Genomic DNA, 55,164 nt, shown 5'->3' with positions numbered 1-55,164 from the left:
TGGAATGACTTGCTATTTATAGGCAAAACCTTGGCTCTCTCCTCTCTCTCAAGGCCGCCCCCCCCCCCCCCCCCTCTCCATACTTCAAACTTTGACACTTGTCATGCACTCATGGAAGATCAAAGGCTAGTTGTTAGGCTTGCATGGCTAGGTTAGGCTAAATGGTAGGCTTGCATGGCTAGGTTAGTCCTTGGATGAGATTTTGGAAGATTTGGAGACAATGGTACAAGATTCTTGTGTTAAACAATTGAAAGTTGTACAAAGGAGGATGATGGAGTTAAGATTTGGCTAGGAAGAATAACCACCAAAGATTTGAAGTACAAGGGAGATCAATGTCAAGGCATACATCACATCCGTCTTCTTTCTCCTCCTCCTCTCTCTCTCCCTCTCGGCTCACTCTCTCCTCTCTCTCGGCCTCTCTCTCCTCTCTCTTGCATGGTACACATACATATATATATATATATATATATATATATATATATATATATATATATATATATATATATGTACTACTAGTTCAAGAACACAAAATAAAATAATGGGTACTTTGGTACTTTGAAATCCAAAATGACTTAGGGTCAAGATTCACCTAATAAACAATTAAAAGGTACTAGTACTTTAATTAATATAGTAATGTACTTTTGTACTCTTGGGAATCTTAACAAAATATTAGTTTAATGGGTTAAGTACTTAGTTGAAAGATGAGCTTATTACCCAATGGATAATAAAATCCCTAACGGTTAATAACCAAAGGATAATAAGGTACGAGTACTTTAAATACTAAACTAAGTCTTTTAAAAGACTACATGTCCTTTTGAAATTTACACATGTGTTTATATATATGTACTTAGCCAAATATAATAAAGGAAAAGCTTTTGTCCAATGGGTAAAGATTACCCTAACGATTATCGTCCAATGGTCCATAGCTACTAGGGTACTTTTATTAGTAAAATAATCGAAAAGTACCTTTAAAGTAATTATAAAAGTTTATTTTTAAAAGATCATAGTACTTTGTTCAAATCTTTCAAAAATCCTTTTATTATAAAGAATTGGGTTTTTATTATCCAATGGATAATAGTTCCCCTAACATTTATCGTCCAAATGTTAAAGAATAAAATCAAAACAATAAAATAAATAATTAAACAATTTCTAGTCTAGGGTTTGAAAAGGTTCAAGATTGGCAAAACGGTCCATCTATGGTTAGGGAAAAGTAACTAGGTGACTTTCTAGTTTGGTTTCTCTAACAAGCCGGTTAGAAGCTAACTAGACTTGCTAAGTAGGGCTTAAGAGTCAAAAAACGATCTTTGAAGGGCTAAAGTGTAATTATGATAAGTTATGGAAATTTAAAAGGAAATATTAAAAGCAATCTAAGTAATAAAAAGAAAAATTCAAATATTTAACGAAATTTTTAACGTACCCAAAATTCGGAGCGTTACAGAGCAGTAAAAAAAATTTCCCCTTCCCACTTTCCAATTTACTTTCCCAACTTCCAACTATACAGTTGTACCAATTTATTACTTTCCCATCTTCCAACTATACAGATGTACCGTCCAAGATTTCAAATACAAGTAAAGGTGTAATTGGTTTAAAAAAAAAAATTACACTGTGATTGGCCCTACAAGTGTCGTTCCAACTATACAGATGTACCGTCCAAGATTTCAAATACAAGGTGTAATTGGTTTTAAAAAAAAATACACTGTCATTGGCCCTACAAGTGTCGAGAAACATATACAAAAGTGGGTATCTCTTCGTCTTCCCCTTCTCTCTCTCTCTCTCTCTCTCTCTCTCTCTCTCTCTCTCTCTCTCTCTCTGCAAAATAGAAAAAAATAGGGCAAGGAGATGAAACAGTGAGAAGATAAAGAAGATGAAAGATCGATCAAGAAGATGAATGCACGTGTAGAAGAAACATACTCCATAGTCCATACAAAGTCATCGTATTCCTCTCTCTCTCTCTCTCTGCAAAATAGAAAAAACAGGGGAAGAACATGAAACGGTAAGGGCAGATTTGTGTCTTCTCTCTCCATCTTCGTCATGCACTCCCATCTCCCTAAGGAGCGGGCTCCCGTCTCAAGGGAGACGCGCTCCCATCGCATTTTTGACCCAAAAGCGGGGATTCGCGTTTCTCGCGCGGGAGCGACCCCAAGGTAGGCTTTTCCTGCAACTAAGCTTGAACTTAATTACTCCTCAAGAATAACTTTCCTAGATTCCTTATAGGTGTACATACTAGAATTCGTCTTTCCTAGATTATTGTAGGTGTTCATGCATGCAACCCTAGACTTAGACCTAGAACAAAAAAAGAAAAGAAAAAGGAAAGGGAGAGGGAGAGGGAAATTTCGGCTAGGAGAGAGGGAGAGGGATGATCAATGCCTTACACATTTGAGTGTAAGACAAGTAAACCATTTTAGGCTACTTTAAACATAATCCTAGCCATTTATTTTCTTTTTTCTTAAAAGCAAACCCTCCTAGACAAGACAAGGCCAAAACCCTTCATGATCTATATCCTAGAAGCCTTCCAACTTTTATCTTACTTGACCAACTAAGCTAACCTAAACCTTCAAGCAACCTTAGCCATGATTTTCTAGCCTTCATGTTTAAAGTTAATAAGTAGCATAGCCATCATTGTTACTTTGTATGCAAGACTAACCAATTAGGGTAATAAGAACCTAGAAAGTAACATAAGGGCTACCTTAGAATGCCATGATTCTTACCTTGTGTGCAAGACTTGCCAAAGTAGGTCTTAATCACCTAAGTTTTAGCCTTAAACTCTCATGAATGCCCAAGGTTGATCTAGGAAACCAAAAGCAAGGCTATGCCATGATAAAAGGTGAGATTAGACAACACATGAAGGAAACCAATCAAGAGAGAGAGAGAGAGAGAGATTTGACATAGAGAGAGAGGGGGAGTTCCATTTTTCCTTATAAATAGGACCCTTGTTCAAGCTTTCAACTCACACCTTCAATCTTCCCACTTCTCTCTCTAGAAACCTCGTGTTTGTTCTTTGTTCTTACTTTGTTCTCGGTGTTCTTCAAGAAACTCAACCCAAGGCTGCCACCAAACCACCACTCAACCACCCTCTCGATCCAAAAAGTTTAGTAGTTTAGTCAAGATTTAGTTTTGAGAAAAAAAAGAAAGTCTTTTCTTTTCTCTTTCGAAGCTACCATAAGACTACTGTAAGAAGTCACTTCGTTCGATAGCCACACTCACCTTTCGTATGCCGGCGTATTTTCTTTTCCGTAGCCATACCATCCACCAAGAAGAACAGTAGAATATTTCTACGCACTTTCTCAAGTAAAAATTTTAGTTATATTATTATTTTAGTTTAAAAATGCATGTTAAGTTAAAATACTAAAAATAGCTAGCAAACTTGTTTTACTAAAATTTCGAAATGAAATATGATCATGTAGACTATTTCTACTCACTTTCTCTAGTAAAATTTTTAGTTATATTATTATTTTTGTTTAAAAATACATGTTAAGTTAAAGTACTAAAAATAGCTAGCAAACTTGTTTTACTAAAATTTTGAAATGAAATATGACCATGTAGAGTATTTCCACTCACTTTCTCTAGTAAAAATTTTAGTTATATTATTATTTTTGTTTAAAAATACATGTTAAGTTAAAGTACTAAAAATAGCTAGCAAACTTGTTTTACTAAAATTTTGAAATAAAATATGATCATGTAGAATATCTCTACTCACTTTCTCCAGTAAAAATTATAGTTATGTTTTTTGTTGTGCATGTTAAGTTAAAGTACTAAAACTAGCTACCAAACTTTTTTTACTAAAATTTTGAAATAAAATATGATCATGTTGAATATCTCGACTTTTATTCCGAAAAATACATGTTGTTTTGAACTTTCCAAAAAAAGAAAGAAAGAACGGATTTTTGAAATGTAAGAAATAATAGTTTGATTGGTAGCATGGTCACTAGATTTCACTTGAAAGAGGTTATGAGCATGTATACATATTTTTAGTTCTTAATGTTGAGTTATGTGCATAGCTTGTTGAATTTATAGGCTAGTCAATGGATTAAGCATGAAAAATACCATAGAGTTGGATGATCTTGTTATTTTAATTATTTTAGTTTAATTTCAAGATTACGATCAATGATGCATGTTTACAAGACACCGTATATAGTGTTCTTATGTGAAAAGTCCGACCGCGGAGTCCTTGCATGAAAATGAGACACAAAAATCGAGGAAGTCTAGAAACATGACATGTAGGGTGTTAATAATAAAAAGACGTATGTTAAAAAGAAAATGTTTTTGAAACCACAATGAGGCTGGACTTAGTAGCCCATTGTGTGGTGTGTGTGTGCGCGCCAATGGGAACCCGGGACGACGGAACCATTGTGAAGATACTCAGGAACCCAGAACGGCAGAATCGAGGTTGGGTGTGTAAAAAAATGATTTTCAAAATGTTGATTTGGAAAATGAAAAGTGAAAATGATGACACGGTCTATGAAAATATTGCGTAGGAGAAACTCTGATTACACTGACACTGACGCCAGTTGAACAATAAATGTGCATGTGTTATTGTTAACTGCATATCCGGAAGTTGTTGAATATGCATGTGCTATTTAGAAATCGCTGAATTTACATGAGCTAATATACTACTTCTATACCCTGTTGTGTATAATTATATATGGGTTAGCGGGTATGAGATTATTCTTTTGAGGTTTTTTAGCTCATGGTGTTACTGTTGTAACTCTGACATATTATACTAGGGGCGACGCTAGTATAATGTGTCAGACTTTGTAGATAAGCAGGGTGAGCTCTACACTTTGGAGGCTTTCGGAGCCGAGGAGTTGACTAGAATAAAGGAGTAGGTGGAGCAGTAGATAGGTGATAAGCACCCATTAATGCATATTCTTGGTGTTTAAGTCATTAGTTTTACCGTTTTATGTTTAGTTACTCTAGCTTTCTATTTGATATCGCACGTAGGGTGTGTTTACTCTATTTTGTAGGAAAATCGCTTAATAAGAGAGTCATAAAGCTTAAAGCAAGCCAGAGGCCTCCAAAACCCAAAAGTGATCAAGGAACGAAGCCATCGGGGCAGAAGAATCAAGCGTTGAAGACATGACGGGTGGCCAAGGACGTTGGAAGCCCAGCCGGAGGCCGGAAGTTGAAAAGCCCAAGCGTTTGAAGGCTGTATCGATACTTAGAACGTCGTATCAATACCATTTAAAAACAAAAAGTTTGGAAATTGTAATTGCTTATGGGTATCGATTCTCCGTATTGCTATATCGATACCAGTTGGTTAGGCGGCCTAGTAGAACTGTTCAAAGTGATCCGGTATCGATACAAGATTTTACGTATCGATACCGAGTGCCTTCGTAAGCAGATTTTTAGGGCGTTCTTTGGGATACTTTGTGTACTAATGTGGGCTTGTATAAATACCCCATTATGTTACATACCGCAAATAGACGAGATTTTACTGAACTTTTTAGATCTAAGAAAGATTTTCTTGACTTGTTGCTCACTCTTATTAGTGTTCTTCATTGTTCTTGACTAAATCCTTCATTTCATTCCTTAATTAATTGTTGTTTGCCATTTTACTCTTCATTAAAATTGTAGCTCTACTCTAGATCCATCTTAATCTCTTGTTCAATTTGATTTCCGCCATGTTTTCAATATTTAGCTTTGTTGATTCAATTTTTAGCATGAGTAAGTAGTTAATTAGGCTTGGTCATGGGGTGATTAGCACCCCACGATTTGACAATAAATCTTCATTGTTAGTTGGAAAATCAAGGTAGTTCGTATTTGTTTATCAAATCTCGGCGGTGTTGACCTCTTTGATCATGCATAGGCAAGAGCGAGCCTACTTGCCACACATAGATGCTTAAAGCTATGTCATCCCTTGTGTTTGCTAGATGAATGCTAGAATTAGTTTGGTATTTCGACTCCTTTTCTAGTAAATGAGCTTAATAATTAATCCTCCGGGTTGGGAGATCGTTGACGCATATCTCAAATCGAGTAATTCGAGAGAGAGCTAATTTATTTGAGTTGTGGGTGTTGAAATCCCCTAGACCTAGCCGCTTAGTTTAAATCGTTTTCAAATCACATTTTCATTGCACATTTAGTTCACTTCAAACTACACCTAAAACTTAGCCGCTTCAAGGCCACAATACTTGCATCCACAAATCCAATCAAGCCATGATGATATTCTCATGCGTACGATCCCGGACTTCCGGATTATTATGCTTCAATGGATGTATTTATCATACGCTTGAGATGATCATATATGGATATATTGACGAACGAAGCAATAGGAACCCTAGTTTCCCTTCCCTTATCAAATAAATGAACTCTTATGAGAATTATTTTGTAATAATGAGTCAGACTCTATTCAGATTTTCAATAAAAATATTTATTAAACGTTCCCAAAATTAGGGGCGTTACAATATTTCATTTGCAAAACAAAGATAATATGATCATTACTATTGCAGTTGACATTAAAAAAACATGGTGCAAAATGAAGATAATGTCACCATTAGTGTTGCATTGGACATAAAAACAATAAATGGAATCTAGATGGGAGATGTAGGCTTGCAGGAGTCGACCACTTATGCTTGATTTTCTTTCCATTGAAGGCGAATGAAATTATGCAAGGAATCAAAGTTTCAATCCGATTAATTAAATAACAAGGCTAACATCGTAAATCGAACTAACTACTACTCAATTACATCTGATAACATGCTCTAGACCTATTAGAAGTACAGGGTCCTGCAATGGAGGAGCCAAGATTCGGCTATGGAAGTAGCACCATTTAATAGAAATCTGGTTACATGTTGTGCGAAAAAATATGAAAAAAAAAATTAAGTTAGAAAGTCATTATAATTAGGTTTTGTCGTTAATTTAAAAAAGAAAGAAAAATAAATTAAAGACTTGCTCCAGCACTCGATCATATGGCACAATGTTTGTCTTCCATATTCCCATACCGAAAAAGCTTCATTGATCCTGACAAGATATAACTACATTTGTTAAGGGGTTATCTTTGTGAACTTGCAAAATTGTAGTAATATGCCTAACAACATTTCACAGACCAAAACAAAATCGGTATGTATCGGAGAAGAGCAAAAAAACATTTCATAAATTTTTTTCCCCAAACCACGTCAATCAACATATGTTGAATGGATTGTATGATAAATTTACAGTAGTTTTCTAGTTCGGAGAAGAGCAAAAAAAAGGATATTAGACTCAAGTCGAGTGAATGAATATTGCTTTCGGTGAAAGAAATGTATTTATATTGTACGATTATGACATCTTTGACATTTTAGTCGGAATATAAGTTCCTAGCTCATATTCGGCGGATAGATCAAACAATAAGTCTTCTACACACAGATATTTCGAGCACAAAATCGCTCACGGATCACGGCGTGGGGCTCACTATGGATCCTGCACAAATGATCTGAGCCGCTCATCAAATATAAAATATTTTTTTCAAAGCCTCTTGCGAAAAATCAGCTCAATATGATACTTATAAGTGCTCGATTCAATCATCTAACTTTTCGTTATCCGAAAATCTTATTAAAAATGAAATGATTGGATCGAGTACTTATAGATATTGGATTGAGCTGATTTTTTGTAGGGGCCATAGAAAAAATATTTTACATTTAATGAACGGCCCAGATCGTTTGTATGGAACCCATAATGGGCTCCACATCGTGATCTATAGACGATTTGTGCACTAAAATAAATCCTTTTGTTTAACGGTATAGATAGATTTTGTACAGAATCAGATGGATTGAGCTATTGATGGTATTTAATTACTTTTTCCCGATAATTAATCAAAGCATCTTAACTTCGAAGTTCCAGGTTCGAAAAGAAAAGAAATTAAAGCTATAAGTAGTCCTCCAGATTAAAAAGAAAAAAATAAAAAAGAAAGAAAGAGATCGAGGGAAGAAGCTATGGGCTATAGCTAACTACTCTGCTCGATCGGCTAGCAGGACATAGATATGGCCTTGTGAATATTGAGGAAAGCTTTTTCGAAGCGTACAAACCCCATAAACCAAAATTCAAAGTTGTCCTCCGTCACTATCTCTATGTACTTTTGTGCGGGCTTGTTCACATTCTCACTTTCGTTTGCTCCTTTAATCTTCTTTATTGGAATAGAAACCTGCATGCATATATGCAAATCCGTAGAGACATTAAGGTTCCGTTTGTTTCATGTAAAATCTTTTACAATAACAAATACTATGTATTTTCCATGTAAATAATTTTACGTGAAAATATTTTACACAACTTTTCATTTCTGCTGTTTGGGTCTGTATTGGGAAAACAATGGCATTTATAGGAGGGGAAAAAAAAATCCCAAATGACAGTGAGCATTCTGAAAACACCTATTTAGCATGGTTCCTTGCCTTCTCTCTCTAAACTACTACTTTTCTCGCTCATCAAACAATGGAGGAATATGGGGTTATTATGCTTTGAATTTTTCAGATTTGGTGGAAAAGTTCTCTCGGCTGTTGCCAGGGGACATACGGGTAAAAGAATTGTAAATGATTTACGGGGATAGTTCCCGTAAGTTAATTTACGTTGATTTGGTGGAAAATATTTTGCTTGTAAAATGTTTTCTCCAACTCATGTGCAACCAAACACCGAAAATTTGAAAAATATTATTGAGGAAAATATTTTCAGCCCAAAGCCTATATTACAAGTTTACTACCAACATCCATCTCAAATCTTAACTAGTACGCCCGAGGGGCGTTTTGGCGGATAAAAAAAAAAAACTCTCAACTAGTACTATTGTATAATCCCAAATTACTTGTTTTCTTTAGGAAATCGTGAATTTTGCTTGCAACAAATAATGTAATATCATGAATTTTTTAAACATATATATTTTTTATACCAATATAAAGATCTTGTTGAGAAGAAGAAGTTGGTAAGTACCAATTTAAGAATATTATTTTTTGCGTGTAAAATACACAGTATCTTCACAAAAAGGCGAGCAATTTAGGACATAGAATTTGAGTAGTATAGTAGTATATATGTATTCTAATTGATTAAGAGGAAATGATTTTCACACTACATTTTTTGATAAGTGCACTCCTTTTTTTGTCTTTAAGTGAAATTTTTGTGTACTTTTTTTACTAACAGACAAGAAAAGATGTGCATTTATCAAAAAAATGAGTGTGAAAATTATTTTCCTTGATTAAGTACTATTTTAAAGAGCAATTTTGGTCGTTCCATACACGAGGGATTCTCTATGCCGGAAATTCCCGTGTCTCTGTGCCGAGAGATTTTCCTGTCGTTGAATTTAAAGTATTAAAAAATTTAAAAAATCACACAATCGATCCAAAGATCAAAATTGCTCCAGAAGGGACAGAAGGGATCGAACCCTTCCATACACACCCATTCACAAGGTCAATGCTCCAGAAATTGTACTAAAAACAAATGATGCCCAAAGTCTTGGTTTTTTTTTCTTCCCCCCTTTTGACCCCCAAAGTCGAGGGCTGCTACGGAAACAGACAGCCACGTGAAAAAAAAGAACTGAGTGGGCATCGTGAAAAATCAGCTCAATCTAACATACGTGTAGGTACTCAATCCAATCACATATTTTTTCTATTTAGATTTCTGATCCATGAAAAAATGAAAGATTGAATCGTACACTTATACATATCAGATTGAGTTGATTTTTCACAAGTCCATTCAATTATTTTTTAAAAATTATTTAAATGACTCGAATAATCCGTGTGAAGCCTGGAGTGGGCCGCCGTGGGTCTCCCGGTCGGTGGGCCTAGGTTATTTTGCTCAAAGTTCTGGAGGCAGTTAATTAACAAGTCGGTAAATCGACCGACTGGATTTAGGCCCCGTTTTACAACAGGAAAAAAATCTTTATTTTTTAAGAAGGCAATTTCAAGTTAAAAAATTATGGACTTATTAAAATCTAAAAATATACAATATAAATCTCATTTGAAAGAGATTTTTTATACGATACAAAAAAAATTGAAAATTTATTTTTCATTTACATTATTTTTGAGTTTGAAAATATAAAATAAGCTGCTTATTTTTTAAGAAAATTTCTGGAACGGAGCCTCAATACTCGTATATATACAGTAGTACTACATACTGAATCAATTAGTACGACAGCTAAAAGCATTGGTAGGCATCTCGTATTTTCCCACCGAGTAGACAGCTGTCATTTCTTATTAAACGAGATTCGATTCGTTTCTATTCTATTCTATTCTATGGCGTGTGAAGACTTTAGAGGCATCATCTTCTCTCCCACTGGAAGTCTACATTACGCGTTAGTAGGAGTAGGCCCCGTTCCCATTAATGTACGCGTTAGTAGAAGTAGGTCCCGTTCTCGAAAAGAAATACTCTCTCCGTCTCTAAATAAGTGATCGGTGCGTAAAATTAAATTTTCAAAAAGATATATTTATTTCAGTAAAAAAAATAATTTTTTTTCACAAATCAATAAATAATAATAAGCTCTATTAGATTGTGAAAAAAATTAAATTTTTTAATAAAAAATATGCATATTTTGTAAAACCTAGTTTCACGCGCATTTAGGGACGGAGAGAATAAGTACTTATTTTAAAAAAAAGTAATTTCAAGTTCAAAAATTATGCGTTTACATAAATAATTTTTTTATCAATATAAATTTTATTTGATAGATTTCATTGAGATATTTTATAAGGTAAAAAAAATAGAAAAATTAATTTTCATTTACATTATTTTTGAATTTGAAAATGTAGAATAAGTACTTATTTTTTAAGAAGGTGTTCTGGAACGGCGCCGTAGTATATCTAATGTACTTGATCTCCCTCCTCGGACTGCTAGCAAAAAACCAAAAAACCAAAAAAAAAAAAAAAAACGGAAGCCAAAATTGGCGACTTAAGCGAGATACATACTTCCTGAAAGTCCTTTCACTTTATGATCGATTAGGCAATGAATCAGATGAATATTTTTATAACTATAAGGTATTTTTTTAGGTATCCCCGGAACCGCTCATATATATAAATATGGGAAATGATTTTGCCACTTTTTTTTTTGTTAACGTCATTCCCCTGTAAGTGTATTTTTGCGTAGTTATAAAAAATTGTTCAGATCAAGCCATTTTCAATCATTATTTTTGTCAATTTCTTGCGGAAACTTTTAAAATCACGTTTTAAACACATTGAACGGTTCGGATCATCAAAATTTGATCAGAAACTATGATTGAGATTTGGGGTGTTTTTTTCCGAAGATACCTAAAAAAACACCCCATAATTCCCGATCAAATTTTAATGATCTAAGTCGTTCAATACGTTTAAAACGTGTTTTTAAAGATATTCGCGAGAAATCAGCTAAAAAAATATGGATAACAATACTGCTCGGGATCTTAACTCACAAATATATACATAATCATCATTTATAGAAACTACTAACAATTATTCATAGATAATTAAGGAGCATACAAAGTACGTTTCATATACAAAGTACGTTTCATAGGTATATAGGGAGTGTTGGGCACTTTTACTATATAGTATATACTAGTCTTAATCTCGTCAAGTTGGAATTTTCTGTTACTGTTACAAAGCTCAGAATATATATATAGCAAATCTTATCTTATCATAGTCGAAAAAGTCAATTCAATATTCAACCCTTAAAATTAGAATATATATATATATATATATATATATATATATATATATATATATATATATATATACTAGGCAAGGATGGGGTAGTGGAGGCATGCAGAACCGCGTTCTCCTTAGGAATAATACACACCTCCCTTCTTCCCCTCATCTGTGTTATTTACTCAAACTACAAAGATCACAAGCCTGTTTTTTCTTTTTCATTTTTTGGACATCAAAGATCTCAAAGCCTGCTTTTGTGTAGTAAAGTGAAAACTCACAAATCGATTATTGCTAGACGCTCAAAAATAGCTTCGACGCTCAAAAATAGCTTTTAAATGTTTAATCTAGCATCAATTATATAGGAGAACATCGAATTCCACAATCTGTGAAAGAGTTCTTGAGAAGGAAGAAAATTAGCTTTCCTAATTTTCTCTCTAGCTATCCATCCCCATCTAATCTCTATCTTGCATCGATCACCAAGGTAAGGAGATGATAATGTAATCGACAGAGTGCATAATTTAATCCAACAAGTGCAAACAGAGATGAGATAAATCCGGTTATCTTGAGTTAAAAACTTGACAATTTTTGGGGCTAGGTCGTAATTGAGAAATTTTTGGGAATCTCTTAGTCCCGGCGGCCGGAATGGTCTGGACCAGATCGGACCAGACCTGACCGTTACCACTTACCCATAAAAATAAAACCAACAGGAATTAAGTAGCTAGGGAGGGAGGGAGAGAAATAATTACCTTGTAAGGTGTTCTAACAACCTCTCCAGGAGTGGAATTAGAGGGGAGTATTATGGACCTTTCGCTGCAGAACGCAAGCTTGTGAGTGGAAATAAAGAGGATTCCTGCAATGGGACCGGCTGTTGTTGACAAGTAGCACTGAGAAGCCTTCAACAACTTCTCTCCATCACTACTACTCATTCCAAACACTTTTCTGAATATATTCTCTCTCCCACCTAGTTGGATTATTCTCGCCCCCAAACTCAGTTTTCCCTTCACTGTTTCTGATAACTTGGGCCCCATTTTCACTGCATACGTATATATTTTAATTCAGTCATTCAAAAAAAAAAAAGTTTACACTAATTAATTTAAGAAAAAACAGAACAGTTGAGATCGCGGACGGGATTATGAAGAAAAAGGATGCATATATGTTATAATTTATGGATTAGTACCATGATCGCGAATTCTGTATGCGAAACTGTGAGATTTTCTCCCAAGCTTCTTGTTGCTACCTGTCCTTGGATCTCCATTATCTTTATCTGCGACATCAGTTTGAAGATATCACCGTCAGACAATTACTTTTTTATAATTTTTTTATTTATCGGAAAGAACAAAATAAATGACATGAACTGTATCACGGCCCCGAAAGAACCAAACATAAAAGTATTAAGTAGTGGATCACAAAAGTGTAGTTGCTGATTTGAGAGAGAGAGAGAGAGAGAGAGAGAGAGAGAGAGAGAGAGTACTTGGTTTGAAGCTGGTTGTAGAGGGGGCATCATCATGATATGGATTATAAGAAGTGGGGCTGTGGCATGAACTGAGAGGTTCAGAGAGAGAAGAGGCGGTGTCGGTTCTCTCAGGAGTAGTAGTCTCAGAAGAGCTCTTCATAAAAGGGCTAGTAGTGTCCATATATAACTCTTGATCTTCAAACTGCTGATGTTGATTCTCTTTCATCTTCATTTCTTCTTCTCCTCCTTCTCCTCCTCCTCCTCTCTCTCTCTCTCTCTCTCTCTCTTTACAAACAAGTAGTAGTACGTAGCTGTTTTAAAATGGTAGAGGAAAGAGCAAGGAAAGGGCTCTACAGTGTAACGATGTTCGATCGGTCAACAACTGCTACTCCTACCTAAACTATTTTTGTAATTATTCCGACTTTTTCTTTTTTCTTTTTTTTTTTTGGGGAAAAGATCACTGAGTAATTATTCCAACTTACCCTCAAGTTTGCCAACCACAATCAGACAACCCCTGACAAATCGGACCACCCCTGACCGATGTGAATTGAGAAATTACCTTTCCTTAATTCCTCTTCCCCTCCTCAGAATTATACTAGTTGCACTGCGATCGATGTCCCCTTCTGTTAGTTTTTTTTTTTTAATCCCCTTGCTACTATTAAGTAGTATAACAAAAATTGATTGTCGGCAACTAATTTAGTACAAGTTTGATTTTGTCGACCCTCATTGTATTCCTATCCTATCTCTCCTCCCTCCTAATTTTTTTTTTTGTTAATATGTACCCCAAGATCATATGCTAGTGATCGTTAAATAAAAACAACTGTACCCACTCATATTAATTGAAAACTGTAGACATAGTAATGCATTAGGCTATTTATTGTAGAGCTTATTCTTGTGAGACCAAAACACTCTTTTACTTTTCCTTTCACCCAATTCTCATTCATCTCCCAGACTTTCACTCTCATTTCCACGAGTAGGAGTTCAAATATATTAAATAAATACAACTTTTTTTGGTAAATGATGCATTCCAACTTTTTTTTAATTCCAACTTCTTTTAAAAAAAATTAATCAAAAACTAATTTAAAAAATTGATGAAGGACTGGAGACAAGCATCTTAATTAGTTTGAAAAAAGGAGAGATAGTACAATTGTAAAATCAACTTAATCGGAAGAGAAATAATAGTTGCATCCTCTATGTGTGTGGTGTAGCTGTGTAGGGCTTTTGTTGATGTGTGGTTAGGGTTTTGGTTGAGGAAGAGATGGTGAGAATTGAAAATATGTTTTATAAAGTGACGGCAATAATGGTAGACTAGTTTCCTTCGTTGCCTTTAGGGATGTTAAAAACAGACTTTGATAGGCAGCATTGCAATTTGTCATACGTCAGGGGTGATCTGATTTCGGAACAATCCTTAGGGGATGCTGATGTAATTTACCATATTTCTATCTTTATCTGGTTAGTCGTTACAGAGACGAACAAAAAAAAAATGTTCATCAGAAAGACACTCTTACCCCTCAATTTTATAATGGTGATGAATTAAGTTTGATTTGCAGATTAAAAAAATGGACTTTGACGATATCATTTCAGGACATATTCGTATGGTCCAGATCTGGTTTAAAATATTTGTTTTTGTTGCCCAAAATATTAATATATTCTCTTCAAATAAGTTCTCCCATGGTTAGTAAATCCCGAATAAGGGGCAAATTGGTTTCAACTAAAAGTTACCTGTTTTTTTTTTTTTTTTAACCATCAGGGGTGATAGCCTAGTTGGTCAAGGCTTACTCCCTTTGGGTCTAGGTGAGGTAGGAGGTACTAAGTTCGAATTGTGCCGGCGCCCCTTTCGAATTTAGTCCTCCTTTATTCGGCTTGGGCCTGCTAACCCTTAGTAGGACAGTAGTTGATATGGCTCTTTGATCCTTCCCAAAATCCGCCGCGGGTCTGGAGTGGTCACACCCATGTGAGGATTGCTATGCCCGGTTGCCCCCTCCATCCTTTTTGCTTAACATTTTTTTTTGTTGTTGTTTTGTCAAAAACAAAATTATTAGATTTAAATCAGTTTTCTTTTTTGAATTATTAATTGTTCTTGACAACCAAAATTCGAAGTAAAAACTTGCAACTAAATCAAAACTAAATAAAAAAAGTTCTCCAAGCCTGTCTTATCTTAAGTTTTTTTAGAAAAAAAAAAAATCTTACAGTAACTTTTTATAATGTTTCTATTTTTCTTGTAGACACAAATAATTTATCTAAAAAAATTATTCCAAAAATGAACTCTTTATTATTTTTTTTTGTGCTAAACATCAAATTATATCAACAATAAATTATGGGTGTTGTTAATGCCAAAATTGCTTCTTTTTTTTTTAATGCCATAGTTATTGTGCATAAAAGACTTGTACCATGTGCAAGGTACAAGGCTTATATACACTATAGATTTTGCACTAACGAAAAACAGTTTTGATGTTATTATTTTTCTAGATTATTACACCTATAACTAATTTCATCTAATTTTGCCATGAAAGAGAAGGTCCAACTAAAAGCAAGCCTGCATAGAAGTTTCTAGAGATGTACTCCTTTCTGCTGCTTAGAAGAGAGAGCCCAATTCAATGTCCCCATCGTATATACTGTATATCGTATAGTCATCAAGTTGCCGAGCTTGACTATCGAGCCCAAACATGAGGAAGAACTCCAATTGGAAGAGAAAAAACTTTGACCCATTTTGTTGAAAACTTATTAATTCCAAAGAGAAAATTGCAATGAAATACAAGTCATGGTCAAAGAAAAACGAACGAAGAAATTAGTGATTACTAACCTTTGAGCGGGAGGATTTAGTTGAGAGCTTGAGAGAAGTGAGATTCATAGAAAATGGTTTACAATACTACAACATTTAATTTCACATAGTGCTGCTATTGGATTCCAATTAGGTTCAAAAATTTCATGGATAATAGGATTGCTATGCACACCACCAATACCTAACTTCCATGCATTCATATCAAAGATACCATGACCAAGGGAGGCAAACAAAACCAGGTAATTTTGGCGAATGCTATCACCAAATGCCATGCCATCCCAATCCATTCTAATTTGATCACGTTCTACTTTCACATAGCATTGTCACCACTATATACAGCTGCTATGCCATGAGTTGGGCGAGAACAAAACGGCAAAATTTCTCAGGTTTAGTCTATAATAAAGAGAGCCTACCACATTTTCAAAAAAGAGAGCCTACCAAAAATTGCAATATTCTAACGGGAAAATTAGCCATAAGGACGATAAAATAGTTTTCATTTAGGGGAAGGATGCCAGTAAAATAATTTTCAATGGAGATCCTTCAACTTTTGGAGTTTTTTAGCCATAAAGCCAAAACATGTTTAGGCATTTTCATTGAGTTTTAGGGTGCACTTTCCTATTATAGGGTTTTAGTAATTTAGGCACTTTCACAGGATACCCTAAGATTTTAGACATTTTCAAATATATGGTACCCTAGGATTTTAGGCACTTTCGTAGGCACATTTGTCCTTATATTTGATTGCAAAAGGTGCTTGTCCTTAAGCTTAAAAAATGTAAATATGAGGAATTTTTTGCTATGTCTCCCTATTCTAATTTTCTCTCCTACAAGTATTTGTACTTTGTAGACTATCAACCTATGGATCATTACAATGCAAAGGAAGAGGAGGAATTGAGATTAATCAACTTACTGTAAGCTTCACTGTATCAGCACCTCTCTCCGTCCACTGATTGCATGCCTTACTGAAACAATATTAAGCTTGGCCTTCCTGAAAATTTTGTCCATGGAAATGAAATCAAATCAAATCCTCATGTTGTAACAACTACTCCCTCCGTCCCCTTATTACAGTCCAGTATTCCATTTTGGGCTGTCCCTTAATAAGTGTCCATTTGGTAAAGTTAGTGGGTAAAAATTGGTGCATTGTCTATTTTGTCCCTAAAAGTAGATTCCATTTTGAAAAGTTAGTTAGTAAAAAGTGTAATGATGATGGGTAAGTAGGGAAAGTGGAGGAAAAAGTTGATTTGAAAGGTATAATGATGATGTTTTTTTAATAAATTGGAGTTACGAAGTAGGACATTTAAAAAGGGACGGAGGGAGTATTAAGATTACAAAAATCCAAGAGTGCAAGATCTTCTTCACCAGAAATGATGAAAAAGAGACAAAAATTAATCAACAAACTAGATGAAAAAGCAAAACCCCAAACCCAATTCCCATTTTCTCCAATCTCTAGATTCCTAGCAAGCTTCACCTTCTCAATGGTTAGACCAAAATTGAAAATCATCCACAAAAGCAACCACGAAGTGATCATAAGTAAATAACCACCAATCACCCTTCCCTATCGGCCAACATATAGATTTTAAACTATTTTGGATGGCCTTAACCCTGCTACCTCATCACCCATTGCTGGGCATTCATTCGAACACGTAGTAAGCGCTTTCGTCTTATTTTTTTGTATTCTCTAACCAATGGGTTAGGGCTAAGCATCATACCTCAGTTTAACAAAATATAAAAACAGCACACAATTAGGAGAGGGAAACAACTGTTAAATAATTGTTTATAGCCATTTTAGGCAACTACCCTTTCGAATGGCTCGGTTCCTTTTTTTTTTTAACAGCGAAGAAGAAATTTTATTAAGAGGGAAAAGGGAGGTACAAGAAAGAGAGAAAGGGAAAAGGAAAATGGCATCACAAAATGGCATCACAACGCCAAGAATACATCCCAACGAAGTTGGCACCTAACCCGGCGACAATCATATGCCATGAACCCCAAGCTAGTTGATAAGGAATCAACCAACCCAGAATTCACAAAACAAACCCCAACAACCATGGAAACATACCGTTCCATGACATGTGATGGGTCCGGAATTCAATTCAGATGTCGGTTGGTGTCGGCACTGGTCCCTAAGGCAAGTGGCAGTCGTGATGCACATGATGGCCCGATGATATAGTCAGAAATACAACCACAAACCAAAAGATAGATCTCCCATGAAGCCCAAGCCAAGCTAAGATGCTATATGGCAAATGATTTTTGAATCACAGCAACCTTTGAGAATCCATAGCGAAAGGCAGCCTCACTGAAGTCCCCTAAACATATCCCTCAATCAAGACCACATCAGACAGGTTTGATCTCCAGATTGACAAGGAGAGTAACCACTACTGGAGCTCAACTTTTGAGTAATCACTGAAATTATCTAACCATGTCTTTCAACCGCAACCCACAGCAAGATCAACTTCGAACTCCAAAAAGAGAATAAGTTCAGGTTATGGATAAGAAAACCGTGATTTGCGGCATCCAAAATTTGCTGCTCCCAACATAAGCCTTGTTTTTCACAGTTTTCTTAGTCCTCCAATAATGGAGTTGAGAAGGGAATGATGGCAGTAAGCCTTGAAACCCCAGTACTCTTAGCCCTTCAAGAATAGGAGTTGAAAGAGACATATCCCCCACCACCACAGAGCACCCCCAACTCCCAACACAGTTTATGAAGCACCATACAAATAACCCACCCAATTCAAAACCACACCCAGTGAGTTTGAAAGGATTTGGACCCCAATCCCTATCATCCACCTTTAACAAGATAGGGCAATGATCAGAAATTGTTCAAGGAAGTCCCCATTGCCTTAGTTTAAGTTTATCAAGCCAATCATTGTGCAGTAGAAATCTGTCTATCCTACTCCATTTTTCCCCAATTTGAGAGTTGGACCAAGTGCAATTCCTTCCCAGAAGTTGTAAGTCCACTAGCTCCATATCTTCAATAAAACTATTAAAATCCCTCATTCCTCTATCCCTATTTGAGCAGCCTTGTCTTTCATTAGTGTTCCTTAACTTATTAAAGTCTCCACCCAAGCACCAGGGAAGATCAAAATGGTTTTTCAGGTTATCAAATAAAGCCCAAAACACCCTTCTATCAGTTATAGAGCAAGGCCATAGACATTTAATATCCTTCCCTTTTTCGAAAAGAGGAAAAAGGGGAGAGAGAATGAGGGAGATTTACCTCATACCGCATGAACAAACTAGTCTTCTGTCCATTTAAAACCGAAAAAAGTGATAACAATTCTTTCAAAAAGTCCATTTTTGCACTTTGACAAACTAATGCAAAATTTAGTGCTCGAATTCAAGAACCAATAACTCATTTTTACATGAACGGATTTTGTGATTGTTTTACATGACTTGTCATGTACAAAGGCTTTTTTTTTTAATTTTATCTACACGAAAAACTTTTTCCTTCAATTTGAGTCAATGAATATCCTATGGACTTACTCATCTAAATTCATTATGTCAACATTAACAATTAAAACTTAAGAGATGAACTTTGGTAATATGCATCAATATTTGAATGAACAAACCCAACTCAAGATTTGAGGCATTAGGAAATCAACAACTGGACTGGTACTTCCAAAATAGAACTACAAAAAGCAATTACAGTGAATGCCATGATGTTTTCCATACCTCATTAACCAATTGATAGGATTCAAAACATCGCTCTAGATCTAATTAAGACACCTTGGAACAACCATACTCATTGCACAAACAAGGTTATCAATTTAATTTCACTAATTTAGAGAGAGAGAGAGAGAAAGAGAGAGAGAGAGAGAGAGAATGAAACTAATTTCAAGCTCATTAATGCTATCACTATGATTCACGACAACATGCTTCTAAAAATCAAAAAACAAAAATGCATTCGCAGTAGGTATGCATTGCAGTTCTAAAGTGAGCAAAATCATATGAAGTTTACACTGATATACTCTAGAATGTTCTTTCCCAATTATCCATTTGAGCTATTCAAATTTTACTTCTTCATGAAGTGTAACACGAAAGTTGTAAGTAATAAGCAAGGGAAAAGAGACGAACTTTCTGAAACTTTGGAGATCGTATCTAGCATTTTGTGCAAGCGAATGATAAATAACTCAAATTCACTTAACAAAGTAAAAGTAATACTAATTAAAAATAACCATTCTTGACAATGCAAGCTCAAGAACCCAAAACACATAGCCAAAAGAGACAATTCGTTGGGAAAAGACCCTATGTAGCTAGATGATTCTATTTACACCAAGAACTAATCACTTTCTTTTTTGTATTTTTTTTTTCTAAACCACCAAGTAAAATACAAATGAAAGAATTTTCAATTCATATCCATCATCATTTGGATATGTAATAACAAGTGGATGACCTTAAGCAAAGGTCGTTCCAAAGCATCTAACAAACAGATCAAATCCTTGATAACCAAAATGGAGTATAAAACATATCACACTGCCAGAGCAAAATCCCTCCACAAAATCTTGATAACCTACCACTTAAATGAGTTTCTATTCCATAGAAATTGAGGATGGGAGTATACCACATGAGTCCAAGAACGGAGGATTGTTGAGCATCTCAACGAGTGCTCTAACTTGGGAGTATACCACATGAGTTCAAGATCCACGACGGAGAAAAACCAAAAGTACAAACATAAATGAGAAATAAGAAAGAAGAAAAACATAATAAAACCCACAACTATACAAGTGCATAAATTAAGTAAAGGTTACACCATTTCCATCTATTTCGTACATAAAACAAACACACACACACAAAAAACCATTACTGTTTCTCACCCATATTACTCATCGAAAAAAGCAACTGACTAAATCAGAGTTTCGCTCACAAAAAACAAAGACGAAGATATATAGAACATGCCCAGAAACACAACTAATATAAGTGAAATCTAATACTATCATGCCTAAAACCTATAACTATTTTCTTTTACCATCAATAATCATGTCTGCATCTCCTAACTACCTATAGCTTCTATGTTGTTGGCATTCATGAGGAAATGACTCATAAGAGTTTATTTGAGATGCCATCTTCATTCAGTAGCTTAGATCAAGAATCGCTTAAGAAGTTTGGTGAGATGCCATGACTTCTTCATTCAATAGCTTAGATCAAGAATCGCTTAAGAAGTTTGGTAAAGCCATGCTTTCTAAGTGTATTTGAAATAATAGCAAGAAAATATTGTCCTATGATACAAAACAAAGCCATAGGAGCAAGTGTAAGTTAGGTTTTCACATGTATACATTAATACAACGCACATTACTCATCTCATACAAACAAAACATAGCGCTCTTTTTTTCTCCCTTTGTCAATTTCAAATAATGAACTTACTAATACTTTACCCACTCGACATTGGGAAATACTAAAACCCACCGTACTCTTTAACAGATCAGAGCACACCAAAGTATTAAAAAAAGGGTAAGTAAGAAATTTAAAGGAATAAGAAAGAAAAAAATCCAAGCTTAATTGATCGTTTAATAAATGGTCTAAAAGAAGATCAAATACAGTCCAAGTGAAAATAGAACCGTGTACAGGAACATATGGTTTCGTTAGCGCATGCATATGTACCCATTTGGTAATTCCATAGAATGATTAGTGAACAAACCCGACATAAAAACAAAAAGAAAATAAAAATCCATGTACTAAGTAGAGAAACAAGACAACCAAAGGAAATTGAATTTCCATATCTTTCTAAAATCAAAATCTTGAAAAACTTACTAAATTACTGGATACCATTTGGTACCATAGTTTCTTTAGCATTGTCTATATTCCTAAATCCACGAAGCACGGATACCAAGTTGAAAAACTCACATATAGACAACAAACCCAAAGAAACTAATAGCAAACATGTTTAAGGAAATAACAACTTCTATGTCAATCGAAACCAGAATCTTGAAAAAGTGTCCTAATAAGATTAACCATGGGTTCTTTAGCACTATGAATATCTATATTCACACGTACAAAGTACAAATACCCAGCTGGGAACACCATATATGCTTTGTGCTCTATGTGTAGGCTTTGTACTGTGCCTAAGGGACCTTCATTGAGGGTTATATGGGCTTTGTCAATTGCAATTACCTTATCTAGCTCATCGATCAAATGGTGCAGCTGCAGTATCCCTTCCCAATCCACATACCTTGGCCTCATACTACGAACAAGCTAACGGTCCTCATACTCCAATAGTGAAAAGCCTCATTCTTTGGTTTATTCCTTATTACCTTGTTACTTGAAAGGACTCAAATGGGAACCTTATAAAGGTTGGAGAGTCAGTGTCACGCAGTGGTCATGACTTAAAATATAGGGCTGATTGGAATTTCGGTAACAAATACTCGGCGTTGTTTAATCTTGGCGATGTTTTTGAGTGGGATAATAAAAAAAGGACACAGGGCTTGAAGAAGAAACTAAAACAAAATTAAAATCATATTTGCAATTAAAATTTAAACAATTATCTTGATGGGAATTTGCAGCTACCATGATTTGAAATAAGAAACTAGAACAAAATTAAATGTAATTTATTTATTTTAATAAGAAAAAGGGATTGTGATTATGGGACTGAAATTCCCCCCCCCCCCCCCCCCCCCCCCCCTGTGAGCATTAGTACCACTAGCCAATTGAAGAAAACCTACCGCATAAAAAGAGCGTTTGAGTTTGGAGCAAAATCAAAATCTGACAAGGAATTATTCTTCATAAAGCCGTTAACTGTATGCAAACCGTGAGGTGTATCCTTATCAGATTCCAAATGAACAGCGAAAGAAATCACTGCCCTTTGGGCACCTCATCCGATATCTCCACTCATGGGCCGGCCATCCAACTTTTGTCAATGAGTTGCATTCACAAGTATAATTTGTCAAAAAACTAGAATAGTTCACGATAATTTTAGGTGAAGAATTGACGAAGATATAGTAGGCTAGATATACCTGCGACAAATTGAAGCAACATAGAATGGGTTGCATAATCAAGTATAGCATGTTCACGACTGATATGGTTAAATCTCCAATATGAGGCAAGCTAATGTAAAAAGGTTGAATATTAAATATACGTCCCCACAAATTTCAATACATCTAATTTTTTGATCACCTCAATACATCTTATACATCTAATTTTTTGATCACCACAATACATCTAATTGGTTCACATTTTGATGGCTACAAAATTATCCGGACTTACGGCTACAATCTTTACATATCCCACTGACTCTCCCAAACCAATCCAAAGTTTTTTGAAGGGTGTAGTTTGCTTGTGAACAAACATGGCAAAGTGGAGAATATAGGTGATTATTCTCGACTAATTATACAAAGTTAACTATTCAAATAAGGTGGTATTAGGATGTTTACCAAAATCACCATGTTTTATGAAGCAATTAAGCAATTTGTAGTAGTTAATAGTTTGTCATGTCATCTCATAAGAGTTTATTACTTCGCACTCAAAATTCCATATAGCGAAATGATCAAATCATTATTAATAGCTCCATTCTAGAAACTAAAACATGACACCAGCCTACGTTCCACTTATACGTATCTCTATAGCATCAACATCATCTCTTCTAAGAAGCTCAGCAGTAGCGGAAACATCTCATATTTATGTTATAGCTCCTAGATCAACTAACCAAGTTTCATCAAACAAAGAGAAATTAAAATGGCAAAACATCAATAAGGGAGTTTGAAGTGGGACACACACAGATGATTGGCAAAAAATGAATTGAAAAGAATTGAAGTCGAACAATTGAAATACCTACTTATTTTGTCATATGGACAAACAGGTAGGTAGCGACTGCAGCCATAGCAACGTTCAGTTATTACTCCACCATGCATCAATGTTGGTAACAAATGTTGGAATGTAAATAGTAAAGCACAATGGAGATATATTTCGTAGCTGAATACTTTGGCTTTGTGGAGATAGTACCTGACGTATACCAGCGACACCTTCTCCTATAATTCTGTTATTCCGTACAAGGAAAAACTATTTGTTAAATTGGTAAGACGAATCCTAGGAGTTTCATATGATGAGATCATTGTCATTTTTCATCAAACCGATATGTGTGGGTGCCCCGCATGGATGATCCGAGCCATTCAATAATTTAAAAAAAAAATGACGAGTGGGCTTTGTTAAAAATCAGCTCAATCCGATATGTGTGGGTGCCTCGATCCAGTCTTTCATTTTTCCCGAATCCGAAAAAGAATGAAAGATTGGATCGAGGCACCTATACATATGAGCTAATTTTTCACAAGCCTACTTAGGTTTTTTTTAAATTATTGAACGGCTTGAACCATCCGTGCGGGCCCGAAGTGGGCCCTGCGTGCCCGTCGGTGGCTCCCTTCAGTTTCTTTAGACTTAGCGGGATAAAAATTCCTTAGCCGACAAACCAGGATTTTACTCTGAACAACACTTATTCTATCCGAGCCACAGAAGCAAACAAGGATTATATTTACTACTTACGCCCTAATTCATCATTACAAATCTTACTGGGTTTGCAAAATGGGAAGCAAATGGAGAAAAGCAAACCACACACTGACTTGCTTCTTTGTTTCTCGTAGCAAATTAGAGGACTCACCGTCATTCTTTGATGACACACTGCTCTCTACAGCATCCATCAGTAAAGATTTCTGAATGCCTACAATATGGAACCTAATCGTCCAAAATTCATGGCTAAGTTCTTTGAAACGTCTTTGCCAATTGTCAATTGTTTTTCAGATGCCTAAAACACACAGAGATTTTCATTCTCACTCCAGAGGAGGATATAATACTCTCGAAGTCAACATGGTATGTTACATTTTATAGATATTGAAATTATTAACGACACGTCGGTGGCACTAACATTGATCTATTAAATGATGGACAACTAAGTGTCTCCACCCTCTGTGGCCTAACATCAATCATATTGGACTAAAGGGAAGCACCACAAAAAAAGTAACATAGATAATTTGGGCAAATCTAAACAAACCCAACAGAGTACCATCAAAAAATGACTCATAGGAGGTCAACCTGTAATTCAAGAAACAACAGAATATTTAACCCTAACAATATCTAAAAAAAATTCACCTCCACGATCTTAAAAATTGAACCTTACTTGTCTACTAAGAACGGTAAAACACACAAACTGAGTAGCTAGGAATGAAAAGTGAAAACTTGATATTGAGTAACACCAAGTGTTGAATTCAAATAATTGAAGGCAAAATATAATCAACATGCTTTTTCAAGAAACTAAAATATCATCTTTGAGAGTATTATAAACCATGACTTAAAGACCTGCAACAAATAATAACTTGAATATCAGAATAACGTAAAGACCTATAACTTTCATATCCTTGAGCCTAGCTTTGCCTTTATACCACCGAAGAACCAAGTTATCCTACGATTAAGGTTTGGGCAAATACGCATTCCTTGGTCATTAATAGTTAAGTTCACTTAAACAACTAAAGCCAAACTAACATTAAAAAATACAAAACAAAAAAAAACTAAGAGAGCAATTACAAAGAACATACCAAAAGCGATCTCAAATTATAACTCGGAAAAAAATTCTAAAATCAGAAGAACTTTTATAGAGTGAGATGAGAGCTTTACAGTCGCAATACGGACTTGAAAGAAAGATTGGTAGTGCTACAACTCATCCTATACCAAAAGCACTTTTCTTCTTCCCTAGCAACACCTCTTGCTCGGCCATATTTGATAGTTACGCTTTAGTGTTGATGTGGCCTAGCATAACAGAGCATAGAAATACAGAAATACAACCAACTCATAAATACCACCAAAGGTGGTAGCCTAGTGGGTAGGGTGCCCTTCATCCCCAAGTGAGACTCGATTTCGAGTCTTGCCCGTGGCAAGGGGGTGTGGGGGTAAACGCTTGTGCCCACTTGTACCTAGGTGGTGCTGTGGCGACGACCTGTCCTCTCGGACAATAGTTATGGCTCGAACCGGACATTCCACAACGGGTATGGAGCCTCTATGGTCACGCCCAATGGAGGTTGCTAAACTGGTCGCTCCCTCCCACCCTTTTTTTTGATTAAAAAAAATCAACTCATAAATAATCGAACTCAAGAAAAAAAACATTGGGTAACACGAAGAAAAGAAGAAGAACAATGATATTTGTATTGCTTTAAACTATTTAAGTCTAGAGGATTTTCTGTCACATTTTTCCAACACAAAATGCAAAATCCAGCATCAATGCACATCCACAATATTTGCATAATACAATAACGCACTTGCGCAAAGCCGCAAGCCCATCTTTTCTTATTTAGTCAACCTTCCACCCATGGCCATGGTTATCAATAACGTAAAGCAACTACAATAAGCAACAAAACCTTATACTAAAGACATACCTAATTGAACCCGTGTTCTATAATGGTTTGAGTTGATGGAGAAGATTTGGACCGGTGCCCGTAGAACCATGGGTTCGATGAAAATACTAGTATATATAAATATATATATATATATATATATCTCTCTATATATATATATATATATGTGTATACACACACACACTTTCTCTCTCTCTTTCTCTATATATATATATATATATATATATATATATATATATATATTACAAGGACATAGGTAATAACTAATAATGAAAAAAGACCTAGCTATGGGGCACACCCAAGAAACATTTAACAACTAAGAAGACTCACACAAATGAACAAAAGATGGTTAAAAGGGGATAAGGCAAAGTAACATTGTTAGAAAAAAGAGGTAAATCGAGGAAGCATACTCGATCAGAATTGACAGTGCCCAAACATGTGCATCATTGCTTGTGTATTGCCATACAAACATATGCACGTAGCAGCAAACCAATTTTGACAATAAGAAGGTGAACAACTGATATCAGTACATATGGGCACAAATACAAAACATCCTCGCCATTTATGACACAGAGTCGTTTCATGAAACATGCATAAATATCAAAAGCAAAAGTTGAAGTTGAAGTTCTGAAGGAAGAATGAATCTCACCAGAGAAGGATATATTACTCTCAAAGTCAGCATGATATGTTATCGACTGATGCAACGGAAGATGCAAAGTTGGTTACAGAACCAATGATGACCCGGTGCGATCACTGCATACCTGCTACAAACAGAAATAGGAGTGCCCGATAGACGGCGGCGAGGCTTAGGCTGCCCGCCGGTGAGCAAATATCCAATAGGCCTAGATCTGTATTGCTGAATATTTAGAGTAAATGGTTACAATGCTAACACAAGCATAAATAGAGAAAACACTAGAAATCTATACCTAAAATAGAAGATTACATAAAGATATGACTACGATATTATCACGATACGAATCTATGCCTAAAATACAAGAAAATACGACGAGATCAGAATGCATATACATTCACATATAGTTGTTAACACCATAATGATGTCAACAGTCTGCAACATTGGGGAGTTAGTGAAAGTCACCAGAATGATGTCAACAGGCTGCAACATTGAGGAGTTAGTGAAAGTCACCAAAATCACAAAACTTGAGAATAAACATTACAATTATTGTTTACAATTGTTAGGATGCCCTATCAAATCTATTTAAGGCCAAAGAATGGAGGGGTCCTTAGTGAAAAGAAAGGAACAAACACATTGAAGATATCACATGATAGCTACCAACACCGGCATGATGTCAATAGGTTGCAACATCGAGGAGTTAGTGAAAGTCACCATAATCACCACAGAGCCATTTCATAAGTTGAACATAGGTTAGCCACGACCTTGCATCTGGCATCGTCGTCAGTTTTACCTCTGAATGGTAAGCTCAAGCTCATGGTGAACTTGAGTGACATCTGAAAAAGATGATGTTAATGCTATGACTTCTAAAGAAAATAAAATGATGTTAAGCTTGTCTTAATTGTGTAACAATCGTTTTCAATCTAGGCAACAAAATGCAAGCACGTAAACCAGCGGTTTTTTAAATTTTCTCATAATAGGGATATGCTAGATTAAGGAATCACCCATAACACTATTTAGCACCAATGTACCCCATAGCTTGAAACATCTGTAGCAAACAAAAAGAGACATTATTCAGCCAAAACCATGATATATTGAAACATAAATTCATTTCTTAATCCCAAAGGTCCAGCAAGCCACCTTGGGCATAATATGTTGAAGGTTGGTCCGTACCCAATGTACCCTTAACACTGCCAAAATGGGAAGACTAAACCGGTTGGAGTTGACTTTTTGCAAGCCAAGTCAATTCTACTTTGTATGCGACCGTATAAAAATCCTCACATTACAATTACAGAAAACTAAAATAGCTGAAACCATAAGCTTACAGGTAATAATAATATATAGTAGGGAACAATTTAAGATCCATGCTAAAGCATCCAACTTAAGACCAATTGGCAATGATTGGAGAGGCCGCTCAGACTCATACACTAGTTTTGGAGGAGATAATTAATCGATGTGGGACAATTTCTAACACTCCCCCTCACGTGCAACCCCCGACTCGCACATGAAGAGGTCAATAAAGGATCCAAAACACACGGATCACAACGAAACAAAGTGCAATTATGGCACAAACAAAGGAAAAAAGCCTCCGAAAACCTAGCTCTAATACCATGTTAAAGCATCAAACTCAAGACCAATTGGCAATGAGTGGAAAGGCCACCCAGACTCATAAACTAGTTTCGGAGGAGATAACTAATAGATGTGGGATAATCTAATAGATGTGGGATAATTTCCAACAATCCATATCTTCTTTTCTTTTCATTTTACGTAACCAATTCGATGTTAGTATGTTAATAAGCTAGATTACCACGATCGGGCATTTGACTATTCTTCGTAAGCTCAAACCCCAAACCTCCCCGAGAAACCTAGGAGTATAAGCACTTGAGTTAAAAGCTCAATATCATATCACGTATGCACAAAAGGTTTGTAGAACTGAAAACATTAATGTTACTAATAGTCAGTTTAAGTCTAGTTTTTCCTCTTAGGTCTTTCAAAGTTCAACTACCATAATACAAACAAATAGCAAATTGAGTACACAAAATCCTCACCAGCAAGATATTTCAAATGCCATAGCCGTAATTGTATGTCCAAGAATCATATTGGTAGACAGTATTATATGGCTGTACGAAGTCAAGATAAGTAATGGCAAACTACAACATTCCAGATCTGGTATGAGGGAATACGTAACTATGGGTGCTCGTGGGGGTAATAGTGGTGTAAAATGTATGCTATCTATGCATAAATATCATAATACTCTCAAATAACAAAGTCTATGGTCTACCTGATTGCTATGGATCACAATTGGCTTGGAAGTTCATATAAAAGAGAAACACCAAAGAGAGTCGTCCAGTGTCGGTGAAGGGCACCAATGATGCCAAGAGACCATTGGAAATCTTATAGAGGTTGGCACCCACGTCTGAATTAAACTAAGTAATTAAGTGTAAGAAAACTAAAATATGGACTTAATATTCCTTTGTCGAAACCATTGAGGTACTACTTACTTTCATGAGTAGAAAGACTCTCTTCACATTGTTTTGTGGAGTCCCATAAGCCAAAAATGTCTGTTCAGATAGAAGAGGAAAAGTACATTGTACTACGGTCAAAGCAGAGATGGAAGTCCACAAAGCAGACTAACATACAAAGTTTAAAGTTAATAAGATTCAATACATGCATCACCAACATGTTGTGTATGTTGATCCAGAATGCTAGCTTCTCCTCGTGTTTCATCTTCCTGGGATCTACTTCCTCTAACTGACAAATAAGTGACTTATCACAAAACAACTCAATTAGCCAATGTGAAATTGATATAAACAGGGGATTTAGAATTATGTTGGCTTAATTCAAAGATACCCCACTGATGACTTTTTTGCAAAACATGTCATAAGGCTCACCTATAATCTTGTAACATGTACTCAACTTCACCCAATTTCTGATCTCTACATATAGATGCCACTTCAACCATTGTGTTGTATGGCCCGTTGAACTCCTCTAGTCCTTCCACATGGAAAGGATTATCTAACCGTACATCAAAATAAGAATATTTTTCTGAACCCTGGACTCCAACTATCACATTGTTCTTGTGGAGAGAATGCGCTCATTGATGACAATGATGAACTGGGAGATGAGAGACCATGACTCGTCAAAGGTGGGTCTGCGAGTTTGCAGTATATGGCCGCCATGCATTTGATCATATCTTCAGAAATCCTGTTAGGTGTCTCTAGAATGTGGTCTGAAATACATGTGCCAAGATGCTCTGCCAAACTGATCACATTTGAAGATGCATTCTGAGCATAACAGAAGTCATAATCCATAAATTTGATATACATCATTTACAAGGATTAGTCTCCTTTTCAATCAGTTTTATTATCAGTTTCACAAATCTATGTCCGAGACGTTTGGGACATGGACGCATTTGGGCATTCCTCCTTGATACATGTTGGACACGCTCAAATAATTGTTTTACCACATTTTCAAGATGGATATCTGGGACACTTCGAGAGGTCAAAATACAATTTGCATAAGATGGAGCTTGCACAATGTCCTTGGATGCTTGGTTCATAGATGCTTATCTGAGTGGCTTTGTTGTTTTCATCTCCTCATACAGTGACTATCATTTATTTCGTTCCCCAGCTTGATTAAAAGAACTGTTTTTGTCAGCATTTTACAACATTACTGTGCCTAGTGTTTTGGAGTCCACGCTTCTTAAATTATGTGGATCCTTAGCGAAAACAAAGGGAAAGACCATATACAACATGCAGTTTGTTTCATCAATGAAGGTAATACTCCCTCACGCTGTGACAATGAAAGAAACAAACTCATAGATTGAAATTTGCAAGTTTAGATGATTAAGCTTAGGTTACCACCATCATAGACAAAGGTTGAGAATGACAGGCACGGACAGCTTTACCCAGAGACTCAGCTAGAGGAGAAGTTCTAGTGGGGAGAACTGAACGGTTAGATAGTGAAGATTGGCAGCAGTGATCATCCGTTTCTGTTCCCTTCTCTTCACCTATATCACTGAATTCATTCCATGGGTTGGCAAGCTACTGAAATGTAGCTTGAAAAGTTGCAATTTCCCTCTTTGTTGCGATGCCAGATCTTGAAATGAGTAGATGTTTTCCCCTTGGGATGGTCAATGTTGACTTCAGTCTTTCATCTTTCATTGACAGAGATGGGGGAGTTTGTTGATCAAATGCTTTCCGATTCAATGAGGGAAGATACTGCTCCAAATGCCCAACTTCAAGCTCCAATATGGCAATTTCTTTAATCAGTTCTGTCGCTCTCTGGAGTCAAATAAAACAACTCTTTCAATTCAATCAGAAAGAAGTACCGGTGGAAAGCAAAAACAAGTGAACATAAGTCTCAAACACTAAATAGAAATCTCGCAAAGATAGAAGAGCCAAGAATTTTTTAAAACCGTTTGAAATGTAAAAAATTTGTTTCTATGTCTTAGTATGTGGAAAATAATTGATAGGGAAGATATAACAGCCTAAAATTGATACAGATGAGTTAAAGATATATTTAAGCTACGTACTTTACAATTTTCATAAGAAATAAAGGCAAAAGATAGTCTCAATATGTAGGGGAGGGGGTTGGAGGGGGAACTTTAGTTAGATTAAGACAAGAAGCAACTACCTTAGGAATTGAGGTTTCATTTGTGACATCATGAGAGGAACTGATACCCTAGTCCTTTTTCTAAGGCACAGCGAACGACAACTTGATCTTGCAATCTCTTTTTAAGCTGTAGAATCTGCACAGAATTGTGATCAAAATTACAACAACATTACCCGAGATTCAATGCCTATCGCAAGACAGGACCTACTCATGCCATGAGCAAGAACATGAACCAATTATGCATCTTTTGAAACATTGTGCTTTGATATTGACATGTTCTTGTTGTAGACACCCCAATTTGGCTTAACAAGTATTTCGGGTCCCACCTTGGGGGACGATCCCGATGATGACCATGTTTCTAATTGTCGTGGTTGACTTCACCTAAGCCCAATGAGCTTTGTGGGCCTTTTAGCCCCTTATAAAGCCCAATCCAGAGCTAAAAAGCCCAAATAGCCTAAAATCCAGCTTTTAAGGAAAATCGATTTGGAGGTAGGCAGATCGATTTGAAGGCCGATAGATCGATTTGTCTGAGTTTCAGAAAAACTCTAAAAGAAAATTGATTTGGAGGCCGACAAATCGATTTGGAGATCGACGGATCGATCTGCAGACCGACAGATTGATTCACTAGAAATCAGGAGCAGCTCGCGAAAATCCCTAAACCGATTGAATTTACTTCGTAAGCACGAAATCAACCTCAGTGACCTAGTTTTCCATATCCAAACCTCTAAATCCTACAGTCTACATTGATTCTCGTGCCCTATATAAAGGGGTTTAACCTTAGGGCTTCATACATTACATACAACTTTTATACCCAAATTCTCTAAGCATAGTCTGTCTCTTACCTCCATACTCTGCCAAATCCACCTCTCATACATCCTCTACTAAACCCCTAACTTCCTGTGAGCAGCCGCATCCGAGAGATCAAATCCCCAAAGAACCCACTTAGTTCTAGGGTTTGTGTGAAGTCAATCACTACAATCAACTTCAATCTGAGCAATCCAATCTTTAAGGGATCAAGGTGGGAAGGCCACAAGGCCTTTGGTAATCTTTAATTTTTGTTTCGTTGTTTAAATCCTTATTTCCCGCCTAATTAATTTTTTTGTTCTGGCGTGAAGAAGAACATCGGTGAGACTCTGATTATTCGGCCGATACATTAAACCAGCATGATCTACTGGCCGGCAAATCTATTCTCCGGGTGACAGATCAATTTGCTGGGACAGTTTATTTTTCTACTGTTTTCTATCTTATTCTGCATGGCGTCCCTTCCCCTATCCTGTGTGATTTATTTTCTGTCCTGAATCACTTATTAAATATTTCATGGCTAAAAACAAGTTTTATGTGTGGAATCAAATAAAATAATAATTAAGTTTATGTTGAACAATTATGGGCCAACCTTGTAGCTGGGCGGAGAGGGGTGCCTAACACCTTCCCCTCACCGTACTTTTGGCTTCCGATTTCAGAATCTCTACCTATTTTCTTAGTTTTCTTAAAACTAAGTGGCGACTCTATCATATGTAACCGTTGCCGTGTGGTGATATTCCTAGCCATGGAAATATCCACGATTTCGGTTTACAAATAATAAAACATGTAGCAATGATCACTATGTGGTGATGCCCCTTCGGGGAGGCGTCCACACTTGTACCACACACTGAATCTAAATTTTTTGGATTTGAGTGTAACAACTAACGAAACATATAAACCATGGATTGACATATGAGTTCTATACCTCTTGCCGCAACGAATTTTGAACTTCGGAGCTAGGCAATTGTTTCTTCTTGGTCTTGACATAGTCCTTCAAATGCCTCATATCCTGTTCACAAATGAAACTCCTACCTAAATAAATAAAAAAATGTCTATGGAATTTTCTTGTTGGATGGTCCTCTACAAAAGTGTGATTGATTCAGTTTGAATACCACATTAAGCCATTACTCTGCTAGAAAATGCATTGAATAGTTGGAGACAGTAGAGAAAAATAATTCATCATCACAGGCTCACAACGATGATCTGGCTGGCACCAGGCCCAAGCGTTTGATGAAAAGATGTACGAAGGCAGGTAGCCAGATAACATAATCAAGTCACAAATAAAGTTGCAACCTCCATACTCGGGTTAAATCGGATATGTCGTCCCATTGAATCAATAGTGATATACAATACTTTGTGGAATTATATATCCGATGCATATTCAATCCAAATTTTATCTAACATTAGACATGCAGTTCCCTTGGATAAGTAGTCCAATGTGATGCTCATATCCAATCAAACAAACAGTCCTTCAAAGCTTGAACTAGTAAGGCAAAAAAAGGGCAGAAGAGAGAGACCCTAACCAACTTTAGCTGGTGAGAAGCTTCTTGGAAATCGTCAAAAAAAAAACTTCTTCTTCAAGTCCTCTCTTATCAGGGAAGCTGCCATTGAAAAACAAAATTGAATGTCAAAATAGATGGAGGAAGAAAGCATTTAAAACTTGCAACTGCATCTTTGGCTATATATCCATATCACTGATACATTGTTGTTGACAACCTCAAGGTACAACTCAATTTCTGAACTTTCATCTCTAATAAGAACCAAACTCAACTGGATGCTTACAATTATCAATGCTGCCATAACCTATCTAAACTAATAGCTGTAATATCCGCAAACTAGCACTCTACACACAAGGCTTTCAATTCTTATAATACTATACGTGACATGACATTATGGAAAAAAGTAAAACAAGTTACTCAAAAGATGCAATAATAAAAAAGGGAGAGAAAAGGGAAGGATGTCCACTATTTTCCAAGATAAACAATGACCACTTGGGCCAAAGAAATCAAAATCCACAACTAGAAATGTCAAAAATTTGAAGTACTTGTATGCCAATTCAGGCCAGAATCTTCTATGAGGTTGAAGAAAAGATGAACACTTTCATGGTTAAATGAAAACATAATTTAAATGCAGGTTCTGATGATCCGAATAAAACAGCAGGAGAAATAAAATTCGAAAGACGAGTACACATTTTGCAATTAGAGAGTAACGCGGACCTTGTTGCAGCTCGGAATAACTTCTTGCAAAGCCCTCATCCTTTCAGCTATTCTTTCCCTACGCAACTGTAAAAGAGAAGCAAAGTTGTAAATGCAAAGTAGTGAGGTTTACCTTGAGAAACAGCAAAATGCAGAGAAAAAACCAAGTGAGGCCAGATTTCAGTCAGATGGCCCACCATCACATTCATCATTCAACAAGTATAAACCAATACAAATTATTAATTAAATTTCTCTATGAGAATTTTCTTATAAAACTCAACTCACCCTTTTGGCTATGCCGTGAGGATTTGTGGCTTGTCCACATTGGGCTCACACCCTTGGCCGGATGTCAGGAGATGCTGTGGCACAGAAACTGTTGTGCTAGGAGCTGCTTGTCTAGGAAAAGCCTACAAAAGAATACATGACCGAGGACAAAAACCCGTTAATCCGTTAATTGATCGCTTCCATTTCTCGGCTTCTTCCTCTCTCTAAAAACCAGCCCATCCATCCTCCCAATTTCAATTACTTTCTCTTCTTTTATACAAAACATAGAGACACCAAGATGAACCCAGAGAGGACACCCATCCAAAACTAATTCTTCACATCCCTTAATTAAACTCTTTTATTAGATACGTATGCACACATGCACAACACTTGTCCACCTTTAGATACTTTGTTTTGTTCAAAGTCTTGTCTTTCTCCAATCTACTCATGCATATCCCTTATTAACATGCACACACAGTGCAAACTAGAAAAGAGTTCCACGTGAACTTTCCTAGTCTACCATATTTGTCTCATTATGCACAACTATAACAACACACTAAAAGTTATCAAAAATAGTGAATTTCTTTAAATATTGAGTTGTTTAAATGGGGTATTACATACATGTTCATTAAAAACAATAAAAAAAAAAAGTAGCAAAACATATGTAAATAAAAGGCTAAAGGGATTCATATGTGCATGACAGAAAGGTTGACGCTCAGATCTACATGGGTCCACAAGCAATCCCAAGTCCCAAGCCAAATCATTCATATCAATTGCAGTAGAGTACCTAACACATGCATAGATACATCAAGAATTTACATACAGATCGTAGGGGAAAAAATATTGTACTTCAAAAATATTTTTACTGAGCCATACCTACATCAAAGATATTCAAATGAAAGAAGCACAACATAATAGAATAGTGAAACCAGATACATTGCTTGCAACTTAAACTCATTCAGCTTCCAATAAGTGTGCAAATGAGAATTAAAAGACCATAAGGCCTAGATTGGTGGAAATAACTTTATCACCTTAACAATTTCCTATTAGCACATCTCTATAGTTCCAATTATTCATCAAAGGATTGACATCCTATCATATCAGCAGCATAATGCAATGAGTTAAAGCCCCAGTGGTAGAAGTTAGAATGAAATAGTCAAGTGAGGACAATTTCACAAGACCAAATGTGAATACAACCATTCAAGATAATAGAAAAACCTGATAAATTATTTTGATATCTGAAGTAATCTTCCCAAGGACCCAAGTTAGACCCAAACTTGGGGGGGGGGGGGGGGGGGGGGGGGGAGAATTGTCTAGAGAATCGAAATCAGCACCAGGAGTTTTAGGTACGGCTGCCATCAAATTGAAGGTTAACTTAAATGCTAAATTCCAACATGTTGGCACACAGACATATAACCCACCATAGCATAAAAAGGAACACATAATCCCTTGTGATGTGAGTAAAATAGAAATTAGGGAAAAACAACAAAAATAATGGAAACTATTAAAATGGAGCTTAGAAGGATAATTTTGCTCTAATCCTACCATAAAACACACCGTGAAATATGAAGATAAATTTCTCAGTTTTAAACATATGTTACAGTACATCCAATTCGCAATTTAGGTGAAACAAAAAGGGCTTTATTTATTTTCTGGTCAAACAACAAGAGCGTAAAAAATTAGATCACCTTTTAGCGCTTGGGACAACACCATTTCGTGGGTACAACTGATTGTCGTATCCAATAGGGTGCCATATCCAAACAGGATGCATATTCACTCATCTATTATGCCCATATCAATAAACTTGACTTGCGTGATACAAAAAACTTGAGTTGCACATTCTTTTATTATTCTAAGATCTATCGAAACAAAGACTAACATAGCAAAACATCAAAAACAATTCATTTTCAATTGCTTTCCAGATAACCTTTTCGTTTAAAAATTGCATGAGGAAAATGGATCCCCAAATAGATAACGGAAAATCAAGAACAGATTAGGGTTTCTTCCAATGTTGTGGTTGTTTTGGTTGTTTGACAAAGCATAACACATCTTTAATTCTAGTATGATAACCTTTTCCTTTAAAAATTGCATTTGAGAACAGATTAGGGTTTCTTCCAATGTTGTGGTTGTTTTGGTAGTTTGAAAAAGCATAACACATCCTTTAATTCTAGTATGATAACATTTTCCTTTAATTCTAGTATGAAGACTCCGATCATTCTTTGCCGGAAACAGTTCTGTAGATGAAGCCATTTGTGTCACTTACTCTTGTTTATTTGGTTATCCACTAACTTTAGTTGATCCGTCCAACATATTCTAGATCCATCCTTCATCAGAGCGCAAAAATATTATGAGGAAGAGGTGAAGGACCATCGTTTACTAAAATTTTCCCACATCAAACAAATGAGAGGTATATGACAACGAAACCAAAACACTGGAACAGAACGTCACCAAAAACCCATCATTATTAACAAAAAACTTTCATAATTCCTAGCCAAATTTGATGTACAGCAAACAAAACAAAAATGAACAAACATTCAACAAGAAGAATCACATAACTGAATAGAATCAATCATGGAGAGAACGGCCCAGCATTTGACACGAAACCAAAATCTTCAAAAATCAAAATACGGAATAGAATTTCAAGGGAATAGAAAGTCCTAGCCTTTGAGATGAAAAAAAATCAAACCTGGAAATCCCAATTCGTGTTGTTGCTCCATACCTACATTCATAACGTTGCCCTCTTGTTTTAAATTTTTCTTGTAGGCTTAGATATTAGGGAAAATTTATACAACAAAAACCAACTACCTATGAAGCACGGGTACGCCGAAAAAAGTTGCCGCATGTGTACAAGGTACCGGTACGCATACGGTACAACCCATTACGGTTTGCCATACCGGGTACGATGCAATATTTGGGGACAGTGTTGGGAAACTATGGGGACGACATCGGGTACGAGCGAATAAATGTTTTGTTCATGTGTTTACCTGAATCGATGGGTCTGCGAAGATGGTGATTAGATAGTCGATGATAGATGGAGATGCTGAATTGAGGCTTGAAGGTTCGATCAAGAGACAAATCACATGTCTTCTCTGCAGATCTTAGTTTCTCTCTCCCCCACTATGAATCACCGTTTCTATTTTTGTGCATGTGTATTGACGATTCAGAACTGCAGCTAGGGTTTTACTTCGTTGTGTTCGTTCAACGAGTGGAAACAAACAGGGATTTCTATAGTCAAAGGAAACATAAATCTTATACCCTAGTTTGAACAATACATGTAACGAGAGAGAGAGGGGACGGTGGTGCGGCTTGAACATGGAGAGAGAGAGAGAGAGAGTTTGCAAGCCTTGTCAGCGCTCCTCACTGTTCAGGTTGAACTTTGTTTTACCGTTGCTATAGCACGTGTACGGTTTAGGTTTAAAATCATAGGCTACAACAAAATAAAGAAAGAGAGACACTTATTCACGGACGAACCGTGAACTCCGCACAATCCCGGCCGTCCATTTCGGCAATCAATAATTGAGATATGCTTTTCAAGTGGTCAAAATTGATTTTCAATCAAGACCGTCTAGAACAATTTTGGGCGCGCGATATTTGGCTCCGTAAAACTTAGTTTCCAGAGCCCTCCATAAAAAAACAATTCTGATAAAGAAAAGCAAAAGATTATACAAGATACTAATGAATGAGGAGTCATATTTTGTTTACCCTCATTAAATGGAGGTGAACATTACCCTCATTCTTATTGGTCATCTCTAATTATCAGGTCCTACCAATTTAACCATAGTTAACATTATTACCTTAACGTACGGTGAGTAATAGAAAGGAAATTTAATTTCAATAGAAAGAAACTTATTATGGGTTTTTTGTTTTTCTGATTACCCCCGTTCCACTTTCCCTTCTTAAGAAATAAATACTTATTTTTAATTTTTAAACTTAAAAATAATATATTTACAAAAATAATTTTTTAATTTTTTTTCATTGTTCAAAAGATCTCATCAAGATTTATCAAATAAGATCCATATTACATATTTTTTTATTTCATTAAGCTTATTCTTTTTTAGATTGAAAATAGGTACTTATTTCTTAAGTACTTATTTTGGAAACGGGAACAAGCCTCCTTTTTCCGTTTCGTCATTTTCGTTGGTGGTGACTGACGAATGGGATCAAACTAGTCTATACAGTTGTTCTTCATATTACATAGAAGAATGAACACAAAACTGCGAAAGTCACATTTCATTTAATTTAGTTAAATCTTCAAGGCAAACAATGGTCAAATAAATCAAAAGCATTATATATTAGTAGAAAATAATGAAACCAAAAGAACTTTTAGGAACACTTTGGTAACTTATCTTTCTTTTTGTTCCCCGACAGATTACACTCAAGAGAAAAAAGACCAAAAAAAAAAAAACTTTCATTCAAGGACAAAAAACATCTCTAAACAAAAGACTAAAGGTATCCACACTGCTATAATCAAAAATTGATAACCAAAAGTTGCTACATGAGCTTTTGATTATTCATTTAAAAAATTGCTAAGGTTAGCAATGTAGATGTATACAATGGCATATTCAAAATTGGATAACCAAAACTTATCATATTATCTTTTCAAACTACAAAAAACTGTAAATAATAGAAATAGTTTTTCTAAAATTAGTTTTGAAACAAATAAAAACTATTTACTAGAAATAGAAAATAGTTTTTGACAAAGTTTGATTTCAGCCAATCATTTGCAACTAAAAGACATAACGTTACTAACAGACTAATCAGACATCCCAAATGTAAGGCAGTTATCACAAACTCACAACACATGAGGTTAAACTTGTACGAGTTATACGGAACCAATTGCTAAATTATTTTTCTAGTTGATCAAAATCCAGAAAATATCCCTTTCCCAACAAGTACAATAAGGAAATCATATAATCATGTCATTTATAAATTAGACCAATCCATAGGTCAAGAACTTCAAACCATAGTAGGTTCAAGCCAACCCAAGAGGCTCATACATGCTCATGCCAAGTGTGCATCGACATGAATCTACAAGGAGGAAAACGAATGGTGCAGCCAAAGTATAAAACACTGCATTTCAAGAATCCGTCCCAAATAATAAGGAACCACCATAATAGTAAAAGTGAACTAAACGTGTAGACTAAAAATGTTGCTATCAACAAAAACCAAATGCAGGTTCTACATATCATTTGTAGCCGCCAACATCAAATGCATTACTGCGAAGTTTTCTCTGGTTAATAGGTGAGAAAATTTGTCTATCTTCCACGTTTACTTCCCATATAACTCGCAAGGTTTTAGTCCTGCAATGTCATAAAATAGCTAAAACTGAAGTTAACCGCATAATGACAAAGCAATTAACATAGATTAGTTGACAACTTGATACTGGTAGGAAAAGCTGAAAATTGTTATTACAATGAAGACCCAAAACTTGATTTCACAAGAATGCCAATGTACCACCTCAATAATAGTTTCCATAGTATTTCACTCCATCTTTTGTACTATCAAATTTGTTTCCATTACCTCCTCGGAACTACTTGAACCCAAACAAATCCTTTCAAGTCCTGTGTTTCTTCTACACCCACTATAACTTCTCAATTTATTTGTTTGTTTTTTCTCTATACCAAATAATAGTCTGAACATACCCTCATCATCCACGGGCAACAACCACCATCCCCTCCAGCCCTTAACCTCCCCCTCGTCCACCACCATGCTTGACATAATTAATTGATTCCTCAGCATAAATAATTACATATAGGTGAACTGCAGCTAACCACGCATGAAACATGACTATCTTTTGCTTTATGTAGGTGAAAAATCCCTACTTTGATATTTTATTGCATCTCATCTTCATTAAAAGGTTGATAACAAAAGGACACCATTACCGTAAATTCAAAGACAAAAAAGTTGCTAGAAAAAGTCAAGTACGTAGACTATCGTACCCATTTAAATCCACCTAAACTCACTAAGGCCCCGTTCATTTGTCAAGAAAGTACAGGAAAAGATGGGAAAATCAAATTTTCCATTACTTTTGTAGTGTTTAGTTGCCAGGAAAGTAGTATGAAACATGTTCTTAAATTTTCCCGCAAGATTTACTTTCTTGCAAAAGTGATCCAGCCAAAAGCATAGGATTTTGCGTCACGGGAAAGTTTTCTCCATTGTGGGGCCAAAATAATTGGCGGGTAAGAAAAAAAGGGAATGACGCCAATACCAAAAAAATATGAATTAGGTTCTTAGAAAGGCACTTTGGAATTTACGTGAGCAACAACAATTTCGACTACTGTGGTGCTTTCTGAGATAATTGTTGTGGAAAAAATTAGTAATTGGTTTTTTTTGGAAATATTTATTTATCTTATCATTAGTCTTCAATTTTGTTTCGTACTTACCAATCATCAGTTTATCAATGAGTTTTTGTATCAACAACTAATCAAGCATAGTTGTTTTAACATTTTTTTATTTAGTTATCATCTACTTATTTTTTAAGCTTCATGTTAAGGCTTTGCATTAGATAAAATACATTTTCTGATATGTATTAGCTCTCAAAGTTACTTTTAGCCATGAGAAATAAAAAAAGTTTCTCAAAAGTGTATTTTCTCGACAAATGAACTACTATACTTTAGTTTTCCTGCAAAAAAAATTTGTCAAATGAACACTCATAGGAAAATAGATTTCTTTTTCCTTTACTTCACTAACTTGACTTTTCCTGAGAATAACTTTTCTATGCGGCATTCCTGACAACTGAACGGAGCCTAAAGGTCAGTGTTCTACAAGTTGACCTAAGCGGACACCCAATGCCTAGATTTTAGGGTCTAGAGGTAATTAGGCATTCTTACATTAGTCCACATTACCAATTAATCGGGTAGGCAGTGATTTTCTAAAAGTATTTTGGGATTACGTGTTCTTCAAACAAAATATATATACATAACACATGTCGAACCCTTAATTCCGCTAAATGTATAAATGACACATAACAAAATATAGAAAAACCAACTAATCTCCAAGCGCCAACTAGTCGGCCCTAGGCACCTCTTCCACCCAAGTAACACCTAGCGAGTTATAGAACATGACAAATGGTTGAGCTTTACTTCAAAATTTGAGCAATTCACCAACACCTTCTTTTAGCAGTTGATTACGAATGGCTGTGGAGGTTGATTAAGAAACACTTTTTTTAAGCAGAGGAAAAGCATCTTTGTTTGGCTTCCATCAGCACTAGCCTTTTGCAAACATCTACAAGTTATCTATGCCTCAGCTAATACTAGCAATAAACCTCGGATTTCATCCCTATACCCATATTATATCTTATTTTGTTGTTTGTGTATGTCTCTTTATTTATCATGTCATGAGGAGAATAATATCAAGTCCAACAAGGGCTTCTTAGTTGATTAATGTTAACCGCACGGAAGCCTTCCCTTGGTTTGGGAACTGCACTCCTCCAACAACCTATCCAAGGAATGGACTCGAGGATGCAGCATGAAAACTTTATTTGCAAGGGGCATTTTACTTTATTTGTAAGGGACTTTGAATTGAGAGAAATAACTTCACTATAGAGCATGGTGTGAGGCCAGGCCATACGGTAGGGCTCCAAATACAAAGAATATTCCCCACTCCTGAATGAAGAGTCTGACAATCATCGACCTGTTGCCCGGAATCCCTTATAACGAGCAGGTGGCCAACTGCAGCAAGGGAGATGTAATTAGCGCGTAGGCGCAAGATCAGAAAAATTCCATCAGTTCATTCAAGATAAGCGTTGGGGCAGAAGGAACCACCAACACAACAGTCAAGCACCCCAAGAACTCTACGCTGCGAACGCCGGGGCCTGGTTACACATGCGGTGCAGCAAGCATTTTGACACCCACGGTCTTCAAAATTGTACAAAGAACACGACACATTAAAACTAATGCATAAATCAAATCTAAAAAATCCTAGAAATCAGATCCACTAACTCAACCAAGATAGAGAGAGATGGGTTCATCAACTGGACTTTCCTGGGCTTTCTTCACTGTCAAAATAGGATACTTTGTTGTGACAATAACCCACGAGGCCGCAGTTGCCTATGCCATCGAAGCTCCTTACGGGTACGTTGTAATACCCATCATTCCTCATCATCTCGGGCTTAGTTTAAATAAAATTTAAGCTTAGACAAGAATTCTCACGAAATTAAGAGATAGATGACACATTTAAAGGACCTTTGTATTTCTAATGCTGCCAAGAGAAAGAGAGAGTTCTTGCAAGTAAAAGTCTAATTTAACAAAGAAATCATGGAAGTAATCCTCTACACTTTCTAAATAAGGACATTTCATCATATACGTCTTCATTAAGCTAATTGAGAATTGACTCGCTCAACCCTCCAACATATTTTTCTTACATTGCACCAAAGCCCCCAATTGCAAAACAACCAAATCAAATTGCATATCTAATAGCATATTTTTTAGTCTAGTTAAAATAAGTACCATATATAAAAACTGTGCAAGCAAAGACATTTAAGTTCCTAAAAGCTCGTGGCTTGCATTTACTTTTGCACAAGAAATATCTCCGCTTACATAAATAGTTTTTCTTCTTTGGTTTGTTACTGGCACAACATAAAGGGACACTAACTTGTGCAATTAGAAAATAGGGGGAAAGAGAGGAAAAAATAAGTATAAACTTTCAAGCCATTGGACAGGTGCATTTGGCAGCATTTTCTCGTAAATCATCCCGTAAATAATGAAAACGGCATATACAAGAATGAATTTCCTATTCTAATTCTATCTAAAAAGAATACTCAAACAATTAGTAGAAATAAATCCCCCTCTATGTAGTCTAACAGATCAAATGATGAGAGAGAGAGCATCTATATTATTTTCTTTTTTGGTGCTTCAGAAAATTAGAGCATCTACGCAATTAAACAATGAAGTTCTATAAGTTAAAATAACATGTTGATCACTCCATTGATGCCAGCCATTAATAGTAAGAAGAAAGAAAAGACCATTCTATGCCACGCTATTTGTTGGAAACAATTTACTCATCAGAAGTTCAATTATGAACAAGCATAGAATATCAGAATCGTTATCCACCCCCCTAAATATCTATTGTAGTAAACTCTATTTTGGAGGTTACAAAAAATATTGATTCAGGAAATTTATACCACAGATGTCACTCCATTCAAAACATCTTCAATGAATCAGGCAAAAGAATATCTCCAGTTAAGAAAGGAAAAGAGAACTGCACTTCATATGTCCACATCTACGCAGTCAAAATGAACATAGAGCCTTTTTTCAAACATTTATGCCAAAGGACTTTGCTAACCCAAGCATCATTTATTTATGACATCATTGACCTAACAATGAACAGAATCAGCAACCATTTCTCTCAATGGTTTCTGTTTCTTTCAATGATGGAAGAAACCAATTTCGCATACGTGTATATCTTAGGGGCATATTAGAAGATTTCTCACCTATTGATGCTAAACTCTGTGGACTAGCACTTCATATCATGTACATATAATACAAAGACACATAAATATGTTTAAATTTATTGAGCCTGCATGATATATATTACATACCTGAGAGCATCACATTGGCTAAACACTTACTGATTGAAGATTTACGCGAACTTGCCAATCTTCCATCAGCAGTCTGCTTCCAATAAAGAGCCCATACAGCCTTCATGCGTAGTTGAAGATCCTCACTCTGCCTCGAACTCCCATTCCACAATGAGGCCTCTCCTTGTTCAAATTCTAGATAGAAGTTTACTAAATTCACTCCAAGTATAACTGACAATTGAGTTGCTTGTTGGCTAGATTCTGAAAAGAATTCGGATTCCAAATATCTATGAATTTGTACCATTTTACAAGCTTAGCCATGGCTGATTTCTCCCATGCATTTGCCTTGGCTACGAGACTTCTTCTTTTTGTTGAATTACCCCTTTGGCTTTCGTCTCCACCATTGCACCTTGCAAATGATTCATGGCTTCCTGCTCCATCCTCATTCTCACCGAATCCTCAAATGCTCACAAACATCATATTGGTCATGAAATGATTTTGAAAAGTTTCAGTAGTCGATCTAAGTAGATTGTGGGGAAAATGGATGCATTTGAAATATAAATTGTACTTTTTCTCCCAATTTTCTTTTGTTTTTGCAAGAAACTGAAAGTTTGGAATAGATAGGAATTCCTATTTCTTCATGGATGAGACTCATAATGACACCTTATGAATGAAAAATTCTGACATCAATTCTTGTACTTTTTACTCTTTTTTTCCCACCAAGCGCCCAGTATCAATCTAGCCTACTCCCAAGAGTTGGGCTCTGGCCTGCTTTGCTAAGCCAAGGCCAGCCGACCATTTTGGGCTTTAGAAGACTCCACATCAAAGGCTCGACTTAGCAAAGACTCGAAAGCAAGAACTCTCATATTTCTATAAAATTCTTTAATTGAAAAGATATTTTTCCCCTTCGCTTTTTTTTTTGCCATTCCCCTACTTAAAGGAGCCTAGTAACACCATACATACATGCATAACGGGGCTATATGTAACATATACCTTAGTGATGAAAAGAGGAAGAATCAAAGATAAAGCTCGAAAAATGAGTTAGCCATTTGTGATCTAGTTTCAACCAAGAGCAACGATGAAGGATAAGTCATAAGTCGAAGTATACCTTCTTTGTTTAGTTGAATACTCCATACATTGATTCCACTTGTTGCCAATGCACAATCAAAAAGAATTGCTGCGAATTTTGTTCTGATGTTCCAATTCTGTCTAAGGGAAAAATTGTTAGAAAGGGTGAAGAAAGACAAGAAAATTCTTGCTAGAGCAAATATCATAGCCACATATAGGTTATTATTTTAAAAACTGTACAGATACGCTATTTACCAACCAACTAATACTCCAGTTAAGTTTGAACATGACATTCTTCGTCCAAAATCCATGTCTATTGCAAACAGAGCATAGTCGAATTGGATCCAGTGAAATTTAACATCAAATTCACAAATCAATCAACGTGTAAGAAACAAACCAAAATCTAGGGAGCATCATCTAATCCACAACTACTAACCAGAGAACAATTCATGTAAGCATGACACACCATATTAAATGCACCAAAGTAGTTGAATGTGTAAAAGTATTTAGTGCTCAAAGTAAGAGAGAATAGCCAGATAAAAGTTCAAGTAGATGTGAAATAGTAAAAGTAGAAAACAAAATACTTGTATAGACATGTCGTTCTTCTTGGATTCAAGCTAACTTCCAGCGCACATGGATCAAATCGTTGATCAAAGTCGCATAAACCACAACTACGTTTTACTCAACTTGAGAATAGATTACGTACAAAAAATCTGTAAAAGTACGATAGAAATAGATGTATTTATATTGTGTCAGACCATAAGTCATATAATCAACGACGGAAACCAACCATCAAAACCCTAATTTCACCCCCACATATTGAATCAAACAAAGACTCCACCAAACCTATCGATTCCGCAAAAACCTTTCCCAAATTTGAACCGAAAATTATCTATCCTTTGTAAACAGTAAGAGAGAGAGCCGAGCGCTCCTACCCTTTCTTCTATGACACTCTACAAATACAAAGGGAATATTCCCCACTCCTAAATGAAGAGTCCAATCGAAGCTTCTTATGGGTACATTGTAATACCCATCATTCCTCTTCCTATGAGTAATCAATACCCTTCCCCACCGCCTTGTTGCGCCGCTCAAGGGTCGGCATTCCGAATTTCATCCTTTGAGCATAAGTCATCTAATTAGCAACAGAAACCAACCTTCAAAACCATAATTTCATCGACTGAACCAAAACACCTAAAACCCTAATTTCACCCCCAAATTTCGATTCAAACAGAGACTCCACCAAAACCTCTCGATTCCGCAAAAATATTTCCCAAACTTGAACCGAAAACTACCTATCCTCTGTAAACAGAGAGATAGAAGACGATAAAAAAAACAGAGAGAGAAGGGTCAATCAAAAAAAATAGAGGGAGAGAGAAGGCAGAAGCTCCTATGCTTTCTTCGATGACAGGCTACGTTGATCCCGCTCATAATTGAAGTCTAAGCTACTAGACCCACCATTTGATCCAAAGGCTGATATTTAAGAGCCGTTTATCCCATTAAATGGGCTCAGATATGGAGTATCTACAAAACTTACAATTGGATCACATAATTCAAAAACGGATTTCTTCCTAATCTTTCACTCTAGTATTTTTTGTGTATTCCTTCATTTTTTATAATTTTGCATTTAATTTATTATCGTAATTTTTGGAGTTAAGCATTCTTCTTGACCAGAGGAGTCAAACAAGAATAAAAACGTAGACCGGAGTTGAAAAAAATCATATTAGATGACACTAAAAAGGACATTTGTGTTGGTATTCTTTGGTCTTTAGTGAAATCTTTTTTTCTTTAGGTCACATTTTTTTTTAATTTTAAATTCTCCTACTTGAGACAAATGACCAACTATAAAAAGTTTACTGTGAACCTATTAAAAATTAAAAAACAAAATTAATACCAAAACAAAAATTTAGTAACAATTGGGCCTTAGTACCAATCCTTGTATTGGATGACATTCAATAAGAAAGACATTTTTTTCTTCTTAATTTCTTTATCACTAACGTTAATTTATTTTTCTTCTACAAAGAAAATAGATTCAAAGAGAAGAAAAAGAAAAAAACTCAGACCAAATCCATCAATAGAGAATACTTTAGTTCTTGATAATAGAGGAGAGATTATTTTAGTTCACCCACAAGGGAAAAAATGCTTTAGTGAGTGACTCTCAGCATCTAACAAATTGACAACTTGATGTCAAGAATGCACTTTTTTTACGGAGAAATTGATTAGGAGATTTATATGGACCAACCTTCTAGATTATGTTTGAACTAGAAATTGCCCGTGCAGGCACGGCGCAACATATTTTTGAACACGACTAAATGAATTATCGAGGAGTGTGTAATTATTTTTTCTTAAATAATTGCCCATATGTTGAATCACATATGCAATGTGCATCTCAGATATGGGCAATTTCATTGACTAAATTCCTAAAGGCACTTTCCACCCATAATGCACTACTGAATTACAAATGCCATGCGCATCTTAGACCAGTCGAGCACATGGGAGACATAGACCTAGACTACCAAGTTTAAGCTAGCATTTTATGAAGCACATTCCAAGCTTTTGCGATTAAAATTCTAGTAATTTTACTCAAGGAGAAACATAACACGGTCTATTGATTTCATTTTTAAGTTCCAAATCCAGCATCGGCAGAGGTTTTCTCTGTTATCATTTTTGTAATAAATTCTCCTAGATTACAATCCAAATAAGTCATAAACTTCAATTTAAAAGCTACTCGAATTTTGCTTTTCGATGCAAAACTTTACGGCTTCTAAAATCCCTCCATTGGTGACCAAGGGAAAGTAAGAAAGAAAACTCAGATTCCATTGTATCAGCAAGTCCATTAAAACAATGAATACGACTCAAGTTATATTTGGGGTCATACTTAGTGCCTTCCTTTTGAAGTCCAAAGAATCACAGACCATCCAGGAGATCACGTCCCATCAAACTTTAGAATTTAGAAAACAAAACATATTACAAGTCAGTAGACCAAAATTTGAATTTCGAAAAGAGCTTCACTGTTTGAGGTACTTTTCTCTTTCTTAGCTCAATACCTAATAAATTTGAGCCAACATGTCGTGTCCCCCGATTTCTTAAAAATCAGCAAGTTATTCCATGTCAGTCAAAGAAAAATCACCTAACTACTTACTTGCCCGATGCCTTGTTGAACTTTCAATCACCCTTTTTCACGGTTTTAATTGACAAATTCATATGCCACATAGAGCATTCAAATTTACCAAATAAATCAGTTATACACAAATGAAAGCCGTGAGGACCCAGAAAGCTATAGAATGACGAATAATTCCATCTAGTTTTAACCAACAAAGCCTACATATAAGATTAACCTACTTGAACTACCTGATTGGCCGGTTCAAATTGGGATTGGGGCACAAATCCTTTTAGTCCCTTGTGAAGAAAATAGAAGCCTCTAACTGGTGGCACTGCCGCACAATTTACCCTCTCCTTGACGTCCAAAAAAGGAAGAAAACAACTAATCATCAGAATTAGGTGGCCTTTTATGTAAGATCCACTGTTGGGATTTAGAAATTACAACTACACGGATCACATTCGACATACAGGTGTTCTTTCAAATGAATACAAAGGAGAAAGAAATAATCAAACTACAATATAAATTGACCTTAAAAACATATTATGATGAATTCATATTGCAAAGCAAGAACTGAATTTGTTTGGGGAAGTCCATCGGAGTTCCATGATGGGTATATGATAAGTTAGATTGTACTACCCGAACCACTTGGAGTTTTATTTTCAAATTCTCTCCCATCTCCCTCTATATGCCCGAAGCTTTAGAGCATTTTTATGGAGTCTTGGCGTGATGGGGCAATCGACCAATCTCAGCATCAACGGATTCTAAAAAAGTAAATAAGCTGCCTTGCAGTAAGATTACCACAGATTACCATATAGCTACAATAAAAAATAAACTGATACATAAACTCAAAACTAGACTGCCATGCCACAGGGTAAAAAAATTTCTCAATCAAATCTCACTCCCACACATAAACTCAAAACCACATTGCCATAGGGTATACTCACTGTTTTCTTGTCAGCCCTAAACCACCTAATTGTAACCATAAGTAAAGGAAGAGGAAGCGGCATAGAGGTGGTGGAGGCAATGGTTGGAAAGATTGCTACCAAAGAATAAAATGATGCTCCATGGCCGTGCAAAAAGTGTACAACATAAAGAACACCTGCCATTTGACCATAAAAAATAAATTAACCTTTATTTATCCTACATAAAAGAAAGAAAGGCTAGAAGTATACTTCATCTACTGATATGCAAAGTCCTAACAACAACGTAGGAAAGGAGATTGAGAAAACAAAACAGAGGAACAAAATCTTCATTCTTTGATACCACTTCAAATAAAATTTCTACTAAAATATTGTTCCATCAATAACTTTAACCGAGAACCAACAAAAAATGACATACAGATCAATAAATTGAAACTCGTGATAAGCCCTCAAAAAAAAAAGTTTGATCACTTTTTCCAATAGAGCCCCAACAAATTTTTGGAGGTGAAAGCTAAAGAAGTCCATCAATAACTTTAACCGAGAACCAACAAAAAATGACATACAGATCAATAAATTGAAACTTGTGATAAGCCCTCAAAAAAAAAAAGTTTGATCACCTTTTCCAATAGAGCCCCAACAAATTTTGGAGGTGAAAGCTAAAGAAGTAGGCCTCATCTTTGTGAGAAACACAGTCAATTGACTGGAATGGAGAACTAAAACCTAAAGAAGTAAGCCTCATCTTTGTGAGAAGCAGAGTTAAAAGATCAAGAAAGCTTAAGGTTCTCTATCTTATTTTCACCTAATAAAGCATAATGACCTTAATGTTCTCTATTTAAATGGGTTACCAGTCCGGAAATACATGCACGTATATGTTTTCATTGGGTTTCCACTTTCAACCCGATGAAGGCAACAGATGAATACACTGTGACTCAGAATAGCAATGCAACAAAATCAATACACTTGCTAGCACCAACATATTGCAATGAATCAAATAACCAAATACAAAAATAAGTTTTTTTTTTCCCTCAATCATTCAACCAGCTAAGTAATTAGCAATCTGAACACATATCAAAAAATGACAGATCCCATATACCAGAATGAACAAACAACAGTCACCTAATTGAGCATCCAAGAATAAGCATAAGTTGGAGTGCATTAACACATCAACAATCATGAAGCATAACCAAATAAAAATGAAAGGCATGTGTTTGAAGTAGCCCACAAAAGATAGTGTATAAAACCGATCGAGAAAGCCTTAATCATTCAATTCCATTTGTATGAGACATTTTTACAAACACATGGAATGCAATAAAATCTGAATAAGAAGAAATAGAAATCACGGTAGTGGGGCAGAGAGAGATAGAGAGATGGAGAAATCAAAATCTATATAACAATGGCAAAAATTGTAGTCCAAACCATACAGTAGCCCAGACCTTTCCTTCACCAAACGCACCTAAAGAAGAAACATAAATCACAGGATCGTTTGTGAAGATGAAATTCAACTGGAGCCGGAGCCAAAAAAGTATGAGACTTTTTACCTCACGAATAGATCTACATACGTGTTGTATGGGTCCGTTCTGTCAATGGACGATGGGTTTCTCTGTTCTATCGATGGATGATGGATTTCTGATATAGAGAGAGAGAGAGAGAGAGCAGTGCTTACTCAGCATTTCAAATTTTGAATAGAGAGAGAGGAGTAGGAGGAGGAGGAGATCGTAGGGAAGAAAGAGAGAGGGATCTGACATTTGGTCGGGGGTATGCAAAGTTTCCTCCTATTCTTCTAAGATCCATAGGTCAAGAGATGGTCACGAAATAACAGTTCTAACGGCCCCAATGCTATATTGCGATGGCTTCCAATGCCTTAATTTGTTCAATACCACCACCATTCTTTACCCCCTTCAAACTTGTTCCTCGTTACTTTTTTAAATGTCCATGTATCAATGGGAATGGAGTACCTCCATCGAAGAGAATGCACGACAACCTAGTAATCTTATTGAACCAATCAGGAGATATCCTTTAGCAAATGGCAGTTATTTAGCAAAGACGCATGTGACTGATAACCAACTAATTCATAATCCATTTGGTTTAAATAAAATAATCAATTGAGATTGAGCAAATGGAAAGCTACATCACAGTCCTCTTACGGATAATTCCACATCCAGATACTCTCTAACAAACCTTTGGACAAAAAATATATATACAGCCATTCAGTTTTTTTTCAATGCAAGAGTAAAAAACATACCCATTGGTTGTGGAACAGAGAGTCTCACATAGTATTATGGGCTGGGAGAGAGATTTGAGATCCGACTCTATTGCAATTTTCAAATTCTTATAGCTGCAAAATGAATTCAAACACTTAGAAGACTCATAAATGAGTTGAATGTAACAAACATGTTGGGGCCGTTACAGCAGGTGATATCCACCGGCAATGAGGAACTAGAGGAAAGACACAAGGCCTCATTAACTCCCCAAAAAATGAGTGAACTTGAGTTCATCAAAATTCACAACTCTCCTAAATGAACATATTTGAGCAGCATAGTGGATCCAAATTGATGACTGCAAAACAATTGATGAATGCATATGTGACACTTCTACATATAAAAGAAATTACTGTAAGGACAATCCACCCATTTTTCCCCGTTGAACATGAGAAGGCTTAAATTGAAGTGAGGAGAGTACCCATTTTTCAATTGATTTGTTGAATTAGTCTCTACAAACCCATATGCCATTAGACCATTTAGAAACACTTTTATCATTGAATAAAGCCTAATTGGTGAAAACTTCAGCAGGGGACTCATAATTTGGTCAAGATTTCAATGTAGAATTAGGCTTCTCAAACTCTCAATTGAAAGTCTTTGAATGACATTTTTTCCCAGAAACAGTCTTCCAAATTAGTCACGGTGAAAACGGGTTTCAGAAATTGGCTACAAATTGGTACATACATTTAATCGAACACTTGGAATCTATGATGCACTAACACGGATACCGAAACCGACACCGGGACACGGGAATTCTAAAAAAATGGGGACACGGACACAGCGGGGGACACGCCACGTGTATATTTATTTATCTATAAATAAATAATTATAGTTTAACACCCAGAAATTTAAAAAAATTATAATTTAGCCCCAAATTTTTTATAAAAAATTACAGTTTAACCCCCAATTTTTTTCAAAAATTACAGTTTGGCCCCCAAAATTTTTAAAAAATTACAGTTTGGCCCCTGTCGTGTCCCCAGCGGTGTCCCCCTCAAAATTTAATATTAAAATATGGGACACGTGGCGTGTCCCGTACGTATCTCCGAGGTGTCCCGCCGTATCCCCGTGTCCTGACACTGCGATTCTTCGACCTCTAGAGGTGTCGGTGCTTCATAGCTTGGAATGCTTTGAAAATTCAGGAGAGAGAGAGAGAGAGAGAGGAGGTAGTTTACCCCATTCAGTTTCCTTGAGAAAGTAAAAATAAAAACTGAAAATTGACACCAAAACATCAATGAAACAACACTAATTGAATACCAAAAGGAATTATATGCAAAACCCATCATTTTGTACAACAGACAAAAAAGTTAAGAGATACCTACCATGAATGCGTTTGACGCTGGTTTTCATGGCGGGTAGAAACCAATTGTAAGCGATTGAACCCGTTATACCGCTTAGCCAAAAACACCCTTTTCGACATAACACGAACTACCTTAATAGCCCCAATTTCTTATAAAAATAGCGTTAGAGCCAGTCTCATAAACCATTTTGTTTGGAGAATTGGAGGAAAATCATCTATGACCAATGAAGTTTCAGCACAACATAAGACCACCAAGTAGCAAGCAATTATGCATATATTCTTAACAAACGGTAACTTTCATTTGAAAAACGAACAATGGAAAAAAAACACCACTTGAAAAGTGACTAACATTCAAAGATTGCTAATTTGCTCAAACAATTCTCATAATTGAATTGACCTTAGTATTAAATATGCAATCATACTGCAACTCCATGTTGATGGTATTTGCATTGTTGACCTATCAAAGCACATAAATATTAGCTGTGTAATCCATTGCCATGGGAACTACATAGATTTGGTTGTGCTTAGACATGTAAATCTAACCGCAAATTACAAAATTGGAAACCTTATTACACCGAGAAAAAGAAAAAGAAAACTATGAAGCTATTGGTCACAATAAGTCAGGTCAAAAGGATACAAACTCAAATCAATTGAATAAGACACTTCAGATTGGGTAGCTCTCATATCAATGAGTCTGATGAGATTCACTGAAATTCTCTGATCAAACGGGACCCAATCTGACCTTTGGATTAAAAAACACAATTCAAGTTGCCCGTCTACATAAAGAAGTAAAACTACCAATAAACCCAAACCAAGAATAATCGAGGTTTTGGGGGAAGAACACGACTAAAAGAGAGGTGTTTGCTGCAATAGATGGCTCACGCCGACGATTTTCTCCCACACCAATCAAGCAATCTACATGGTTTGCCTAATAATGAACAAACGAAAAAACAGATTGGGGTCCTTCATTTTGTGGGTAGCTATGTGAGTTCTTGGAGGAATATGCCTTTGCCTACTAAGAACCAAACTTGCTGTATGGCAATGGGACTCAATGATTCTTAGCTAGGATAATATGTTTCTGCCCTTTTCTTTCGTTGTTTTATTGCCCTTTTGCAAGCTGTAGTGGTTGTTTGGCCTTTCAAGGCCTTTCGTTGTACTGGCTAAGGGTTGCCAAACAATGAACAAAATTATTTGCTCAAGAAAAATTGATGTAGAACTAAAACCGACAGCACAAAATACCAGAGGAAATATAATACTTTGTAGTCTTCTGTTATGATACACAAAACACACCTGAAGAGCATACAAAATACAATCATACACAAATTAGATGGGTTCGAAATCACGCACAGGGCAAGAAAATCAAAGATTAGATGAGTTGGAAATCAAGAATCCGATTACCTGCCGAGGTCAGTTGTGGCGATTGGTTCGTGGTGTCCAACTTTGGTGGGTTAGATAGGAGAAACAAAGGGTGACATTGGTGGGTGGGTGTAGGGAGAGAGAGAGAGTACTGGGTTGCTCGCCGGAGAAGGGTTCGACGATGAGGGCCATCGCCAGAGACGGAGGTCCTGAGATGGAGGTGATGTGTCGTGAACCTACCCGATTAGAGAGAGAGAGAGAGAGAGAGAGAGAGAGAGCGAGAGAGAGAGAGAGAGAGAGAGAGAGAGATATTTGAATTTTGAATCCAAAATTTGGGGGTTTTGAATTTACCAAACACGGCCGCCGTTTAACAAACACGGCCCCTCGCGGTTTCAGATTGTGAGTAGACAACTTGAAAAAAAACCCTTACACAGAAACTCTCAACGTAATATCTACTGTTTACACAAAAACTCCCAACGTAATATCTCCGACAACTCAATGTGTTCTTACCGTTGGCCTTGGCTGTTCTCGTTGCTGGGTGAGCGCAATGTTCGTTTCGTTAAAATTTGGGAGTTATGAAAACTAATGACGCAAAGAGAGACAGTAGAAATTTAGGGTTATAGAGATCGTACATAACCAATTGATAGTCCAAAGCGGTGGAGAGAGAGGAGAGGAGAGGAGACGCGAGAGAACTGCTTTTACGCTGCAATTCAAATCGTAGAGAGTGAGGGGGGGAACGTTAACAAATCGCAGGAGAGAGAAAGGGGTTGCGCCGTGGCCCGTGGGGTTAGGTAGGGCGTAGAGGAAAGTGATTTCTCTGGTCCTGATTCTCGGATTATAAAGGGAATATCACACTACACCCCCTCAACTACCTATACACTGCTTCAAGTCCCATATGTTACCAGTTAATGCACCAAGTCCCATATGTTACCAGTTAATGCACCAAGTCCCATATGTTACCAGTTAATGCACCAAGTCCCATAACGCTATCAATTAGTAATTATATGTCATCTCAACTTTAAAAGTTT

The 55,164-nt window shown here is 36.1% G+C and overlaps 1 protein-coding gene and 1 pseudogene across 1 annotated transcript; both read right to left on the bottom strand.

The window, feature by feature from the left end:
• Window positions 1–7,747: 7,747 nt before the first annotated feature.
• On the bottom strand, window positions 7,748–13,433 carry LOC131298034 (putative GEM-like protein 8). The gene is made up of 4 exons (XM_058323298.1): window positions 13,036–13,433; window positions 12,742–12,828; window positions 12,311–12,597; window positions 7,748–8,116 (listed from the first exon to the last, which is right to left on the bottom strand). Exons 1-4 carry the CDS (start codon window positions 13,247–13,249, stop codon window positions 7,940–7,942), a joined length of 765 nt encoding a protein of 254 aa, XP_058179281.1. The 5' UTR covers window positions 13,250–13,433; the 3' UTR covers window positions 7,748–7,939.
• A 2,810-nt stretch (window positions 13,434–16,243) lies between these two features.
• LOC131298586 (uncharacterized) lies at window positions 16,244–54,908 on the bottom strand (annotated as a pseudogene).
• Between the last annotated feature and the right edge of the window lie 256 nt (window positions 54,909–55,164).

Source organism: Rhododendron vialii, chromosome 8a, assembly GCF_030253575.1.
Source record: "Rhododendron vialii isolate Sample 1 chromosome 8a, ASM3025357v1".
Taxonomy (NCBI): Eukaryota; Viridiplantae; Streptophyta; class Magnoliopsida; order Ericales; family Ericaceae; genus Rhododendron; species Rhododendron vialii.
Note: the sequence above shows the minus strand (reverse complement) of the source record. Positions and strands in the feature narration are given on the sequence as shown.

Coding starts and splice junctions, on each gene's coding strand:
- LOC131298034 (XM_058323298.1), bottom strand. CDS start 13,249: ATGAAGATGAAAGAGAATCAACATCAGCAGTTTGAAGATCAAGAGTTA. Junction 12,829..13,035: donor TACAACCAGCTTCAAACCAA/GTACTCTCTCTC, acceptor CTGATGTCGCAG/ATAAAGATAATGGAGATCCA. Junction 12,598..12,741: donor ATACAGAATTCGCGATCATG/GTACTAATCCAT, acceptor ATACGTATGCAG/TGAAAATGGGGCCCAAGTTA.